The 60948-nt window shown below is 44.5% G+C and overlaps 1 protein-coding gene and 4 non-coding genes across 7 annotated transcripts; all 5 read left to right on the forward strand.

Annotated features, from left to right (window-relative positions):
- Window positions 1-30266: 30266 nt before the first annotated feature.
- trnah-gug (transfer RNA histidin (anticodon GUG)) lies at window positions 30267-30338 on the forward strand. Its single transcript has one exon. It is a non-coding gene; the product is annotated as a tRNA-His (tRNA).
- A 4199-nt stretch (window positions 30339-34537) lies between these two features.
- Window positions 34538-34609, forward strand: trnah-gug (transfer RNA histidin (anticodon GUG)). Its single transcript has one exon. It is a non-coding gene; the product is annotated as a tRNA-His (tRNA).
- A 1377-nt stretch (window positions 34610-35986) lies between these two features.
- On the forward strand, window positions 35987-36058 carry trnah-gug (transfer RNA histidin (anticodon GUG)). Its single transcript has one exon. It is a non-coding gene; the product is annotated as a tRNA-His (tRNA).
- A 237-nt stretch (window positions 36059-36295) lies between these two features.
- trnah-gug (transfer RNA histidin (anticodon GUG)) lies at window positions 36296-36367 on the forward strand. The gene has a single exon. It is a non-coding gene; the product is annotated as a tRNA-His (tRNA).
- On the forward strand, window positions 36312-60675 carry si:ch211-71n6.4 (uncharacterized). 3 transcript variants are annotated; one of them, XM_021567110.3, is made up of 11 exons: window positions 37038-37141; window positions 37271-37341; window positions 38135-38405; window positions 41418-41838; window positions 56955-57062; window positions 57360-57556; window positions 57653-57852; window positions 57977-58035; window positions 58474-58641; window positions 58981-59208; window positions 59495-60675. In XM_021567110.3, the coding sequence occupies exons 3-11, from the start codon at window positions 38142-38144 to the stop codon at window positions 59635-59637; spliced, it is 1788 nt and encodes a 595-aa protein (XP_021422785.1). In that variant the 5' UTR covers window positions 37038-37141; window positions 37271-37341; window positions 38135-38141; the 3' UTR covers window positions 59638-60675. The 3 variants fall into 3 exon arrangements, with proteins under 3 accessions (XP_021422786.1, XP_021422784.1, XP_021422785.1); XM_021567111.3 differs by lacking the exons at window positions 37038-37141; window positions 37271-37341 and adding an exon at window positions 36312-36422; XM_021567109.3 differs by lacking the exon at window positions 37271-37341 and having other exon boundaries at window positions 37035-37141.
- The last annotated feature ends 273 nt before the right edge of the window (window positions 60676-60948 follow it).

The following is a 60948-nucleotide window of genomic DNA, read 5'->3' on the forward strand; positions in this document are numbered from 1 at the left end:
GCAGTCCTCCTGTCCGTCTACATCGGCGACTACGTAAGACCAGTTCTGGAGTATGCTGTGCCTGCCTGGCTGCTCAGCTGGAGTGAGTTCAGGAGACAACCTGCAGAATAAATCTCAACGGTTCTCACAGCAGCTACTGGGAAGCCCTTTGAAACCCATGGACTCGTGCCCGTGGAGAGCAGACAGGAGCAGATCTGCGTGACATTTTCTAAACCTCTGCAGAACTGGCTCCACCAATCAGAAAACAGATTACTGGATGGGCAACCCAGAACAAATCAACTGAAAACTCCCATGACACGCACAGGCCGCTATCAGAACTCTCCCATTCCATATGTCCCTATAATATTTCACATATTTCACACTTGAAATGCCTACCTAAGAACTCTAAAGATGTGTTTTCTAAAGCTGCAGCCCCAAAACTTGTCGTTGTACTTGTCGTTGTATTGTTATTGTTTTGTATATTATTATATATATATTGCATATTATAACATTGTATTATATTAAGTGTATTGCTAGTTTAGGATTTCTATATTTGATCACTATATCTGATTAATGTTTTAATTGTAAATTGGTGTACAATTCAGTCTATGACAGTGAGAAACCAGTTAAAACTTACTTCTACTACCACGACCACTACTAGTACCACTACTACTACCACTATTAGTACCACTACTACTACCACTACTACTACCACTATTAGTACCACTACTACTACCACTATTAGTACCACTACTACTACCACTACTACTGCCACTACTACAACCAATAGTAGTACATCCACCACTATCACTATTAGAACCACTACCACTACTACCATTACTACCACTAACACTATCACTACCACTACCACTATTACTACAACTACCACAACTACTTCTACTACCACTACTACCACTAACACTACCACTACCACTACTACTACAACTACTACTACAACCACTACCACGAATACTACTACCACTATTACTACCAATACCACTATTACTACCAGTACCTCTACCACTAAAATAACCACTACTACTATCACAACTACTATTACCACTACCACTATAACTACCACTACCACTATTACTACCACAACGACTATTACTACCTCGACCACTACTACTACCACTATTACTACAACTACCACTACCACTACCACGACTATTACTACCACTACTATTACTACCACTACTAATAATACTAATACCACTACCACTACTACTACTACCACAATTACACAGTGCACTACTTTTGACCAGAGCCCTATTGGCCCTGGTATAAAGTAGTGTACTATTGAATAAATGGGGTGTTATTTGGAAACCTGCTCTCCACTAGAGGAGAGGGGTTGAAGAGCCTGACAAAAACAATGTCCTACCCCCGAAGCTCGAGTAAATGGCATTACTAAGCTGCTCCCGAATGTACTACACCAGAACATGGACATTGATTCTATCGTAGTCTATGTGGGGGTTTTAATGACATTATGAAGGGCAGCTCTGAACAGTTGAAACTGGATTTTAAAGAGCTGATTGACTCTCTGCTGTACACTAATAAAAGGCCCATCATATCTGGCCCAGTGCCCTCTCTGAATCGCGGCATTGAACACTTTAACAGGATTATTTCTCTTCACGACTGGGCCCGTGATTATTGCAGCTCAATGGTTGTAACTGTTTACAATGTCGATACCTTTTGGAAACAAAACACGTTTTATAAGGAGGATGGGATCAACCCAAATCATTTGGGTTCCTGGATCCTTTCACAGCATTATAAGGCTTTGTTGAGACAAAGACTTATCAATGACCAAAGTCCAGCTCAGTTAATCCCTACCATTGTGACGCAGAGATGTCATAATGCTTCAGCAAATGCCCATTACACCAGGGGCATTGGTAGACACAATGTAAGTAACCTAATTTATGTCCCTCTAACAGCCTTCAATGCCTCCACTGATCCTACAGCTATTGTATGCAGTAATCATGTGCCTATGAACCAGATTTATGCTGTTAGCACTGAGCCGGTGTGCCCTAGGAGGAAGTCCACTGTGTGCAGTTCACCCTGCACTAACATAAAGAACATGAGCATATCTACTTCTGCTAAGCTTCCCAGTAAAGCAATAAAAATAAGCATTGCAGAAGAAAAGTGCTCAAAATAGCCCAAGATAACATAAGTAGTTTAAGAAAAAAGGTTCATGAAATCAATATTTTGTTGGTAACAGATGACATTCATATTCTGACTATCTCTGAAACTCATTTAGATAATATCTTTGATGATACAGTGGTAGAAATACAAGGTTATAACACTACATAAAATATGATGCCAGTGGTGGAGATGTTGCTGTTTATATTAAGAACCACATTCCTGTAAAGATTACAGAGGATCTCATGTTAAATACTGTTGAAGTAATATGGCTACAGGTTCATCTGCCTCACCTAAAGCCCATTCTGGTCATTTATTTATATAGCCCTTCGCACATCAGCTGATATCTCAAAGTGCTGTACAGAAACCCAGCCTAAAACAACAAACAGCAAGCAATGCAGGTGTAGAAGCGCGGTGGCTAGGAAAAACTCCCTAGAAAGGCCAAAACCTAGGAAGAAACCTAGAGAGGAACCAGGCTATGTGGGGTGGCCAGTCCTCTTCTGGCTGGGCCGGGTGGAGATTATAACAGAACATGGCCAAGATGTTCAACTGTTCATAAATGACCAGCATGGTCAAATAATAATAATCACAGGCAGAACAGTTGAAACTGGAGCAACAGCACGGCCAGGTGGAATGGGGACAGCAAGGAGTCATCATGTCAGGTAGTGCTGAGGCATGGTCCTAGGGCTCAGGTCCTCCGAGAGAGAGAAAGAAAGAGAGAAAGAGTGAATTAGAGAGAGCATACTTAAATTCACACAGGACACCTAGACACATAAACTACTGCAGCACAAATACTGGAGGCTGAGAAAGGAGGGGTCAGGAGACACTGTGGCCCCATCCGATGACACCCCCGGACAGGGCCAAACAGAAAGGATATTATAACCCCACCCACTTTGCCAAAGCACAGCCCCCACACCACTAGAGGGATATCTTCAACCACCAACTTACCATCCTGAGACAAGGCCGAGTATAGCCCACAAAGAACTCCGCAACGGCACAACCCAAGAGGGGGGCGCCACCCCAGACAGGAAGATCACGTCAGTGACTCAACCGACGCACCCCTCCTAGGGACGGCATGGAAGAGCACCAGTAAGCCAGTGACTCAGCCCCTGTAATAGGGTTAGAGGCAGAGAATCCCAGTGGAAAGAGGGGAACCAGCCAGGCAGAGACAGCAAGGGCGGTTCGTTGCTCCAGAGCCTTTCCGTTCACCTTCACACTCCTGGGCCAGACTACACTCAATCATATGACCCACTGAAGAGATGAGTCTTCAGTAAAGACTTAAAGGTTGAGACCGAGTTTGCGTCTCACATGGGTAGGCACCCCATTCCATACAAATGGAGCTCTATAGGAGAAAGCCCTGCCTCCAGCTGTTTGCTTAGAAATTATAGGGACAATTATGAGGCCTGCGTCTTGTGACCGTAGTGTACGTGTAGGTATGTACGGCAGGGCCAAATCAGAGAGATAGGTAGGAGCAAGCCCATGTAATGCTTTGTAGGTTAGCAGTAAAACCTTGAAATCAGCCCTTGCCTTGACAGGAAGCCAGTGTAGGGAGGCTAGCACTAGAGTAATGTGATTTTTAAAAATTGGTTCTAGTCAGGATCCTAGCAGCCGTATTTAGCACTAACTGGAGTTTATTTAGTGCTTTATCCGGGTAGCCGGAAAGTAGAGCATTGCAGTAGTCTAACCTAGAAGTGACAAAAGCATGGATACATTTTTCTGCATCATTTTTGGACAGAAAGTTTCTCATTTTTGCAATGTTACGTAGATGGAAAAAAGCTGTCCTTGAAATGGTCTTGATATGTTCTTCAAAAGAGAGATCAGGGTCCAGAGTAACGCCGAGGTCCTTCACAGTTTTATTTGAGACGACTGTACAACCATTAAGATTAATTGTCAGATTCAACAGAAGATCTCTTTGTTTCTTGGGACCTAGAACAAGCATCTCTGTTTTGTCCGAGTTTAAAAGTAGAAAGTTTGCAGCCATCCACTTCCTTATGTCTGAAACACATGCTTCTAGCGAGGGCAATTTTGGGGCTTCACCATGTTTCATTGAAATGTACAGCTGTGTGTCATCCGCATAGCAGTGAAAGTTAACATTATGTTTTCGAATGACATCCCCAAGAGGTAAAATATATAGCGAAAACAATAGTGTTCCTAAAACGGAACCTTGAGGAACTCCGAAATTTACAGTTGATTTGTCAGAGGACAAACCATTCACTGAGACAAACTGATATCTTTCCGACAGATAAGATCTAAACCAGGCCAGAACTTGTCCGTGTAGACCAATTTGGGTTTCCAATCTCTCCAAAAGAATGTGGTGATTGATGGTGTCAAAAGCAGCACTAAGGTCTAGGAGCACAAGGACAGATGCAGAGCCTTGGTCTGATGCCATTAAAAGGTAATTTACCACCACAAGTGCAGTCTCCGTGCTATGATGGGGTCTAAAACTAGACTGAAGCATTTCGTATGCATTGTTTGTCTTCAGGAAGGCAGTGAGTTGCTGCGCAACAGCCTTTTCTAAAAATTTTGAGAGGAATGGAAGATTCGATATAGGCCGATAGTTTTTTATATTTTCTGGGTCAAGGTCAAGGTTTGGCTTTTTCAAGAGAGGCTTTATTACTGCCACTTTTAGTGAGTTAGGTACACATCTGGTGGATAGAGAGCCGTTTATTATGTTCAACATAGGAGGGCCAAGCACAGGAAGCAGCTATTTCAGTAGTTTAGTTGGAATAGGGTCCAGTCTGCAGCTTGAAGGTTTAGAGGCTATGATTATTTTCATCATTGTGTCAAGATATATAGTACTAAAACACTTGAGTGTCTCTCTTGATCCTAGGTTCTGTCAGAGTTGTGCATACTGAGGACAACTGAGCTTTGAAGGAATACGCAGATTTAAAGAGGAGTCCGTAATTTGCTTTCTAATAATCATGATATTTTCCTCAAAGAAGTTCATGAATTTATTACTGCTGAAGTGAAAGCCATCCTCTCTTTGGGAATGTTGCTTTTTAGTTAGCACCAAATGCTAACAGTCAGTATCTGGACAATGTGTGAAATGCTTGATAATGTATGTAAAATCAACAGAGAGGTATTTCTTCTGGGTGATTTAAATATTGACTAGCTTTCATCAAGCTGCCCACTCAATAAAATAAAATAAAATGTATTTGTCACATACACATGTTTAGCAGATGTTAATGCAAGTGTAGCGAAATGCTTGTGCTTCTAGTTCCGACAATGCAGTAATAAATAACGAGTAATCTAACCTAACAATTCCAAAACTACTACCTTATACACACAAGTGTAAAGGGATAAAGAATATGTACATAAATATATATGAATGAGAGATGGTACAGAATGGCATAGGCAAGATGCAGTAGATGGTATTGAGTACAGTATATACATTTGAGATGAGTAATGTAGGGTATGTAAACAAAGTGGCATAGTTTAAAGTGGCTAGTGATACATGTATTACATAAAGATGCAGTAGATGATATAGAGTACAGTATATAGATATACATATGAGATGAGTAATGTAGGGTATGTAAACATTATATTATGTAGCATTGTTTAAAGTGGCTAGTGATATATTTTACATCAATTCCCATTATTAAAGTGGCTGGAGTTGAGTCAGTGTGTTGGCAGCAGCCACTCAATGTTAGTGGTGGCTGTTTAACAGTCTGATGGCCTTGAGATAGAAGCTGTTTTTCAGTCTCTCGGTCCCTGCTTTGATGCACCTGTACTGACCTCGCCTTCTGGATGATAGCAGGGTGAACAGGCAGTGGCTCGGGTGGTTGTTGTCCTCAATGATCTTTATGGCTTTCCTGTGACATCGGGTGGTGTAGGTGTCCTGGAGGGCAGGTAGTTTGCCCCCGGTGATACGTTGTGCAGACCTCACTACCCTCTGGAGAGCCTTACGGTTGTTAACCATAATGCATACGCCCCCGCTTCAAACTGGGACCAGTGCCTGCAACTTGATTCAGGTTATCAGTCAACCTACCATGGTAGTTACAAACAGCACAGGAATGAAATCATCAACATGTATTGATCACATCTTTACTAATGCAGGAATGTTCTTAACAACAGTATCCAGAGCCATTGGATGTAGTAATACAGGAAAACCAAAGTTACAAAGGCTGGGACTAATATAGTGTATAAGAGGTCATACAATACTTTTTGTAATAATTCCTATGTTGTTGATGCAAATAATATTTGTTGGTCTGTGGGGAGAAAAAAAACGCTGGACTTGACACATTTAGGAAATTGCTTATTCCAGTTACTAATAAGCATGTACCTACTGTATTACGAAAATGACTGTGGATTGATGAGGAATTTAAAAAACGGTATAGTTTAGAGGGATGAGGCAAAAGGAATGACAAATAAGTCTGGCTGCACAACCGATTGGCAAATGAATTGCAAATTGATAAATCATGTGACTAAACTGAATGAAAAGAAGAAGAATCTACACTATGAAATAAAGATATATGGCATAAAAATGAAAGAATTGGAGCACCTTAAAATAACATTTTTGGGAAAAAAATGAAAAGCTTCATCGTTCATGGAATCAGATGGCTCATTCATCACAAATCCAATTTATATTGCCAACTAAACTCAAAAACGCAAAAAAAGAAACGTTCCTTTTCCAGGACACGGTCTCTCAAAGATAATTCATAAAAATCCAAATAACTTCACAGATCTTCATTGTAAAGGGTTTAAACTGCTTCCCATGCTTGTTCAATGAAACATAAACAATTAATGAACATGCACCTGTGGAATGGTCGTTAAGAAACTAACAGCTTACAGACGGTAGGCAATTAAGGTCACAGTTATGAAAACTTAGGACACTAAAGAGACCTTTCTATTGACTCTGAAAAACACCAAAAGAAATATGCCCAGAGTCCCTGCTCATCTGCGTGAACGTGCCTTAGGCATGCTGCAAGGAGACATTAGGACTGAAAATGTGGCCAGGGCAATAAATTGAAATGTCCGTACTGTGAGACGCCCAAGACAGCGCTACAGGGAGAAAGGACGGAATGCTGATCGTCAGTGGCAGACCATGTGTAACAACACCTGCACAGGATCGGTACATCCGAACATCACACCTGCGGGACAGGTACAGGATGGCAACAACAACTGCCCGAGTTACACCAGGAATGCACAATCCCTCCATCAGTGCTCAGACTGTCCGCAAGAGGCTGGACATGTCCTGCAAGACAGGAATGTCAGTGTTCTGCCATGGCCATGGAAGAGCCCGGATCTCAATCCCATTGATTACGTCTGTGAACTGTTGGATCGGAGGGTGAGGGCTAGGGCCATTCCCCCCAGAAATGTCAGGGAACTTGAAGGTGCATTGGTGGAAGAGTGGGGTGACACCTCACAGCAAGAACAGGCAAATCTGGTGCAGTCCATGAGGAGGAGATGCACTGCAGTACTTAATGCAGCTGGTGGCCACACAAGATACTGACTGTTACTTTTGATTTTGACCCCCACTTTGTTCAGGGACACATTATTCCATTTCTGTTAGTCACATGTCTGTGGAACTTGTTCAGTTTATGTCTCAGTTGTTGAATCTTGTTATGTTCATACAAATATTTACACATGTTAAGTTTGCTGAAAATAAACACAGTTGACAGTGAGAGGACGTTTCTTCTTTTGCTGAGTTTACTTTAAAAAATAAAATAAAAATTGGCAAGATTAGCAAATTTAGGCATGACATGCCAGCAACAAACGCTGACACTACACATCCAAGTATAGTGTGGAAGAGGTGAAAAAGTATTGTTGTCTATCAACATTGACAAGCCACCAGGGCCTGACAACTTGGATGGAAAATTACTGAGGATAATAGCAGACGATATTGCCATTCCTATTTGTCATATTTTCAATTTAAGCCTACTAGAAAGTGTGTGCCCCCAGGCTTGGAGGGAAACAAAAGTCATTCCGCTTCCTAAGAATAGTAAAGCCCCTTTTACTGGCTCAAATAGCTGACCAATCAGCCTGTTACTAACTTAGTAAACTTTTGGTCAAATTTTTACCAGATACAATGCTATTTTCCAGTCAACAAATTGACAACAAACTTTCAGCGAAGGACATTCAACAAGCACAGCACTTGTGACTGATGATTGGCTAAGAGAATTATCATTATCAATCATAGTCTGCTGCTGGAAAAACGTATGTGTTACGGCTTTACACCCCCTGCTATATTGTGGATAAAGTGTTACCTGTCTAACAGAACCCAGAGGGTGTTCTTTAATGGAAGCCTCTCCAACATAATCCAGGTAGATTTAGGATTTCCCCAGGGCAGCTGTCTAGGCCCATTACATTTTTCAATCTTTGCTAATGACATGCCACTGACTTTGAGTAATGCCAGTGTGTCTATGTATGCGGATGACTCAACACTTTACATGTCAGCTACTACAGCGACTGAAATGACTGCAACACTTAACAAAAAGTTGCAGTTAGTTTCAGAGTGGGTGGCAAGGAATAAGTTATTCCTAAATATTTCTTAAACAAAAAGCATTGCATTTTGGACAAATCATTCACTAAACCCTAAACCTCGAATAAATATTGTAATAAATAATGTGGAAATAGCTCAGAGTAACCCTGGATTGTAAACTGTCATTGTCAATGCATATTGATACAACAGTAGCTAAAATGGGGAGAAGTCTGTCCATAATAAAGCATTTCTCTACCTTCTAAATAGCACTATCAACAAGGCAGGTCCTACAGGCCCTAGTTTCTACCTTCTAAACAGCACTATTAACAAGGCAGGTCCTACAGGCCCTAGTTTCTACCTTCTAAACAGCACTATCAACAAGGCAGGTCCTACAGGCCCTAGTTTCTACCTTCTAAACAGCACTATCAACAAGGCAGGTCCTACAGGCCCTAGTTTCTACCTTCTAAACAGCACTATCAACAAGGCAGGTCCTACAGGCCCTAGTTTCTACCTTCTTAACAGCACTATCAACAAGGCAGGTCCTACAGGCCCTAGTTTTCTTGCACCACTCAGTCATGTGGTCAGGTGCCACAAAAGGGATTTAGGAAATTGTTTCAGAACAGGGCAGCATAGCTGGTCCTTCAATGTACACAGGGAGCTAATACTAATAACATGCATGTCAATCTCTCAAGGCTAAAAGTGGAGGAGTGATTGACTTCATCACTACTTGTATTTCTGAGAGGTGTTGACTGTTGAATGCACCGAGCAGTCTGTTTGAACTACTTGCGCACAGCTCAGACGCCCATGCATACCCCACAAGACATGTCACAAGAGGTCTCTTCACAGTCCCCAAGTCCAGAACAGACTATGGGAGGCGTACAGTACTACATAGAGCCATGACTACATGGAACTATGTTCCACAGTACTACATAGAGCCATGACTACATGGAACTATGTTCCACAGTACTACATAGAGCCATGACTACATGGAACTCTATTCCACAGTACTACATAGAGCCATGACTACATGGAACTATGTTCCACAGTACTACATAGAGCCATGACTACATGGAACTCTATTCCACAGTACTACATAGAGCCATGACTACATGGAACTATGTTCCACAGTACTACATAGAGCCATGACTACATGGAACTATGTTCCACAGTACTACATAGAGCCATGACTACATGGAACTATGTTCCACAGTACTACATAGAGCCATGACTACATGGAACTATGTTCCACAGTACTACATAGAGCCATGACTACATGGAACTATGTTCCACAGTACTACATAGAGCCATGACTACATGGAACTATGTTCCACAGTACTACATAGAGCCATGACTACATGGAACTATGTTCCACAGTACTACATAGAGCCATGACTACATGGAACTATGTTCCACAGTACTACATAGAGCCATGACTACATGGAACTCTATTCCACAGTACTACATAGAGCCATGACTACATGGAACTCTATTCCACAGTACTACATAGAGCCATGACTACATGGAACTCTATTCCACAGTACTACATAGAGCCATGACTACATGGAACTTGATTACACATCAGGTAACTGATGCAAGCAGTAAAAGTATATGTAAAAAACAGATAAAAATACACCTTATAGTACAGTGGGGACTGTGAAGTAACATAAACATAGACACAGACACATGCATATACACACACACACGATAACATATGTACTATACACAAACGTACACATGGGGTTTGTACTGTAGATATGTGGTAGTGGTTGGTGGAGTAGGGGCCTGAGGGCACACAGTGTGTTGTGAAATCTGTGAATGTATTATAATATTTTTTAAATTGTATAAACTGCCTTAATTTTGCTGGACCCCAGGAAGAGAATGGGGATGGGGATCCATAATAAATACAAAACAGAAACGGAAACTGGATGAAAGAAAACACACACACACAGACACACACACACAGACACACACACACAGACACACACCGTATGCTGGCTGACTGACTTTGAAGCTGTAATGCTGTCATGACGGTGAGATAATACTGTTCTGGGGTGAGGGCTTGGAGAAGATAATACTGTTCTGGGGTCAGGGGTTAGAGAAGATAATACTGTTCTGGGGTCAGGGGTTAGAGAAGATAATACTGTTCTGGGGTCAGGGCTTAGAGAAGATAATACTGTTCTGGTGTCAGGGCTTAGAGAAGATAATACTGTTCTGGTGTCAGGGCTTAGAGAAGATAATACTGTTCTGGTGTCAGGGCTTAGAGAAGATAATACTGTTCTGGTGTCAGGGCTTAGAGAAGATACTACTGTTCTGGTGTCAGGGCTTAGAGAAGATAATACTGTTCTGGTGTCAGGGCTTAGAGAATATAGTTTTTACAGTCACCTTGTGGCCATTTTAAAAACTCTAGACACAAAACTCAAAACGGTCTTCACTTGTAACACAGGCTGTCCAATGTTCAAAGCGTTGCATTGTGCATTCATATCTTGCACTTGCAGAATCTTGGTTCAAATCACTCATTTATCATGAAATACCATAGCAACATTAATTTAGATCTCCCACACACAAGACACCGATAGTTTCACTGTGTAGTTGTTTGTACAATCATTAAATATTTTAGTACAAAATATGTGATACATGTATCATTATGGTACTACAACTGGGCCATACATGCGTCATCCATGGCCTAGAGAAAGGTGGCATGTTCGTGACGGCGCCAATCATATATACAGTGTGGCAAAAAAGTATTTAGTCAGCCACCAATTGTGCAAGTTCTCCCACTTAAAAAGATGAGAAAGGCCTGTAATTTTCATCATAGGTACACTTCAACTATGACAGAAAAAATGAGGGAAAAAAATCCAGAAAATCACATTGTAGGATTTTTTATGAATTTATTTGCAAATTATGGTGGAAAATAAGTATTTGGTCACCTACAAACAAGCAAGATTTCTGGCTCTCACAGACCTGTAACTTCTTCTTTAAGAGGCTCCTCTGTCCTCCACATTACCTGTATTAATGGCACCTGTTTGAACTTGTTATCAGTATCAAAGACACATGTCCACAACCTCAAACAGTCACACTCCAAACTCCACTATGGCCAAGACCAAAGAGCTGTCAAAGGACACCAGAAACAAAATTGTAGACATGCACCAGGCTGGGAAGACTGAATCTGCAATAGGTAAGCAGCTTGGTTTGAAGAAATCAACCGTGGGAGCAATTATTAGGAAATGGAAGACATACAAGAGCACTGATAATCTCCCTTGATCTGGGGCTCCATGATGAAAAAGATCTCACCCCGTGGGTCAAAATGATTACAAAAACAGTGAGCAAAAATCCCAGAACCACACGGGGGGACCTAGTGAATGACCTGCAGAGAGCTGGGACCAAAGTAACAAAGCCTACGCCGCCAGGGACTCAAATCCTGCAGTGCCAGACGTGTCCAGGACCGTCTGAAGTTTGCTAGAGAGCATTTGGATGATCCAGAAGAAGATTGGGAGAATGTCATATGCTCAGATGAAACCTAAGTTAAACTTTTTGGTAAAAACTCAACTCATTGTGTTTGGAGGACAAAGAATGCTGAGTTGCATCCAAAGAACACCATACCCACTGTGACGCATGGGGGTGGAAACATCATGCTTTGGGGCTGTTTTTTTTTGCAAAGGGACCAGGACGACTGAACCGTGTAAAGGAAAGAATGAATGGGGCCATGTATCGTGAGATTTTGAGTGAAAACTTCCTTCCATCAGCAAAGGCATTGAAGATGAAACGTGGCTGGGTCTTTCAGCATGACAATGATCCCAAACACACTGCCCGGGCAACGAAGGAGTGGCTTCGTAAGAAGCATTTCAAGGTCCTGGAGTTGCCTAGCCAGTCTCCAGATCTCAACCCCATAGAAAATCTTTGGAGGGAGTTGAAAGTCTGTGTTGCCCAGCAACAGCCCCAAAACATCACTGCTCTAGAGGAGATCTGCATGGAGGAATGGGCCAAAATACCAGCAACAGTGTGTGAAAACCTTGTGAAGACTTACAGAAAACGTTTGACCTCTGTCATTGCCAAAAAAGGGTATATAACAAAGTATTGAGGTAAACTTTTGTTATTGACCAAATACTTATTTTCCACCATAATTTGCAAATAAATTCATTAAAAATCCTACAATGTGATTTTCTGGATTTTTTTTCTCATTTTGTCTGTCATAGTTGAAGTGTACCTATGATGAAAATTACAGGCCTCTCTCATCTTTTTAAGTGGGAGAACTTGCACAATTGGTGGCTGACTAAATATTTTTTTGCCCCACTGTATACAGTTGAAGTCGGATGTTTACATACACCTTAGCCAAATACATTTAAACTCAACTTTTCACAATTCCTGATATTTAAACGCAGTACAAATTCCCTGTCTTAGGTCAGTTAAGATCACCACTTTATTTTAAGAACGTGAACTGTCAGAATAATAGTGGAGAGAATGATTTATTTCAGCTTTTATTTCTTTCATCACATTCCCAGTGGGTCTGAAGTTTACATACACTTAATTAGTATTTGGTAGCATTGCCTTTAAATTGTTTAACTTGGGTCAAACTGGTCGGGTAGCCTTCCACAAGCTTCCCACAGTAAGTTGGGGTTGGCCCATTCCTCCTGACAGAGCTGGTGTAACTGAGTCAGGTTTGTAGGCCTCCTTGCTCACACACGCTTTTTCAGTTCTGCCCACAAATTATCTATAGGATTGAGGTCAGGGCTTTGTGATGGCCACTCCAATACCTTGACTTTGTTGTCCTTAAGTCATTTTTCCACTCCTTGGAAGTATGCTTGGGGTCATTGTGTCATGGTCATTTGTAGAATTAACGGACCAAGGCGCATGTTTAATAAAGAAGTGAAACTTTAGCCAAAGACAAAACAATAAACAATAAACTAACAAACAACGAACCGTGACTACAACACTAACTCAAAACAAAACAATATCCCATAACCCACTGGTGGAAAAAATGCTACTTAAGTATGATCCCCAATTAGAGACAACGATAGCCAGCTGCCTCTAATTGGGAATCATACCAAAACCCCAACATAGAAAAAACAACCTGGAACCCCACATAGAAAATATAAACTAGACTAACCCCCCAGTCACGCCCTGACCTACTCCACCATAGAAAATATAGGCTCTCTGTGGTCAGGACGTGACACATTGTCCATTTGGAAGACCCATTTGCGACCAAGCTTTAACTTCCTGACTGATGCCTTGAGATGTTGCTTCAATATATCCAGATCATTTTTTTCCTCATGATGCCATCTATTTTGTGAAATGCATCACTCCCTCCTGCAGCAAAGCACCCCCAGAACATGATCCTGCCACCCCTTGGCTTCAGGGTTGGGATTGTGGTCTTCGGCTTGCAAGCCTCCTCCTTTTTCCTCCAAACATAACGATGTTCATTATGGCCAAAAAGTTATATTTTTGCTTAATCAGACCAGAGTACATTTATCCAAAAGTACAATCTTTGTCCCCATGTGCAGTTGCAAACTGTAGTCTGGCTTTTTTATGGATGTTTTGGAGCAGTGGCTTCTTCCTTGCTTAGCGGCCTTTCAGGTTATGTCGATATTGGACTCGTTTTACTGTGGATATAGATACTTTTGTACCTGTTTCCTCCAGCATCTTCACAAGGTCCTTTGCTGTTGTTCTGGGATAGATTTGCACTTTTCGCACCAAAGTACGTGCATCTCTAGGAGACCGAACACGTCTTCTTCCTGAGCGGTATGGCGGCAAAGTGGACCCATGGTGTTTATACTTTATATTGTTTGTACAGATGAACGTGGTATCTTCAGGCGTCTGGAAATTGCTCCCAAGGATGAACCAGACTTGTGGAGGTCTACAAAAAAAATTCTGAGGTCTTGGCTGATTTCTTTTGATTTTCCCATGTCAAGCATTTTCCCATGTCAAGTTTGAAGGTAGGCCTTCAATTGGGTACACCTCCAATTGACTCAAATGATGTTAATTAGCCTATCAGAAGCTTCTAAAGCCATGACCTCATTTTCTGGAATTTTCCAAGCTGTTTAAAGGCACAGTCAACTTAGTGTATTTAAACTTCTGACCCACTGGAATTGGGATACAGTGAATTATAAGTGAAATAATCTGTATGTAAACAATTGTTGGAAAAATGTATTGTGTCATGCACAAAGTAGATGTCCTAACCGACTTGCCAAATCTATAGTTTGTTAACAAGAAATTTGTGGAGTGGTTGAAAAACGAGTTTTCATGACACCAACCTAAGTGTATGTAAACTTCCGACTTTAACTGTACCTTCCACCTCCATGTGGAATAAGATTTCTCAATCGGCTTAAGGAAAGGAGAGTATGGGGGTAAGTACAGGGTAGTAAATTGTGGATGGGCGTTAATTGGGATAGGGGACAGCATTTTCACTTTTGGATGAACAGCGTGCCCAGAGTGAACTGCCTCCTACTCTGTCCCAGATGCTAATATATGCATATTATTATTAGTATTGGATAGAAAACCCTCTGAAGTTTCTAAAACTGTTTGAATGATGTCTGTGAGTATAACAGAACTCATATGGCAGGCAAAAACCTGAGAAAAATCCAACCAGGAAGTGGGACATCTGAGGTTTGTAGTTTTTCAAAGCTTGGCCTACCGAATACACAGTGGTATATGGATAAAGTTGCACTTCCTACGGCTTCCACTAGATGTCAACCGTCTTTAGAAACTTGAATGAGGATTCTACTATAAAGGAGGGGCTCATGAGACCTGTTTGAGTCAGTGGTCTGGCAGAGTGTCTCAGGCTCGTGACGCACGCTCCCGACAGTTACCTCTCATTCCAGTGCTTTTTTTCAGACATAGGAATTCTCCGGTTGGAACATTGTTGATGTTTTATGTTAAAAACATCCTAACGACTGATTCCATACATCGTTTGACTTGTTTCTACGACCTGTAATGGAATTTTTCGAGTTTTTAACAAGATGTTTATCTTTCATTTGCTGTATTGGACTTGTTAATGTGTGAATGTTACATATTTCTAAAAAATACTTTTGTATTTCGCACGCTGCCTTTTCAGGGGAATGTTATCGAGGGGTTCCGTTAGCTAGAAAGGTTAAACCATGCTTGCACCATTTGAGCATGGTGGAAACTAACATTATCCCACACAATGACATAGGTCACGCCATCAGCTCTACAGACCTGATTTAGCTCATAAAGGAAGGTTACAAGGAGAGCTGCATTATATGATCCAATACGAGGTCTGCGTCCCACCACACCATCTTCCGATATTGCCACACACATGGGGATGTTGGCCCCGCGTTGTCCAGGTACTTGGATGGTTGCCCGCTGGCCAATGAAATTCCGACCTCTCCTCCTTGTCTTGGCCAAGTTGAAGCCTGCCTCATCCAAAAAAGAGGAATTTGTGATGGTTTCTGTCAGCATCCATCTCCATCACCCTCTAAAAATACATTGTGGAAGGAGAATTACTGATTACAATAAATTCTTCACCACAGGCATCTTGAAACTGAACATACCTGAACATACTCAGTCCTCAGTTGCTTCACTCTGTCTGCATTTCTTTCAAAATGCACACGGCTGTTTTAGAGACACCTGGTGCCTTTTCAGCATGCGTGCAATTCATCCCATTTTTATTTGTCACATACACATGGTTAGCAGATGTTGATGCGAGTGTAGCTTCTAGTTCCAACCATGCAGTAAAATCTAACAAGTAATCTAACAATTTCACAACAACTACCTTATACACACAAGTGTAAAGGAATGAATATGTCAGGCTTGTGCGTACTTAGCTTTGATGCACCTGTACTGACCTCGCCATATGGATGATAGCAGGGTGAACAGGCAGTGGCTTGGGTGGTTGTTGTCCTCAATGATCTTTTTGGCTTTCCTGTGACGTAGGGTGGCGTAGGTGTCCTGGAGGGCAGGTAGTTTGCACCCGGTGAAGCGTAGTGCAGACCTCACTACCCTCTGGAGAGACTTACGGTTGTGGGCGGAGCAGTTGCCGTACCAGGCGGTGATACAGCCCGACAGGATGCTCTCGAATGTGCATCTGTAAAAGCTTGTGAGTGTTTTTGGTGACAAGCCAAATTTCTTCAGCCTCCTGAGGTTGAAGAGGCGCTGTTGTGCCTTCTTCACAACGCTGTCTGTGTGGATGGACCATTTCAGTTTGTCCGTGATGTGTATGCCAAGGAACTTAAAACGTTCCACTTTCTCCACTACTGTCCCTTGGATGTGGATAAGGGGCTGCTCCCTCTGCTGTTTCCTGAAGTCCACGATCATCTCCTTAGTTTTGTTGACGTTGAGTGTGAGGTTATTTTCTTGACACCACACACCGAGGGCCCTCACCTCCTCCCTGTAGGCCGTCTCGTCGTTGTTGGTAATCAAGCCTACCACTGTAGTGTCTTCTGCAAACTTGATGATTGAGTTGGAGGCGTGCATGGAGGTTACCGCTCCTTTGGGCATGGTGACGCAGGGGGGTCACATGGAGAAAATGTGTCTTTTCCTTATTGACTCTCCTGCATTTCCCGTGGTGCTAGGCCTACCCTGGTTAGCTTGTCATAGCCCCACTGTTTCTTGGCCACAGAGGACTCTCACAGGGTGGTCGCAAGAGTGCTCAGGTAGGTGTTTAGGGGTTTCCGTTGGTGCTACTACGGTGGAGAGTCCAGACCAGGTCTCCACCGTGCGCATTCCCCCTGAATATGCCGATTTGGCTCTCGCCTTCTCTAAAAAGAAGGCGACTCAATTAGAGAGAGAGAGAGCGAAAAATAATCTCTAGACACCAAAGAGTTTTAATGATTCTATTTAATAAGACACCAGTGTCTGTCTATCTTTTTTCTGATTGCTAAGTCCATCCCAAGGCTTGCTACACCCACTACTGATCTTGCATCCCAAATATTCCTTTGTTAGTGCCCTACTTTTGACCAGGGCCCATGGTGCAATTTGGAAAGCCTACAGAGCCTTTGGCAATCAAACACACAGACCTTATTATATTCATCATTAATATCACTGCAACTGGAGAAAACACAAATAATAAATAATGCTAGCTACAACAAGATTGTGTGTGTGTGTGTGTGTGTGTGTGTGTGTGTGTGTGTGTGTGTGTGTGTGTGTGTGTGTGTGTGTGTGTGTGTGTGTGTGTGTGTGTAGAGGCTTTTACTAGCTTGTTACAGTATCTGTATTTATAGCTTTGGCCCAGGTGGTCAACTAGGAGAGATAATGGCTTAGGATATATAAAAGGGTGTGCGAGATATAGGTGGAATCCCAAATAGCAACCTATTCCCTGTATAGTGCACTACTACATTGTGCACTAGTTTTAACAAAACTAATACACTATATAGGGAATAGGGTGACAATTGGGACACTTCCAAAATGTGGCAGTAATGCAGCAGTGATGCAATAAAGCAGTAGCTAGCCCCGTGTTAAAACACCTCATCATACTGATAGAACTAGGCACTAGCCCCATGTTAAAACACCTCATCATACTGATAGAACTAGGCACTAGCCCCATGTTAAAACACCTCATCATACTGATAGAACTAGGCACTAGCCCCATGTTAAAACACCTCATCATACTGATAGAACTAGGCACTAGCCCCATGTTAAAACACCTCATCATACTGATAGAACTAGGCACTAGCCCCATGTTAAAACACCTCATCATACTGATAGAACTAGGCACTAGCCCCATGTTAAAACACCTCATCATACTGATAGAACTAGGCACTAGCCCCGTGTTAAAACACCTCATCATACTGATAGAACTAGGCACTAGCCCCATGTTAAAACACCTCATCATACTGATAGAACTAGGCACTAGCCCCATGTTAAAAAATTTCAAACACTTGGGTTGGCGCCCCCCCCCCCCCTTGGGTTGTGCCGTGGCGGAGATCTTTGTGGGCTATACTCGGCCTTGTCTCAGGATGGTAAGTTGGTGGTTGAAGATATCCCTCTGCTGGTGTGGGGGCTGTGCTTTGGCAAAGTGGGTGGGGTTATATCCTGCCTGTTTGGCCCTGTCCGGGGGTATCATCTGATGGGGCCACAGTCTCTCCTGACCCCTCCTGTCTCAGCCTCCAGTATTTATTCTGCAGTAGTTTATGTGTCGGGGGGCTAGGGTCAGTCTGTTATATCTGGAGTATTTCTCCTGTCTTATCCGGTGTCCTTTGTGAATTCTAATTCTAATTCTCTCTTTCTTTCTTTCTTTCTCTCTTTCTTTCTTTCTTTCTTTCTTTCTTTCTTTCTTTCTTTCTTTCTTTCTTTCTTTCTCTCGGAGGACCTAAGCCCTAGGACCATGCCTAAGGACTACCTGGCATGAAGACTCCTTGCTGTCCCCAGTCCACCTGGCCGTGCTGCTGCTCCAGTGTCAACTGTTCAGCCTGCGGCTATGGAACCCTGACCTGTTCACCGGACGTGCTACCTGTCTCAGACCTGCTCTTTTCAACTCTCTAGAGACAGCAGGAGCGGTAGAGATACTCTCAATGATCGGCTATGAAAAGCCAACTGACATTTACTCCTGAGGTGCTGACCTGTTGCACCCTCGACAACTACTTATTATTGGACCATACTGGTCATTTATGAACATTTGAACATCTTGACCATGTTCTGTTATAATCTCCACCCAGCACAGCCAGAAGAGGACTGGCCACCCCTCATAGCCTGGTTCCTCTCTAGGTTTCTTCCTAGGTTTTGGCCTTTCTAGGGAGGTTTTCCTAGCCACTGTGCTTCTACACCTGCATTGCTTGCTGTTTGGGGTTTTAGGCTGGGTTTCTGTACAGCACTTTGATATATCAGCTGATGTAAGAAGGGCTAAATAAATACGTTTGATTTGATTCATCATGCTGATAGGGGATAGCTGACTGAGCTGAATGTCAAGTGGAGTATCAATCTGCTCCCTATCCAGAAGCTATTGACAATGCATCCGAGGGGACCTCCACTGTGCCCCACACAAAGGGAATCAGGGACTCTGAGTGGCTTTGGCACTCTATCTAAAGCCTAACAGACCAGTGGCGGTTTTCTGTTTTCTGTGTAAATCTGGAGTAGGATGAAGGTAGTAATGTGAGCTTATTGTTTGGATGGGCAACTGTTGTTACGATTGTTAAGGAGATCAATGACCCTATTCCCTATGTAGTGGACTACTTTTGACTATGGCCCTACACTAATTCCTATATAGTGCACTACTTTTTGACCAGGGCATATAGGGCCCATTTGGGACTTATGCACTGAGCTCCTGGTTGATTGTTAGTCCTGTCTCTGCCTCATCCCTCAGTTATTTATCATGTATCCAGTCCCAGTACCCCAGCTTGGTGGAGCGAGCCCAGTCATTCTTCCTATATGGAGACAACAGAGAAGGACACAATCTTGTCCCAGTACCCCAGCTTGGTGGAGCCAGCTCAGTCATTCTGGGTGGCAGGTATCCTAGTGGTTAGAGCATTGGGCCAGTTAACCAAATATTTTCTAGATCAAATCCCCGAGCTGACAAGGTGAAAATCTGTTCTTCTTCCCCTGTTCCTAGGCTGTCATTGTAAATAAGAATTTGTTATTTACTGACTTGTTTAGTTAAATATATATATATTTTAATCATCCTATATATTGAGACAACAGAGAAAGACACAATCCTTCCCCAGTAGCCCAGCTTGGTGGAGCCAGCCCAGTCATTCTTCCTATATGGAGACAACAGAGAACACAATCTTGTCCCAGTACCCCAGCTTGGTGGAGCCAGCCCAGTCATTCATCCTGTACAGAGAGAGACCTCTCAGAGGATTCTACTGGCACCACATTAAACATTGCTCTGACAACATTGTGACGTCTCAGCATGGTCCCGTCTAGATGGAGCTGGATAGGCAGAAGGGAATGGGAATTGATGGGAAATGATGTAAAATATATCACTAGCCACTTTAAACAATGCTACCTAATATAATGTTACGTACCCTACATTATTCATCTCATATGTATATACTGCACTCAATACCATCTACTGTATCTTGCCTATGCCGCTCTGTACCATCACTCATTCATATATCTTTATGTACATATTCTTTATCCCCTTACACTTGTGTCTATAAGGTAGTAGTTTTGGAATTGCTAGCTAGATTACTTGTTGGTTATTACTGCATTGTCGGAACTAGAAGCACAAGCATTTCGCTACACTCGCATTAACATCTTGATTTGATTTGAGAAGGAAGATGTAAGCAAGCTTCTGTTTGTCATTTCCTTGATGAACATTGAATCCTGTGGAATGTGGAAAAGATCAGAATCTATACAGTTTCCCTGGCACCTCTCTGGTTTCAGTTCTCCAGTACACCTCATCCTGCCAATTGTAGCACATTTGTCAGCATCTCAACATTTATATAACATAGTAAACATGGAAAAGACTGTACATAATCTATACGGTGCAGACGTGAAACCTTCTAGATTTGTGGAGCTGGGATTGGGAAGGCAGAAGGAAGACGGTTGAATACCAAAGATGGCGCATATTGAATGGAAGATAATATACAGTACACTGGATACAGTATTCCTGTGAAGCTGTGACCATCTGTTGTTCTCAATAGTGATCCATACAGATATGAATCGAAAGTCAACTACAGGGTTACAGTATAGCACAAATGATATTCATATTAGACAATCAGTTGTGATCGTTTTCCTAATACATCCATAGAACCATACAGTATACCTGTTACTTCCTGGTCTCCCTGAATCTGGTTCTAATTCTCCAGTCCACCTCTTCCTGGCTCCTCTCGAGCTAACACCATCTGGCTCTGTGCAGCTCACAGTGTAAAAGGTAAAGGTCACATGTTTCATTAGTGGTTGGAGGATGAGCTTCTCTCTGTGTTTTTCCCTGATGCAGCCACTGGGGCACAGAGAAGGAGCATTTCCTGAGTTCCAAATAGCACCCTATTCCCTATATGGTGCAAAGGGCACTGGTCAAAAGTAGTGCACTAAATAGGGAATAGGGTGCCATTTGGGAGGAAGACACAGATGGTTGTGAACTTACCGGTTGCTGGTGCTGCAGTGACAGACAGATCCACAGCTCTGTAGTGTAGCAGACCTGGGTTCAAATAGTATTTGTTTTCTTTCAGGTATATTACATACATATACAGATATTATCTGAAAGAAAGACTCAGGTTTGTTTCTGAATGTGGGCAGGATGGTGAAACCCCCTTCTCGTACAATGACAATTATTCAACCCCTCTTGGATTTCTTCACATTTTATTGTGTTACAAAGTGGGATATTTGTATAAATACTTGTGTAGATTGTAGATATAAAAAAAATGTAAAGCACGAACATACCTTGATTAGATAAGTATTCACCCACCTGAGTCAATACATTTTAGAAACACCATTAGCTGCGATTACAACTGTGAGTCTTCTTGTGTAAGTCTAAGAGGTTTGCACCCCTGGATTGTGCAATATTTGCCCATTATTATTTTAAACATATCTTCAAGCTTTGTCATTGTGTTGGGAAACATGGCTGGACAGCTATTTTTAAGTCTTGCCATAGATATTCACGCAGATTTAAGTCAAATCTGAAACTAGGACATTCAGGAACATTCCCTGTCTTCTTGGTAAGCAACTGCAATGTAGATTTGGCCTCGTGTTGTAGGTTATTGTCCTGCTGAAAGATTAATTCCTCTCCCAGTGTCTGGTGTATAGCAAACTGAAGCAGTTTTTCCTCTAGGATTTTGACTGTGCTTAGCTCCATATCTTATTATCCTGAAAAACATAACGTTATAACTACTGTGCCATGAAGGAGGGAAACAAGGTACAACATACTATAAGGAGTCGCACTCTCGCAACTTCTGTTGAAGGATCTACAATCACGCCTGACAAGGCCAATGAAATCTGCACTTCGCTGGAAGCCCCGCCATCCACAGGTGATAAGCGTGAGGCCGGATTCATTCCTTCAATTTAATAATAACGCTCTTGACCAATGGCAGACAAGTGCTCATCCTCGTTTCCCTCCTTCAGGGAACAGTAGGTATAGTCATACTGTTAGGTCCCATTTCAGTCAGTCAACATACTATGGGGAAATATAACCACTCCTCTTGCCGAGACCCCAACAGATATACTCACCACAGCACAAATATCTCCTCTAGTCAACCCTTTAAACAATGCTGCCAGACCCATCAAGGGGCAAAAGGTTTATCTACCGGTGTATGCGCCCACTCTACCAGGTAACCCTTGCCCCTTGGTGCTATATGCCAGGTATATAGCCTCCACAGACGCTGCTTAGAGAATGCCCTGCCGCGAACTGGATTTGCCAAAACAGACCAAAAAAAAAGTTGCTCACATAGCTGGTCCGTTCAAGCTCACACCGGACACAGGTCATGTGACCTCTTCTTCAGAAGCAAAAAAGGAGGTGAAAAGGGAAATAGCTCAAAAGCTAAGAACCTGAAAGGATATAAATCAAATCCAAGTTTGTCACGTGCGCCGAATACAACAGGTGTAGTAGACCTTACAGTTAAATGCTTACTTACAGGCTCTAACCAATGGTGCGAGACAAAAAAGGGGGGGAAAAGAAATAAAACAACAGTAAAAAGACATTTGAAAAAAGAGTAGCAAGGCTATAAAAGTAGCTAGGCTATATACAGACACCTGTCAGTCAGGCTTATTGAGGTAGTATGTATCGTTAAAGTGACTATGCATATGTGATGAACAGAGAGTAGCAGAAGCGTAAAAAGAGGGGTTGGCGGGTGGTGCGACACAATGCAGATAGCCCGGTTAGACAATGTGCGGGAGCACTGGTTGGTCGGGCCAATTTAGGTAGTATGTACATGAATGTATAGTCAAAGTGACTATGCATTGAAGATAAACAGAGAGTAGCAGCAGCGTAAAAGAGGGGTTGGGGGGCACACAATGCAAATAGTCCGGGTAACCATTGGGGGTAAAACTGTTGAGAAGCCTTTTTGTCCTATGCGTTACTAGAGAGAACAGTCTGTGACTGGAGTGGCTGGGGTCTTTGACAATTTGTAGGGCCTTCCTCTGACACCGCCTGGTGTAGAGGTCCTGGATGGCAGGCAGCTTTGCCCCACTGATGTACTGGGCCGTATGCACTACCCTCTGAAGTGCCTTGCGGTCGGAGGCATAACACAACTGTCTTCACGACTGTCTTGGTGTGTTTGGACCAATCTAGTTTGTTGTTGATGGGTACACCAAGGAATTTGAAGCTCTCAACCTGCTCCACTACAGCCCCGTCGATGAGAATGGGGACGTGCTCGGTGCTCCTTTTCCTGTAGTCCACAATCATCTCCTTAGTCTTGGTTACGTTGAAGGATAGGTTGTTATTTTGGCACCACCCGGCCAGGTCTCTGACCCCCTCCCTATAGGCTGTCTCGTCATTGTCGGTGACACTGTTGTGTCGTCAGCAAACTTAATGATGGTGTTGGAGTCGTGCCTGGCCATGCAGTCATGGGTGAACAGGGAGTACAGGAGGGGACTGAGCACGCACCCCTGGGGAGCACCAGTGTTGAGGATCAGCGTGGCAGATGTGTTGCTACCTACCCTCACAACCTGGGGGCGGCCTGTCAGGAAGTCCAGGATCCAGTTGCAGAGGGAGGTGTTTAGTCCCAGGTTCCTTAGCTTGGTAATGAGCTTTGAGGGTACCATGGTGTTGAACGCTGAGCTGTAGTCAATGAACAGCATTCTCACATGGGTGTTCCTTTTGTCGAGGTGGGAAAGGGCAGTGTGGAGCGCAATAGAGATTGCATCATCTGTGGATCTGTTTGGGCGGTATGCAAATTGGAGTGGGTCTAGGGTTTCTGGGATAATGGTGTTGATGTGAGCCATTACCAGCCTTTCAAAGCACTTCATGGCTACGGACGTGAGTGCTACAGTTCTGTAGTCATTTAGGCAGGTTGCCTTTGTGTTCTTGGGCACAGGGACTGTGGTGGTCTGCTTGAAACATGTTGGTATTACAGGCTCAATCAGGGACATGTTGAAAATGCCAGTGAAGACACCTGCCAGTTGGTCAGCACATGCCCGGAGCACACGTCTTGGTAATCCGTCTGGCCCCGCAGCCTTGTGTATGTTGACCTGTTTAAAAATCTTACCCACGTCGGCTACGGAGAGCGTGATCACACAGTCGTCCAGAACACAATATACTCTACTTCGCTTCCTTTTGCGAATAATTGGGATGTCTGCCCTGTGGGGTGTTTGGAGAATACCGTGTGAGTCCTGCTTGTTGTTGTTGTTGAAGAAATCTTTGTCTAATCCGAGGTGAGTGATTGCTGTCCTGATATCCAGAAGCTCTTTTCTTCCGTAAGGTACGGTTGTCCGACTTTCGGGGCGAAGGCCTTATTTGGACGCAATGTCACCTTAGAGTCGCTCGGGGCAAACTGTGCACAAGAAGGGTGTATGGATAATGCATGGAGGTCACCAACAAGTTTAGCTGAGGACAAAGCCATGAGCAGGAATGAGAGAGGCTCTTTAGATCCAACAACTCCAGAGGCTCAAAGGGGGCAGCACACAAAAACCAACGACAAGTCCCATGTGGACGTAATAGGTTTAGAAACCAGTCTGAGGTGATATACACCTTTCAGGAATAACAGACTGAATGATAGCAATAACATTGGGAGGTAAACCTCTAACCATTAGATTGACTCTCTTAGGGGCCAAGCCCATAGGAACAAACTTGCCGGTGAGCCTGGGACAACAGGGGCCTGCACCGTTGCCACGTGTCCCTAACTATAAGGCAAATTGATCTCCTCGAACCATGGCTGCCTGGGCCAATAGGGAGCCACAATAATCAACGGTAAGCCCTCCCAGTGCACGCTCTCCAATGTGGGCTGAATCAGAACCACTGGCGGAAAAGCGTTAAGGATCTTCGGAGGCCATTGGTGTGCCAGAGCATCCATTCCCAACAGGGAACGCGGGTCCCTCATCGAGAAACATAGAAGACACATTTTCTCACCAGAGGTCTCTTCACAGTCCCCAAGTCCAGAACAGACTATGGGAGGCGCACAGTTCTACATAGAGCCATGACTACATGGAATGCTAATCCACATCAAGTAACTCATGCAAGCAATAAAATTTGATTTAAAAACTACCTTTACCATCAGTCCTATTAGCCAACTTACAATCAATCGATAATAAAATAGACAAACTACGAGTACGTATACCTTACCAACGGGACATTAAAAACTGAGTTTTGGTCAACTGGTTTCACCGAGTTGTGGCTGAACGACGACATGATTAACATACAGCTGGCGGGTTTTAATTTTTTTCGGCAGGGTAGAACAGCGGCCTCTGGTAAGACAAGGGATGGCGGACTATACATATTTGTAAACAACAGCTGGTGCACAAAATCTATGGAAGTCTCGAGGTTTTGCTCGCCTGAGGTAGAGTATCTCATGATAAGCTGTAGATCACATTATTTACCAAGAGAGTTTACATCTATATTTTTCGTAGCTGTCTATATATCACCGTAGACCGACACTGGCACTAAGACCACACTCAATGAGCTGTATACGGCCATAAGCAAACAGGACAACGCTCATCCAGAGGCAGCACTCCTAGTGGCCGGGGTCTTTAATGCAGGCAAACTCAAATCAGTTTTACTTCATTTCTATCAGCATGTTAAATGTGCAACCAGAGGGAAGAAAACTCTAGACCAACTTTACTCCACACACAGAGATGCGTACAAAGCTCTCCTTCACCCTCCATTTGGCAAATCTGACCATAATTCTATCATCCTGATTCCTGCTTACAAGCAAAAACTAAAGCAGGAAGCACCAGTGACTCAGTCAATAAGAAAGTGGTAAGATGAAGCAGATGCTAAACTACAGGACTGTTTTGCAGCACAGACTGGAATGTGTTCCAGATTCATCAGATGACATTGAGGAGTACAACACATCAGTCACTGGCTTCATCAATAAGTGCATCGACGACATCGTCCCCACAGTGACTTGTAAGTAAGCATTTCACTGTAAGGTCTACACCTGTTGTATTCGGCGCATGTGACAAATAAAATTTGAATTGATTTGATTTAACCCGTATCATTAGACACCTCATAGGGACAAGTGAGCTACAGGCAGGAATCAGCAATGAATCCCACTACTGAGCCATCTATGGTGGAGGGGCGCCCCCTTGTGGACAGTGACTTAAACCCTGTAAACACCGTGTAAGGCAGGCCAACTGAGGGGACAGCAATAAACATGGACAAGCTTCCAATATTCTTTGTGCTTTCATGAGAATGTATAGACTCCATGAAGCCCAACCCCTTTACCGACACAGGGGCTCTAGCAATGGCTGACGTAGTACCACGTTTGCCAAACGTGAGGGCACCGTTGTCACAGTATGAATGAACACTCCAACTCCAGGAAGTGAAAACAGGAATGGGGTTGCCATAACGCAGGGGTAAAGCTAGTAACTTTCACTTGCTAGAAGTTAGGCCAGGAGGCTCTTTAGCTCTTTAGCTAGGTGAGCTAGCCTCTTCGACTGCAGCATGGTCCGTTTAGATGCTACGAATACTGAACAAGAGAAGTGGGACTGGAACCCTTGATCAACAAGTCTGTGAAGAAAGGCAAGCGGTACTTGACAGAGGCAGACACAGGTGGCGGTGGTACCTACCGAATGTGCCCGACTAGCCTCCCTTAACCGGCGATAGAGCGCACTGGAGCCGAGTTGGGCAAGGGGGGCCAGCGCATACCCCACTCCCAAACAGAAAAGACATTTGATCCGACCACCCAATCCATCTCTGCTTCCTGCACCAGCCTCCGGGAAAGGAAAGTTGCCAGTGGTAATTCCAAGCATAGTGGAAGGAGTATTCAATAAAAAAATAATGTCAACACCTATTTATTTCCCACAGAGTTAGTCCATGTAATTTATGTGATGGGGGTCAATAACACTTATGCAACAACTATCTTCGTAAAAATAATTTATAGAATTGTCTTTTCTTTTTGACATTATAGAGTATTTTGTATAGATCAATAAAACATTATTTTTTTATCACAATTAAATCTATTTCAATCCCACTTTGTAACATAACAAAATGTGAACAAATCCAAAGGGGGTGAATACTTCTGGAACCCACTGTAGCTCTATATAGTCATTATCATCATCACTATCGCCATTACTCAGATGAGATGATCATCAGCTCTTGTGCCACAAGGTAGGTTAGGTATGAACTAAAATGAATAGGTATGAACTAGAATTGAGATTATGTTATTGGTTGATATGTATCATATTTTACCTTTAAATTATTGTACCGATTCGGGTACTGCTTGCAGCTACAGATACAAAATGGTCGCCGTGTGTGTGGGGTGGGACACAACACAGCTTCAGGTTATATAACAGATATGAACAGCAGCAGATACACTCATGGTTTGCATGTCTTATTCTATCCACCCATGCATACTCTCTGTGAAACATATTCATTCAAGTCAAAGTTGGAGGAGCTTCGAAACTTGGCTGCTCTACTGAAACACCAGAACATACCTTATTCTACCAGCACGCCTCCTTCTGGCCAAGTGTTGCAATTACAAGCTACTGGAGAAACACCAGAACATATTCACTATAGTATGACTCTACTGCCACCTTCTGACCAAGTGCTGTAATTACAAGCTACTGGAGAAACACCAGAACATATTCACTCTAGTATGACTCTACTGCCGCCTTCTGGTCAAGTGCTGTAATTACAAGCTATTGGGAGACGTTTTCATCAGCGCTGGAAACTACAGTATTTGACTGACTAACTTTGTACAGGAGCCATCAACAGCAATTCAATGTCAACATGAACACTTTAAAAATGGTTTTAACATACAGTACCAGTCAAAACTCAGGGTAGCCTAGTGGTTAGAGTGTTGGTGTTGGACTAGTAACCGAGGTTGCAAGTTCGTATCCCCAAGCTGACAAGGTACAAATCTGTCGTTCTGCCCCTGAACAGGCAGTTAACCCACTGTCCCTAGGCCATCATTGAAAATAAGAATTTGTTCTTAACTGACTTGCCTAGTAAAATAAAGGTAAAATAAAAAATAAAAAAGTTTGAACACACCTACTCATTTAAGGGTTTTTCTTTATTTTTTACTATTTTCTACATTGTAGAATAATAGTGAATACATCAAAACTATTAAATAACACATATGGAATCGTGTAGTAACCAAAAAAAGTGTTAAACAAATCAAAATGTATTTTAGATTCTTCAAAGTAGCCACACTTCAAAGTTTAATTGATCACAGCGTTGCACACTCTTGGCAGGTTTTTATGTGCTTAGGGTCATTGTCCTGTTGGAAGGTGAACATTCACCCCATTGTGAGGTCCTGAGTGCTCTGGAGCAGGTTTTCATCAAAGATCTCCCTGAACTTTAATCCGTTCATCTTTCCCTCGCTCATGACTAGTCTCTCAGTCCCTGCCGCTGAAAAACATCCCCACATCATGATGCTGTTATGTAAATCATTTACAGATTATTTGATAGTTCACTCAAGAGCTTAGACATACCAGATCATCAAGGACAACAACCACCCGAGCCACTGCCTGTTCACCCCGCTACCATCCAGAAGGCAAAGTCAGTACAGGTGCATCAAACCTGGGACCGAGAGACTGAAAAACAACTTCTATCTCAAGGCCATCAGACTGTTAAACAGGCATCACTAACACAGAGAGGCTGCTACCTACAAATAGAAATCATCATCTCCCAGCTCGTTCAGTGTGACAGGGTCTAGGTCTTCCAATTAAGCACCGCCACGTGGAGTCGTAGACTCCGACAATGAAAGAAATGTTTTGCCTTTATCGTGTAGTGTGGCGCCCGATGGCTGACCAATAGAAACTCGACCAGCACTGAGTACACACACAAATTAGGATTATTGTGAATAGTCAGATTTATATAATAGTTCGATTTAAACGTCTACATGCTTTGCAAGAAGAACGATTTCCCTAAAAATCCTGTTTACATTTTGATAAATGCAAATTTCGCCAATCGAAATAAACTTTCTACCACAATAACCATGATATTTTCGGGAAGCCTATATTATTCTTAGTTCTTAAATGTTTGTATGTGAAAAATATGGTCCAAACACACCAAGACATTCGTGAAGAGGGCACGACAATGCCTATTTCTCCTCAGGTGGCTGAAAAGATTTGGCATTGGACCTCAGATCCTGAAATAATATCTAAAGCTGCACCATCGAGAGCATTTTGACTGGCTGCATCACCGCTTGGTATGGCAACTGCTCGGCATCCGACTGCAATTCGCTACAGAGGATAGTGCTTACATCACTGAGGCCGAGCTTCCTGCCATCCAGGACCTCTATACCAGGCGGTGTCAGAGGAAGGCCCAAAGAATTGCTAAAGACTCCAGCCACCTAAGTCATAGACTGTAGACCGGGATCTTTTATTTCAGCTCATGAAACATGGGACCAACACTTTACATGTTGTGTTAATATTTTAGATTACACAGTTAGTACTTTGAGTCATTCAAAAGGAGACTTTTTGCCGTAACATTGTGTATCAAAATGGCGTGACCCGGATTCTGCGGCCACAACACAGAGCACTAACCACTGTATGATTATGGCGAGTTACCAGGGCTTGTGGGAGACCCCTTGAGTGGAAAGCCAAAAAGTCAGCTGTGCCTGTCCACGTCACTGCATGCTTGAATAACCCAATTTGTCCCACAGACACACAAGCACTAACTGTAATCTAACTGGCATCAAAGTGTAACGTTAGACTTTGGAATTTAACCACCTCAGCCACGTCACAGTGAAGGCCTGCTTGAGTAGATCGATTTCACCACAACATATACAAGCCCTGGTAGCTCGCCGTGATCGTATAGTGGTTAGTACTCTGCGTTGTGGCCGCAGCAACCCCGGTTCGAATCCGGGTCACGGCATTGAAATTCACAATGTCACGGCATAAGGGCTCTTTTTGAATAAGTAGTGTGAACTAAACTGATTAAGTAGAGTGAATTTAGCAGAGATTGTGGAAAGGGTGCCACTGACCACTGGTGAATAAATAATTACTATACCTCTGTCATTATAACATTAAATAAGCAGAGATTGATAACAGTGTAGGTTACCATACTATACGTTTAGTTTCGTTGGCTACAGTTTAAAGGCAGAGTCACAAAGTGAACAACTGTATCTGGATAATTTTGACAACAACTAAGAGCATTGAAGCACAAAGCGAAAACTTCTCCGCCTCGTCCCGAAGCTATGCATGGGCTGATACTCGGTGTTAGTCTATCATTGTGCTCATCTGCAGAGCTGCTCATGGCGACATCATATGGCTGAGTCTCAGTTGAACTCATTCAAAAAGCGCCCTCAAGCCGTGAATCGCATTGCCATGAGCGGTACTAACCATTATATGATCACGGCAAGCTACCAGGGCTTGTGTGTGAGGGGGAGATATTAGGCTACTCAAGCATGCCGTTGCCTTGATGTGGAAAATGTGGCTAAATACCATTGTTGACTAGTTAGACTAGAGAGACTCAACAGTGTATTGTGTAGTAGAATAGAGTTAGTACTGACCCCTGTAGAGTATTGTGTGGTACAGTGGAATACAGTGCTCTGCTAGTGTAGAGTACGGTTCTGAAGTATCCTTGGAATAGGAACATGCCCTCCCCTGGACAATGATTAGCATCCATGAGGGTGACGGTCAACCTCTCCTTGATTATATCATCCAGGGGCAACATATTGGGTTCCCCCAAACTCCAGAGGATAAATCTATCATTCTCTGACCTGAACACAGGGAAAAGATAATGGAAAGATGGGTGTGTTGGACCAGGTCTAATTCAGGCCCACAGTATCGTCACTGTGCATATGGGACAGGAAGAACAGGCAAACATACTGACACTTCCTAACCTGCCAGAAGTCCACTGATCAAAATAAACTTTCTACCACAGCGACCATGTTATTTTCGGGAAGCCTATATTATTCTTAGTTCGGACATATAAAGGTTTTTATGTGAAAAGTATGGTCCAAACACACCAAGACATTCGTGAAGAGGGCACGACAATGCCTATTTCCCCTCAGGAGGCTGAAAAAATTTGGCATTGGACCTCAGATCCTCAAATAATATCTAAAGCTGCACCATCGAGAGCATTTTGACTGGCTGCATCACCGCTTGGTATGGCAACTGCTCGGCATCCGACTGCAATTCGCTACAGAGGATAGTGCCTACATCACTGAGGCCGAGCTTCCTGCCATCCAGGACCTCTATACCAGGCGGTGTCAGAGGAAGGCCCAAAGAATTGCTAAAGACTCCAGCCACCTAAGTCATAGACTGTAGACCGGGATCTTTTATTTCAGCTCATGAAACATGGGACCAACACTTTACATGTTGTGTTAATATTTTAGATTACACAGTTAGTACTTTAAGTCATTCAAAAGGAGACTTTTTGCCGTAACATTGTGTATCAAAATGGCGTGACCCGGATTCTGCGGCCACAACACAGAGCACTAACCACTGTATGATTATGGCGAGTTACCAGGGCTTGTGGGAGACCCCTTGAGTGGAAAGCCAAAAAGTCAGCTGTGCCTGTCCACGTCACTGCATGCTTGAATAACCCAATTTGTCCCACAGACACACAAGCACTAACTGTAATCTAACTGGCATCAAAGTGTAACGTTAGACTTTGGAATTTAACCACCTCAGCCACGTCACAGTGAAGGCCTGCTTGAGTAGATCGATTTCACCACAACATATACAAGCCCTGGTAGCTCGCCGTGATCAGTACTCTGCGTTGGTTAGTACTCTGCGTTGTGGCCGCAGCAACCCCGGTTCGAATCCGGGTCACGGCATTGAAATTCACAATGTCACGGCATAAGGGCTCTTTTTGAATAAGTAGTGTGAACTAAACTGATTAAGTAGAGTGAATTTAGCAGAGATTGTGGAAAGGGTGCCACTGACCACTGGTGAATAAATAATTACTATACCTCTGTCATTATAACATTAAATAAGCAGAGATTGATAACAGTGTAGGTTACCATACTATACGTTTAGTTTCGTTGGCTACAGTTTAAAGGCAGAGTCACAAAGTGAACAACTGTATCTGGATAATTTTGACAACAACTAAGAGCATTGAAGCACAAAGCGAAAACTTCTCCGCCTCGTCCCGAAGCTATGCATGGGCTGATACTCGGTGTTAGTCTATCATTGTGCTCATCTGCAGAGCTGCTCATGGCGACATCATATGGCTGAGTCTCAGTTGAACTCATTCAAAAAGCGCCCTCAAGCCGTGAATCGCATTGCCATGAGCGGTACTAACCATTATATGATCACGGCAAGCTACCAGGGCTTGTGTGTGAGGGGGAGATATTAGGCTACTCAAGCATGCCGTTGCCTTGATGTGGAAAATGTGGCTAAATACCATTGTTGACTAGTTAGACTAGAGAGACTCAACAGTGTATTGTGTAGTAGAATAGAGTTAGTACTGACCCCTGTAGAGTATTGTGTGGTACAGTGGAATACAGTGCTCTGCTAGTGTAGAGTACGGTTCTGAAGTATCCTTGGAATAGGAACATGCCCTCCCCTGGACAATGATTAGCATCCATGAGGGTGACGGTCAACCTCTCCTTGATTATATCATCCAGGGGCAACATATTGGGTTCCCCCAAACTCCAGAGGATAAATCTATCATTCTCTGACCTGAACACAGGGAAAAGATAATGGAAAGATGGGTGTGTTGGACCAGGTCTAATTCAGGCCCACAGTATCGTCACTGTGCATATGGGACAGGAAGAACAGGCAAACATACTGACACTTCCTAACCTGCTAGAAGTCCACTGGCAGCAGAGTATAGGGTTAAGTTTACCATTCATTATTCACAGCTCTGGAGAATCATCCTCGGAAAATGACGAGAAGAGAGAGCAATGTGCCTTTCACTGAGGAGTGACTTCCGTCTGGCCACTCTACCGTAAAGGCCTGATTGGTGGAGTGCTGCAGAGATGGTTGTCCTTCTGGAAGGTTCTCCCAGCTCGTTCAGTGTGACAGGGTCTAGGTCTTCCAATTAAGCACCGCCACGTGGAGTCGTAGACTCCGACAATGAAAGAAATGTTTTGCCTTTATCATGTAGTGTGGCGCCCGATGGCTGACCAATAGAAACTCGACCAGCACTGAGTACACACACAAATTAGGATTATTGTGAATAGTCAGATTTATATAATAGTTCGATTTAAACATCTACATGCTTTGCAAGAAGAACGATTTCCCTAAAAATCCTGTTTACATTTTGATAAATGCAGATTTCGCCAATCGAAATAAACTTTCTACCACAATAACCATGTTATTTTCGGGAAGCCTATATTATTCTTAGTTCTTAAAGGTTTGTATGTGAAAAATATGGTCCAAACACACCAAGACATTCGTGAAGAGGGCACGACAATGCCTATTTCTCCTCAGGAGGCTGAAAAGATTTGGCATTGGACCTCAGATCCTGAAATAATATCTAAAGCTGCACCATCGAGAGCATTTTGACTGGCTGCATCACCGCTTGGTATGGCAACTGCTCGGCATCCGACTGCAATTCGCTACAGAGGATAGTGCTTACATCACTGAGGCCGAGCTTCCTGCCATCCAGGACCTCTATACCAGGCGGTGTCAGAGGAAGGCCCAAAGAATTGCTAAAGACTCCAGCCACCTAAGTCATAGACTGTAGACCGGGATCTTTTATTTCAGCTCATGAAACATGGGACCAACACTTTACATGTTGTGTTAATATTTTAGATTACACAGTTAGTACTTTGAGTCATTCAAAAGGAGACTTTTTGCCGTAACATTGTGTATCAAAATGGCGTGACCCGGATTCTGCGGCCACAACACAGAGCACTAACCACTGTATGATTATGGCGAGTTACCAGGGCTTGTGGGAGACCCCTTGAGTGGAAAGCCAAAAAGTCAGCTGTGCCTGTCCACGTCACTGCATGCTTGAATAACCCAATTTGTCCCACAGACACACAAGCACTAACTGTAATCTAACTGGCATCAAAGTGTAACGTTAGACTTTGGAATTTAACCACCTCAGCCACGTCACAGTGAAGGCCTGCTTGAGTAGATCGATTTCACCACAACATATACAAGCCCTGGTAGCTCGCCGTGATCGTATAGTGGTTAGTACTCTGCGTTGTGGCCGCAGCAACCCCGGTTCGAATCCGGGTCACGGCATTGAAATTCACAATGTCATGGCATAAGGGCTCTTTTTGAATAAGTAGCGTGAATTTAGCAGAGATTGTGGAAAGGGTGCCACTGACCACTGGTGAATAAATAATTACTATACCTCTGTCATTATAACATTAAATAAGCAGAGATTGATAACAGTGTAGGTTACCATACCATTTACCATTTAGTTTCGTTGGCTACAGTTTAAAGGCAGAGTCACAAAGTAAACAACTGTATCGGGATAATTTTGACAACAACTAAGAGCATTGAAGCACAAAGCGAAAACTTCTCCGCCTCGTCCCGAAGCTATGCATGGGCTGATACTCTGTGTTAGTCTATCATTGTGCTCATCTGCAGAGCTGCTCATGGCGACATCATATGGCTGAGTCTCAGTTTAACTCATTCAAAAAGCGCCCTCAAGCCGTGAATCGCATTGCCATGAGCGGTACTAACCATTATATGATCACGGCAAGCTACCAGGGCTTGTGTGTGAGGGGGAGATATTAGGCTACTCAAGCATGCCGTTGCCTTGTGGTGGAAAATGTGGCTAAATACCATTGTTGACTAGTTAGACTAGAGAGACTCAACAGTGTATTGTGTAGTAGAATAGAGTTAGTACTGACCCCTGTAGAGTATTATGTGGTGCAGTGGAATACAGTGCTCTGCTAGTGTAGAGTACGGTTCTGAAGTATCCTTGGAATAGGAACATGCCCTCCCCTGGACAATGATTAGCATCCATGAGGGTGACGGTCAACCTCTCCTTGATTATATCATCCAGGGGCAACATATTGGGTTCCCCCAAACTCCAGAGGATAAATCTATCATTCTCTGACCTGAACACAGGGAAAAGAGAATGGAAAGATGGGTGTGTTGGACCAGGTCTAGTTCAGGCCCACAGTATCGTCACTGTGCATATGGGACAGGAAGAACAGGCAAACATACTGACACTTCCTAACCTGCCAGAAGTCCTCTGGCAGCAGAGTATAGGGATAAGTTTACCATTCATTATTCACAGCTCTGGAGAATCATCCTCGGAAAATGACATTATATACGTTATATAGTCATTTATGTTGCTAGGAAAGATACATTATGCTAACATTAGAAAGGCCTACTTGCTGCAGTAGCTTGCTTGCTATAAAAACAGTAGTTTGTCGATAAACTATACTGTTTGCATAGTAGCAGAACATATATTTCAAAAGAGAATGAATTTAACAAAAATACATCTTACAAATACTTGGACAGATAATATTATGATTACTTGCGTTACGTGGCATGTTAAGAGACAAAACATCAAGATATCTCTGCTCGAACGCTAATCCACGTCACTGTAGGTTTCACTTAAGATCCCAACGTCTCCTTTACGGCGCATAGCCCTGGTAGCTCGCCGTGATCGTATAGTGGTTAGTACTCTGCGTTGTGGCCGCAGCAACCCCGGTTCGAATCCGGGTCACGGCATTGCGATACACAATGTCACGGCAAAAGGGCTCTTTTAAATCATTAGAGGTACATTGATAACTACATTTTAGTTGGTCTAATTATATTTTTTCCCGTTAGGTAAACTGTCATGCTCGAGGCACCGGTTCCTAACCACCCACAATCGAGTTTCTAGTTAAAGCCCATGTCGTTGCATGGCTGTTTGTGCAGGTTTGAATAGCTCCAAATCTCCGCCCTACACACGAGCCCTGGTAGCTCGCCGTGATCGTATAGTGGTTAGTACTCTGCGTTGTGGCCGCAGCAACCCCGGTTCGAATCCGGGTCACGGCATTGCGATACACAATGTCACGGCAAAAGGGCTCTCTTTTTGAAGCGTTGATTGATGGTAAACTGACTGGCTGGTTTATTATGTAATTCTGATATTTATCTCTTTTGGGGTTGGCTAACCAGCGAACATTATCACACCAATTAGCAGTGAAAAAAGAATGACAGACAAAACTGTAAGTTAGCTAAATTAGTAACAACAAGTGTGGGGAAACAGCTAGCTAATATGCAGGATATGTACCCATCTTCAGCCCAGATAAAACACACTTGGGAAAGCATGTGGGGACCGTGTGGGTACTCAAAAAAAATATGATCATGCATAAGGAGAAATGGATTGAAAAAGTTTGGTTGATGCAATGCAAAATATACAGTATGGACTGTCAGTCATAGTATGCGTTCAGCTCATTTTCCAGTTTCAAATCAAATCAAGCTTCATTTATACAGCAAATAATAATTTGTTCTTAACTGACTTTCTTAGATATATAAAGGTTAAAGTAAAAGTACTATTTAAGTATTTTTGACCCTATTTGTACTTCACTTTAGTCGTTTTCTATTACGGTTTACTTTTACTCAAGTATGACAATTGTTCACTTTTTTTAAACCTCTGAATATGTTTCATTTATTAAGTCATAAATGTGCATAGACATCCCCTTATAATGTAAGCTGCCCCTTTAAGTATGAAGAAAAAACAAGTTGTTACCCAGCAGCCATTTTTAGTTGAGGGATCACACACACAGTAGCTGCGTCAAAAGTTGTTTTTGAACAACTGGATTGAATATTGTAAGTTATCATTGCATACGTTATATGGCAACATTTCTATAAACGGTATTTTAGACTTGTAGTGTTTTTCTAGACCACAATGGAAGTTAATGTTTCTGAAGTTTGTTTACATTGTTTTGTTTCATGGAGTTTAACGGGAGGCACATTCCTGAGACAAGTCAAATGAGCCTTTAAAAAGCAGTTAGAAATCCTGCCTTAGTGTGAGTAATAATATTGTTTATCATCATTGCCATGCATGAAACTCCTATCATCTTTAAATAAATAACGCAATTTTGTAATGACGTGATTTTAGATTTTCTTTCTTTGGGAATATGGTGTGCCCATGAACGATTGCAACATTGTTTCACAGGACGTGGGAAACCAGCGGTTCTGCTTTTAACTGCGCGCTCGATCCTCTAACAATGCAATAAGGAAATTCGCTCACATAGGCGTCACCTGAAGTCTTAATAACTATTGTGGATGAACCTTACACTTGATTGTTCTCAATACTATTCTTCAATCTAATTTACATTTGCTTTGGCATATCAATTAGCCATACAGTTATATATTATTTATCATCAATTTACTATGTTACCTATTAACCCGTTACAAACACATTATAAACCGTCTGCTACTTTTCAAGTACACTAGTGATAGCGTTATTATTGTGTAGCTTGGATACTCTCAGATGACAAGAGGCCATGAACAAGAGTGTTTTGGTAGGGGGCTAGCCTTGTTAGTTTATGGGGGCTAGGGGTTCGTTTGGGATGGTGTGTAATTCAAATGAATGGCAAATTCTCCACTTCATGAGTTACTCCAATATTTGTCCCATGAAGAGAGGTCTTTCTTGAAAAATAGATTGTATCTCAATGAGACTAACCTGGATAAAGGTTCAATAAAACTAAATTGGAATTTACCCTAATCCTGCATGTTGTCCTAAAACTGCCTTATTGGCCTAATCTACTGTGCAAATCCCTGCTCTGCACTGATCTCCCCTGTGTGCTTCCCTCATAGAGCCAAGATGAATGAGGACGTTTTTGAGGTCCCCGAGGGGACAGAGTATCGTTATCTGGTACAAGAGGAAGGAGAGGAGGAGGTGCAGTATGTGCGTCGCAGACACTACGTCAGCCCATTCCTGGTCCTGTCCAGACGCTGCATCTTCCTCGTCTGCCTGGGGGTGCTATCCCTGCTCACCTTGGCTGGGTACCTGGCCTACGTGGCCCAGACTCTGCCCCCTGGCTCAGCCCAGGTCACTACTGACTGTGGAGAGTTCCAGGGGAGACAGGTGGGTTGATGTCTGCACATTGTTGGTGGAAAGAGTAGAAACAATGTTCAGCTTTACAAAAAAAAACCAAAAAAAAATAAACAATGTTCAGCCATATTAAACATTTTTAACCAATTGTACTGTATGGTTTCTCCCCCATATGCCTACAATGTAAAGAGCATCGAGACCTAATAGAACAGGGATCATCAATTAGATTCAGTCGCAGGCCGTTTATTTTTTTAATTCAGCTGGTGGTCACGGGGCTGGAACATAATTACAAATAATTTGTAAACTGCAAACTGACCGCAAGAAGCCCAAACGGATATAATATTTGACCAAAACTTAATTATTTCAAACCTTGCTTACATTTGTATACGATCACATACACTCAGTGGCCAGTTTATTAGGTACACCACCATGTTCACCCCGTGATGTGATCGTCGGTGCCAGGCGCGCCGGTTCCAGTATTTCAGAAACGGCCGTCCGACTGGGCTTTTCACAAACGACAGTGTCTAGGGTTTTACCGAGAATAGTGCGTCAAACAAAAAAACAGTCAGTGACAGTCCTGTGGGCGACAACAGATAAAACAGTCAGTGACAGTCCTGTGGGCGACAACAGATAAAACAGTCAGTGACAGTCCTGTGGGCGACAACAGATAAAACAGTCAGTGACAGTCCTGTGGGCGACAACAGATAAAACAGTCAGTGGCAGTCCTGTGGGCGACAACAGATAAAACAGTCAGTGACAGTCCTGTGGGCGACAACAGATAAAACAGTCAGTGACAGTCCTGTGGGCGACAACAGATAAAACAGTCAGTGGCAGTCCTGTGGGCGACAACAGATAAAACAGTCAGTGACAGTCCTGTGGGCGACAACAGATAAAACAGTCAGTGACAGTCCTGTGGGCGACAACAGATAAAACAGTCAGTGACAGTCCTGTGGGCGACAACAGATAAAACAGTCAGTGGCAGTCCTGTGGGCGACAACAGATAAAACAGTCAGTGGCAGTCCTGTGGGCGACAATAGATAAAACAGTCAGTGACAGTCCTGTGGGCGACAACAGATAAAACAGTCAGTGGCAGTCCTGTGGGCGACAACAGATAAAACAGTCAGTGACAGTCCTGTGGGCGACAACAGATAAAACAGTCAGTGACAGTCCTGTGGGCGACAACAGATAAAACAGTCAGTGACAGTCCTGTGGGCGACAACAGATAAAACAGTCAGTGACAGTCCTGTGGGCGACAATAGATAAAACAGTCAGTGACAGTCCTGTGGGCGACAACAGATAAAACAGTCAGTGGCAGTCCTGTGGGCGACAACAGATAAAACAGTCAGTGACAGTCCTGTGGGCGACAACAGATAAAACAGTCAGTGACAGTCCTGTGGGCGACAACAGATAAAACAGTCAGTGGCAGTCCTGTGGGCGACAATAGATAAAACAGTCAGTGACAGTCCTGTGGGCGACAACAGATAAAACAGTCAGTGGCAGTCCTGTGGGCGACAACAGATAAAACAGTCAGTGACAGTCCTGTGGGCGACAACAGATAAAACAGTCAGTGACAGTCCTGTGGGCGACAACAGATAAAACAGTCAGTGACAGTCCTGTGGGCGACAACAGATAAAACAGTCAGTGACAGTCCTGTGGGCGACAACAGATAAAACAGTCAGTGACAGTCCTGTGGGCGACAATAGATAAAACAGTCAGTGACAGTCCTGTGGGCGACAACAGATAAAACAGTCAGTGGCAGTCCTGTGGGCGACAACAGATAAAACAGTCAGTGACAGTCCTGTGGGCGACAACAGATAAAACAGTCAGTGACAGTCCTGTGGGCGACAACAGATAAAACAGTCAGTGGCAGTCCTGTGGGCGACAATAGATAAAACAGTCAGTGACAGTCCTGTGGGCGACAACAGATAAAACAGTCAGTGGCAGTCCTGTGGGCGACAACAGATAAAACAGTCAGTGACAGTCCTGTGGGCGACAACAGATAAAACAGTCAGTGACGGTCCTGTGGGCGACAACAGATAAAACAGTCAGTGACAGTCCTGTGGGCGACAACAGATAAAACAGTCAGTGACAGTCCTGTGGGCGACAACAGATAAAACAGTCAGTGGCAGTCCTGTGGGCGACAACAGATAAAACAGTCAGTGACAGTCCTGTGGGCGACAACAGATAAAACAGTCAGTGGCAGTCCTGTGGGCGACAACAGATAAAACAGTCAGTGACAGTCCTGTGGGCGAAAACAGCACGTTGATGAGAGGTCAAAGGAGAACGACAAGATAACAAGCGGGGCCGCAAATAACGGAGCAGAACGGCATCTCGGAAACGCACAATTCGTCAGTTCCTGTCACGGTCGGTTGTGGAAGACAGCCACACTTGTGTTCCACTCCTACCAGCTAAAAACAAGAAGAAGTGTCTCCATGGGGGAGACACTGGACAATGAAGGAATGGAAAAACATTGCCTGGTCCAACGAATCCCGGATTCCTGTTGCGTCATAATGATGGCAGAGTCAGGATTTGGTGTGAGCAGCGTGAGTCCATGGCCCCATCCTGCCTTGGTGTCAACGGTACAGGCGGGTGGCGGTGGTGTATTGATGTGGGGAATGTTTTCCTGGCACATGTTATGTCCCTTGATACCAATTGACGAACAAACATTTCCGACACCTTGTATAACTCACGCCCCGAATAATTCAGGCTGTTCTGGAGGAAAGGGGGGTCTGACCCAATATGGGTGTACCTAATAATCTGTCCACTGAGTGTATATTATGCATGGGAATACTTTGAAACAGATTTCAATCAATTGAAGCTGATTTGCTTATATTTTTTACAGTCTTTTATGTCCAACAATACAATTTGAATAAACAAGATCACCGCCTGTTGGGGAACCCTGTAATAGAAGATGGTAAAGGATTGAGGAGTGGAATGTTTCAGTGACATGTGCCTTGACCATGTGGGCTTATACGGAATTACCTCCAGTGAACACTCATAGTTAATGAGTTAATGAAATACTATTGGTCGTCTTTATCATTGCAGAGAAATGGGGCCTACTCGTTCAAGGGCCTCCCGTACGCTGCTCCCCCCATTGGGGAACGTCGCTGGGCCCCTCCAGCCAAACCCTGGTGTGGGAACGGTGTGGGGGATGCCACCCGCTTCCGCAGCAAGTGTCCCCAGGTGCAGCCGCTCTCAGACACGGGGAAGGTGATTGGCCAGGAGAGCTGCCTCTTCCTGAACGTGTGGACTCCCACCCTGAGCCCCGACGCTGCCCTACCCGTCATGGTCTGGATCCATGGGGGCTACCTTCACATGCTTAGTGGAGGAGAGGAGGGCTACTCGCCCACAGAGGAGCTAGCAGCCCAGACAGGGATGGTCTATGTCAGCTTTAACTACAGGCTCAACGCATTTGGGTTCCTGGCCCTGGAGCTACTGAGGGAGGGCTCCCCCACCAATACCTCTGGTCAGTCTCTAGCAGTTGGCACATTAAAGTTTTTACAGTATTGCCAAACGAGGTCTTGATGTCTCAAGCAGTTTCACACAACATAGATGATGTTGTATTTAAGATATGATAATAGGAAGGTTTTAATCTTTTAACAAACTATTTCTAACACCAACAGAGTGATGAAATATTCATTATGTTAATGTTTGTTCTCTCAGTGGCGTTGTTTAAAATTGTGTATATCTATTTAATGAGCTTTAATGTGATTTGGATAGCTGGAGGTGATATACAGTGCATTCGAAAAGTATTCAGACCCCTGGACTTTTTCTACATTTTGTTACGTTACAGCCTTCTAAAATTGATTACATTTTTTATTTTCCATCAATCTACACACAATACCCCATAATGACAAAGGAAAAACATTATTTATTTTTTTACATTTCTGTGAAATATCACATTTCCATAAGGATTCAGACCCTTTACTCAGTAGTTTTTTTGAAGCGGTTACAGCCTTGAGTCTTCTTGGGTATGACGTTACAAGCTTGGAACACCTGTATTTGGGGAGTTTCTCCCATTCTTCTCTGCAGGTCCTCTCAAGCTCTGTCATGGTGGATGGGGAGCGTCGCTGCGCAGCTATTTTCAGGTCTCTCCAGAGATGTTCAATCAGGCTCTGTTTGGGCCACTCAAGGACATTCAGAGACATTCAGACCCAAAGCCACTCCTGCATTGTCTTGGCTGTGTGCTTAGGTTGATTGTCCTGTTGGAAGGTGAACCTTCACCCCAGTCTGAGGTCCTTAGCTCTCTGGAGCAGGTTTTCATCAAGGATCTCTGTACTTTTCTCCGTTCATCTTTCCCTCGATCCTGACGCTGAAAAACATCCACACAGCATGATGCTGCCACCACAATGCTTCACTGTCGGGATGATATTGACCAGGTGATGAACGGTGTCTGGTTTCCTCCAGACATGACGCTAGGCATTCAGGCCAAAGAGTTCAATCTTGGTTTCATCTTATGGTGTGAGAGTCCTTTTCGGCAAAATCCAAATGAGCTGTCATGTTCCTTTTAATGAGGAGTGACTTCTGTCTGGCCACTCTACCATAAAGGCCTGATTGGTGGAGTGCTGCAGAGATGGTTGTCTTTCTGGATAGTTCTCCCATCTCCATAGAGGAGCTCTGTTAGTGACCATTGGGTTCTTGGTCACCTCCCTGACCATGGCCCTTCTCCCCCGATTGCTCAGTTTGGCCGACGGCCAGCGCTAGGAAGAGCCTTGGTGGTTCCAAACTTCTTCCATTTAAGAATGATGGAGGCCACTGTTCTTGGGGACCATCAATGCTGCAGACATTTTTTGCCACAGGTGGACTCCAATCAAGTTGTAGAAACATCTCAGGGATGATACTAACTCCTAGTTTCCGGCCCGGCCTGCTAACTGGTAGCTTACCTGCCCGGTCTGTAACTGCTAGCCCATGCTAACTGCTTGCTTGCTAACCCGGCCTGCTAACTGCTAGCTTGCCCCGGTCTACTAGCTGCTAGCTTGTTTAGCCCTGGCCTACTAACTGTTAGCTTTTTAGCATCGGCCTGTCTAACTGTCTGAATCGCTATGTCCCCAGCCAGCCAACCACTTACTGGTGTTACGGTGAGTGAATGAGGACCCAAAAGCGAATTAACTTAAACAGAGCTTCTTTAATAACCAAACATAGGTAGGCTCAGATAGACCGGCAGATTCCGACAGGACAAGGTTACAGCAAACATGACGATAGTCTGGTTCAGGCATGAAACACAACAAACAAGAATCCGACAAAGACAGGAGCAGAAACAGAGAGAGATATAGGGACCTAATCAGAGGGAAAAAGGGAACAGGTGGGAAAAGGGGTGGATGAGGTAGTCAGAGGAGACAAGGAACAGCTGGGGGAAAGCGGGGGAGAAAAGGTAACCTAATACGACCAGCAGAGGGAGACAGGGTGAAAGGAAAGGACAGAAAGACACAACATGACAATACATGACAGTACCCCCCCACTCACCGAGCGCCTCCTGGCGCACTCAAGGAGGAAACCTGGCGGCAACGGAGGAAATCCTCGATCAGCGCACGGTCCAGCACGTCCCGAGAGGGAACCCAACTCCTCTCCTCAGGACCGTACCCCTCCCAATCTACGAGGTACTGGTGACCACGGCCCCGAGGACGCATGTCCAAAATCCTGCGGACCCTGTAGATGGGTGCGCCCTCGACAAGGATGGGGGGGGGGGGGGGGAAGACGAGCGGGGGCGCGAAGAACGGGCTTGATACAGGAGACATGGAAGACCGGGTGGACGCGACGAAGGTATCGCGGAAGAAGAAGTCGAACTGCGACAGGATTAATGACCCGAGAAATACGGAACGGACCAATGAACCGCGGGGTCAACTTGCGAGAAGCCGTCTTAAGGGGAAGGTTCTGAGTGGAGAGCCAAACTCTCTGACCGCGACAATATCTAGGACTCTTAGTTCTACGCTTATTAGCAGCCCTCACAGTCTGCGTCCTATAATGGCAAAGTGCAGACCTGACCCTCTTCCAGGTGCGCTCGCAACGTTGGACAAAAGCCTGAGCGGAGGGGACGCTGGACTCGGCGAACTGAGATGAGAACAGCGGAGGCTGGTACCCGAGGCTACTCTGAAAAGGAGATAGCCCGGTCGCAGACGAAGGAAGCGAGTTGTGGGCGTATTCTGCCCAGGGGAGCTGTTCTGACCAAGACGCAGGGTTGCGAAAAGAAAGACTGCGTAAGATGCGACCAATAGTCTGATTGGCCCGTTCTGCTTGACCGTTAGACTGGGGGTGAAAGCCGGAAGAGAGACTGACGGAAGCCCCAATCAAACGGCAAAACTCCCTCCAAAATTGAGACGTGAATTGCGGACCTCTGTCCGAAACGACGTCTGACGGAAGGCCATGAATTCTGAAAACATTCTCGATGATGATTTGTGCCGTCTCTTTAGCAGAAGGAAGCTTAGCAAAGGGAATGAAATGAGCCGCCTTAGAGAACCTATCGACAACCGTAAGAATAACAGTCTTCCCCGCTGACGAAGGCAGTCCGGTGACAAAATCTAAGGCGATGTGAGACCACGGTCGAGAGGGAATGGGAAGCGGCCTGAGACGGCCGGCAGGAGGAGAGTTACCGGACTTAGTCTGCGCGCAGACCGAACAAGCAGCCACGAAACGACGCGTGTCATGCTCCCGGGTGGGCCACCAAAAACGCTGGCGAATGGAAGCAAGCGTACCCCGAACGCCAGGGTGGCCGGCTAACTTGGCAGAGTGAGCCCACTGAAGAACGGCCAGACGAGTAGGAACGGGAACGAAAAGAAGGTTCCTAGGACAAGCGCGCGGCGACGGAGTGTGAGTGAGCGCTTGCTTTACCTGCCTCTCAATTCCCCAGACAGTCAACCCGACAACACGCCCCTCAGGGAGAATCCCCTCGGGGTCAGTGGAGGCTACTGAAGAACTGAAGAGACGAGATAAAGCATCAGGCTTGGTGTTCTTAGAGCCCGGACGATAAGAAATCACGAACTCGAAACGAGCGAAAAACAGCGCCCAACGCGCCTGACGCGCATTAAGTCGTTTGGCAGAACGGATGTACTCAAGGTTCCTATGGTCAGTCCAAACGACAAAAGGAACGGTCGCCCCCTCCAACCACTGTCGCCATTCGCCTAGGGCTAACCGGATGGCGAGCAGTTTGCGGTTTCCCACATCATAGTTACGTTCCGACGGCGACAGGCGATGAGAAAAATACGCGCATGGGTGGACCTTGTCGTCAGAGAGGGAGCGCTGAGAAAGAATGGCTCCCACGCCCACCTCTGACGCGTCAACCTCGACAACGAACTGTCTAGAGACGTCAGGTGTAACAAGGATAGGAGCGGATGTAAAACGATTCTTGAGGAGATCAAAAGCTCCCTGGGCGGAAACGGACCACTTAAAGCACGTCTTGACAGAAGTAAGGGCTGTGAGAGGAGCTGCCACCTGACCGAAATTACGGATGAAACGACGATAGAAGTTCGCGAAGCCGAGAAAGCGCTGCAGCTCGATGCGTGACTTAGGGGCGGGCCAATCAATGACAGCTTGGACCTTAGCGGGATCCATCTTAATGCCTTCAGCGGAAATAACAGAACCGAGAAATGTGACGGAGGAGGCATGAAAAGTGCACTTCTCAGCCTTCACAAAAAGACAATTCTCTAAAAGGCGCTGGAGGACACGTCGAACGTGCTGAACATGAATCTGGAGTGACGGTGAAAAAATCAGGATATCGTCAAGGTAAACGAAAACAAAGATGTTCAGCATGTCTCTCAGGACATCATTGACTAATGCCTGAAAGACAGCTGGAGCGTTAGCGAGGCCGAAAGGAAGAACCCGGTATTCAAAGTGCCCTAACGGAGTGTTAAACGCCGTCTTCCACTCGTCCCCCTCCCTGATGCGCACGAGATGGTAAGCGTTACGAAGGTCCAACTTAGTGAAAAACCTGGCTCCCTGCAGGATCTCGAAGGCTGAAGACATAAGAGGAAGCGGATAACGATTCTTCACTGTTATGTCATTCAGCCCTCGATAATCTATGCAGGGGCGCAGAGACCCGTCCTTCTTCTTGACAAAAAAAAACCCCGCTCCGGCGGGAGAGGAGGAGGGGACTATGGTACCGGCGTCAAGAGCTACAGACAAATAATCCTCGAGAGCCTTACGTTCGGGAGCCGACAGAGAGTATAGTCTACCCCGGGGGGGAGTGGTTCCCGGAAGGAGATCAATACTACAATCATACGACCGGTGTGGAGGAAGAGAGGTGGCCCTGGACCGACTGAACACCGTGCGCAGATCGTGATATTCCTCCGGCACCCCTGTCAAATCACCAGGCTCCTCCTGTGAAGAAGAGACAGAGGAAACAGGAGGGATAGCAGACATTAAACATTTCACATGACAAGAGACGTTCCAGGAGAGGATAGAATTACTAGACCAATTAATGGAAGGATTATGACAAACTAGCCAGGGATGGCCCAAAACAACAGGTGTAAAAGGTGAACGAAAAATTAAAAAAGAAATGGTTTCGCTATGATTACCAGAAACAGTGAGGGTTAAAGGTAGCGTCTCACGCTGAATCCTGGGGAGAGGACTACCATCCAGGGCGAACAAGGCCGTGGACTCCCTTAACTGTCTGAGAGGAATGTCATGTTCCCGAGCCCAGGTCTCGTCCATAAAACAGCCCTCCGCCCCAGAGTCTATTAAGGCACTGCAGGAAGCTGACGAACCGGTCCAGCGTAGATGGACCGACAAGGTAGTGCAGGATCTTGAAGGAGAGACAGGAGTAGTAGCGCTCACCAGTAGCCCTCCGCTTACTGATGAGCTCTGGCTTTTACTGGACATGAAGTGACAAAATGACCAGCAGAACCGCAATAGAGACAGAGGCGGTTGGTGATTCTCCGTTCCCTCTCCTTAGTCGAGATGCGGATACCTCCCAGCTGCATAGGCTCAGCTCCCGAGCCGGCAGAGGAAGATGGTAGTGATGCGGAGAGGGGGGCAACGGAGAGCGCGAGCTCCTTTCCACGAGCTCGGTGACGAAGATCAACCCGTCGCTCAATGCGAATAGCGAGTTCAATCAAGGAATCCACGCTGGAAGGAACCTCCCGGGAGAGAATCTCATCCTTTACCTCTGCGCGGAGACCCTCCAGAAGACGAGCGAGCAAGGCCGGCTCGTTCCAGCCACTGGAGGCAGCAAGAGTGCGAAACTCAATAGAGTAGTCTGTTATGGATCGATTGCCTTGACATAGGGAAGACAGGGCCCTGGAAGCCTCCTCCCCAAAAACAGATCGATCAAAAACCCGTATCATCTCCTCCTTAAAGTCCTGATACTGGTTAGTACACTCAGCCCTTGCCTCCCAGATTGCCGTGCCCCACTCACGAGCCCGTCCAGTAAGGAGAGATATGACGTAGGTGACACGAACAGTGCTCCTGGCGTAAGTGTTGGGCTGGAGAGAAAACACAATATCACACTGGGTGAGGAACGAGCGGCATTCAGTGGGCTCCCCAGAGTAACACGGCGGGTTATTGATTCTGGGCTCCGGAGATTCGAAAGCCCTGGAAGTGGCCGGTGGATCGAGGCGGAGATGGTGAACCTGTTCTGTGAGGTTGGAGACTTGGGTGGCCAGGGTCTCAACGGCATGTCGAGCAACAGACAATTCCTGCTCGTGTCTGCCTAGCATCGCTCCCTGGATCCCGACGGCTGAGTGGAGAGGATCCGAAGTCGCTGGGTCCATTCTTGGTCGGATTCTTCTGTTACGGTGAGTGAATGAGGACCCAAAAGCGAATTAACTTAAACAGAGCTTCTTTAATAACCAAACATAGGTAGGCTCAGATAGACCGGCAGATTCCGACAGGACAAGGTTACAGCAAACATGACGATAGTCTGGTTCAGGCATGAAACACAACAAACAAGAATCCGACAAAGACAGGAGCAGAAACAGAGAGAGATATAGGGACCTAATCAGAGGGAAAAAGGGAACAGGTGGGAAAAGGGGTGGATGAGGTAGTCAGAGGAGACAAGGAACAGCTGGGGGAAAGCGGGGGAGAAAAGGTAACCTAATACGACCAGCAGAGGGAGACAGGGTGAAAGGAAAGGACAGAAAGACACAACATGACAATACATGACACTGGACCCATATGTTCACTTGGCTATGCATGCCTCTCTCTAATATTGTCCTGTCCTGGTTAGTGATTACTGTCTTATTTCACTGTAGAGCCTCTAGCCCTGCTCAATATGCCTTAACCAACCATGTTGTTCCACCTCCTACATATGTGACGACATCACCTGGTTTAAACATCTCTAGAGACTATATCTCTCTCTTCATTATTCAATGCCTAGGTTTACCTCCAATGTACTCACATCCTACCTCTGTACACTATGCCTTGAATTTATGCTATCGTGCCCAGAAACCTGCTCCTTTTACTCTCTGTTCTGAACGTGCTAGACGGCCAGTTCGTATAGCCTTTAGCTGTACCCTTATCCTACTTCTCCTCTGTTCCTATGGTGATGTGGAGGTGAATCCAGGTCCTGCAGTGCCTAGCTCCACTCCCACCCCACAGGTGCTCTCATTTGTTGACTTCTGTAAACGTAAAAGCCTTGGTTTCATGCATGTTAACATTAGAAGCCTACTCCCTAAGTTTGTTTTACTCACTGCTTTAGCACACTCTGCCAACCCAGATGTCTTAGCCATGTCTGAATCCTGGCTTAGGAAACCCACCAAAAACCTTGAAATTTCCATTCCTAACTATAACGTTTTCCGCCAAGATAGAACTGCCAAAGGGGGCGGTGTTGCAATCTACTGCAGAGATAGCCTGCAGAGTTCTGTATTACTATCTAAGTCTGTACCCAAACAATTTGAGCTTCTACTTCTAAAAATTCACCTTTCCAGAAACAAGTCTCTCACTGTTGCCGCTTGCTATAGACCTCCCTCTGCCCCCAGCAGTGCCCTCGATACCATATGTGAATAGATTGCCCCCCATCTATCTTCTGAGCTTGTGCTACTAGGCGTCCTAAACTGGGACATGCTTAACATCCGGGCCATCGTACAAACTAAGCTTGATGCCCTCAATCTCACACAAATTATCAATAAACCTACCAGGTACAACCCTAAATCAGTAAACACGGGCACCCTCATAGATGTCATCCTAACTAACTCGCCCTCCAAATACACCTCTGCTGTTTTCAATCAAGATCTCATCGATCACTGCCTCATTGCCTGCATCCGTAATGAGTCTGCGGTCAAACGACCACCCCTCATCACTGTCAAACGCTCCCTAAACAGGCCTCTCTAATCGACCTGGCCGGGGTATCCTGGAATGACATTGACCTCATCCCGTCAGTAGATGATGCCTGGCTATTCTTTAAAAGTGCCTTCCTCACCATCTTAAATAAGCATGCCCCTCTCAAAAAATGTAGAACTAGGAATAGATATAGTCCTTGGTTCACTCCAGACCTGTCTGCCCTTAACCAGCACAAAAACATCCTGTGCATTAGCATCGAATAGCCCCTGTGATATGCAACTTTTCAGGGAAGTTAGGAACAAATATACACAGGCAGTTAAAAAAGCTAAGGCAGCTTTTTCAAACAGAAATTTGCATCCTGTAGTACTAACTCAAAAAGTTCTGGGACACTGTAACATCCATGGAGAATAAGAGCACATCATCCCAGCTGCCCACTGCTCTGAGGCTAGGAAACACTGTCACCACCGATAAATCCACTATAATTGAGAATTTCAATAAGCATTTCTCTACGGCTGGCCATGCTTTCCACTTGGCTACCCCTACCCCGGTCAACTGCCCGGCTCCCCCTACCCGCCAAAGACCCCACCATTTCTCCTTTACCCAAATCCAGATAGTGTCGTCTGAGATTCCCAAAGATTGGAAAGCTACCGCGGTCATCCCCCTCTTCAAAGGGGGTGACACTCTAGACCCAAACTGCTACAGACCTATATCTATCCTACCCTGTCTTTCTAAGGTCTTCGAAAGCCAAATTATGTGGCAGGGTCTACAGTCAATCACGGATTACAAAAAGAAAACCAGCCCCGTCACGGACCAGGATGTCTTGCTCCCAGGCAGACTAAATAACTTTTTTGCCCGCTTTGAGGACAATACAGTGCCACTGACACGGCCCGCAACCAAAACCTGCGGACTCTCCTTCCCTGCAACCGACGTGATTAAAACATTTAAACGTGTTAACCCTTGCAAGGCTGCAGGCCCAGACGGCATCCCCAGCCGCGTCCTCAGAGCATGCACAGACCAGCTGGCTGGTGTGTTTACGGACATATTCAATCAATCCTTATCCCAGTCTGCTGTTCACAAATGCTTCATGATTGTGGACTTCAGGAAACAGCAGAGGGAACACCCCCCTATCCACATCGATGGGACAGTAGTGGAGAAGGTAGTAAGTTTTAAGTTCCTCGGCGTACACATCACGGACAAACTGAATTGGTCCACCCACACAGACAGCGTTGTGAAGAAGGCGCAGCAGCGCCTCTTCAACCTCAGGAGGCTGAAGAAATTCGGCTTGTCACCAAAAGCACTCACAAACTTCTACAGATGCACAATCGAGAACATCCTGTCGGGCTGTATCACTGCCTGGTACGGCAACTGCTCCGCCCACAACCGTAAGGCTCTCCAGAGGGTAGTGATGTCTGCACAACGCATCACCGGGGGCAAACTACCTGCCCTCCAGGACACCTACACCACCCGATGTCACAGGAAGGCCATAAAGATCATTGAGGACAACAACCACCCGAGCCACTGCCTGTTCACCCCGCTATCATCCAGAAGGCGAAGTCAGTACAGGTGCATCAAAGCTGGGACCGAGAGACTGAAAAACAGCTTCTATCTCAAGGCCATCAGACAGTTAAACAGCCACCACTAACATTGAGTGGCTGCTGCCAACACACTGACTCAACTCCAGCCACTTTAATAATGGGAATTGATGGAAATTGATGGAAAATATATCACTAGCCACTTTAAACAATGCTACTTAATATAATGTTTACATACCCATCATTACTCATCTCATATGTATATGTATATACTGTACCCTATATCATCTACTGCATCTTTATGTAATACAGTGGGGCAAAAAAGTATTTAGTCAGCCACCAATTGTACAAGTTCTCCCACTTAAAAAGATGAGAGAGGCCTGTAATTTTCATCATAGGTACACTTCAACTATGACAGACAAAATGAGAGAAAAATCACATTGTAGGATTTTTAATGAATTTATTTGCAAATTATGGTGGAAAATAAGTATTTGGTCAATAACAAAAGTTTATCTCAATACTTTGTTATATACCCTCTGTTGGCAATGACAGAGGTCAAACATTTTCAGCAAGTCTTCACAAGATTTTCACACACTGTTGCTGGTATTTTGGCCCATTCCTCCATGCAGATCTCCTCTAGAGCAGTGATGTTTTCTATGGGGTTGAGATCTGGAGACTGGCTAGACCACTCCAGGACCTTGAAATGCTTCTTACGAAGCCACTCCTTCGTTGCCCGGGCGGTGTGTTTGGGATCATTGTCAGGCTGAAAGACCCAGCCACGTTTCATCTTCAATGCCCTTGCTGATGGAAGGAGGTTTTCACTCAAAATCTCACGATACATGGCCCCATTCATTCTTTCCTTTACACGGATCAGTCGTCCAGGTCCCTTTGAAGAAAACCAGCCCCAAAGCATGATGTTTCCACCCCCATGCTTCACAGTAGGTATGGTGTTCTTTGGATGCAACATTCTTTGTCCTCCAAACACGACGAGTTGAGTTTTTACCAAAAAGTTATATTTTGGTTTCATCTGACCATATGACATTCTCCCAATCTTCTTCTGGATCATCCCAATGCTCTCTAGCAAACTTCAGACGGTCCTGGACATGTACTGGCTTAAGCAGGGGGACACGTCTGGCACTGCAGGATTTGAGTCCCTGGCGGCATAGTGTGTTACTGATGGTAGGCTTTGTTACTTTGGTCCCACATCTCTGCTGGTCATTCACTAGGTCCCCCCGTGTGGTTCTGGGATTTTTACTCACTGTTCTTGTGATCATTTTGGCCCCACGGGGTGAGATCTTGCGTGGAGCCCTAGATCGAGGGAGATTATCAGTGGTCTTGTATGTCTTCCATTTCCTAATAATTGCTCCCACAGTTGATTTCTTCAAACCAAGCTGCTTACCTATTGCAGATTCAGTCTTCCCAGCCTGGTGCAGGTCTACAATTTTGTTTCTGGTGTCCTTTGACAGCTCTTTGGTCTTGGCCATAGTGGAGTTTGGAGTGTGACTGTTTGAGGTTGTGGACAGGTGTCTTTTATACTGATAACAAGTTCAAACAGGTGCCATTAATACAGGTAACGAGTGGAGGACAGAGGAGCCTCTTAAAGAAGAAGTTACAGGTCTGTGAGAGCCAGAAATCTTGCTTGTTTGTAGGTGACCAAATACTTATTTTCCACCATAATTTGCAAATAAATTCATTAAAAATCCTACAATGTGATTTTCTGGATATTTTTTCTCATTTTGTCTATCATAGTTGAAGTGTACCTATGATGAAAATTACAGGCCTCTCTCATCTTTTTAAGTGGGAGAACTTGCACAATTGGTGGCTGACTAAATAATTTTTTGCCCCACTGTACATGTATCACTAGCCACTTTAAAATAGGCCTCTTTGTTTACATTCCCTACATTACTCATCTCATATGTATATACTGTACTCGATACCATCTACTGCATCTTGCCTATGCCGTTCGGCCATCACTCATTCATATACAGTGCCTTGCGAAAGTATTCGGCCCCCTTGAACTTTGCGACCTTTTGCCACATTTCAGGCTTCAAACATAAAGATATAAAACTGTATTTTTTTGTGAAGAATCAACAACAAGCGGGACACAATCATGAAGTGGAACGACATTTATTGGATATTTCAAACTTTTTTAACAAATCAAAAACTGAAAAATTGGGCGTGCAAAATTATTCAGCCCCTTTACTTTCAGTGCAGCAAACTCTCTCCAGAAGTTCAGTGAGGATCTCTGAATGATCCAATGTTGACCTAAATGACTAATGATGATAAATACAATCCACCTGTGTGTAATCAAGTCTCCGTATAAATGCACCTGCACTGTGATAGTCTCAGAGGTCCGTTAAAAGCGCAGAGAGCATCATGAAGAACAAGGAACACACCAGGCAGGTCCGAGATACTGTTGTGAAGAAGTTTAAAGCCGGATTTGGATACAAAAAGATTTCCCAAGCTTTAAACATCCCAAGGAGCACTGTGCAAGCGATAATATTGAAATGGAAGGAGTATCAGACCACTGCAAATCTACCAAGACCTGGCCGTCCCTCTAAACTTTCAGCTCATACAAGGAGAAGACTGATCAGAGATGCAGCCAAGAGGCCCATGATCACTCTGGATGAACTGCAGAGATCTACAGCTGAGGTGGGAGACTCTGTCCATAGGACAACAATCAGTCGTATATTGCACAAATCTGGCCTTTATGGAAGAGTGGCCAGAAGAAAGCCATTTCTTAAAGATATCCATAAAAAGGGTTGTTTAAAGTTTGCCACAAGCCACCTGGGATACACACCAAACATGTGGAAGAAGGTGCTCTGGTCAGATGAAACCAAAATTGAACTTTTTGGCAACAATGTAAAACGTTATGTTTGGCGTAAAAGCAACACAGCTGAACACACCATCCCCACTGTCAAACATGGTGGTGGCAGCATCATGGTTTGGGCCTGCTTTTCTTCAGCAGGGACAGGGAAGATGGTTAAAATTGATGGGAAGATGGATGGAGCCAAATACAGGACCATTCTGAAAGAAAACCTGATGGAGTCTGCAAAAGACCTGAGACTGGGACGGAGATTTGTCTTCCAACAAGACAATGATCCAAAACATAAAGCAAAATCTACAATGGAATGGTTCAAAAATAAACATATCCAGGTGTTAGAATGGCCAAGTCAAAGTCCAGACCTGAATCCAATCGAGAATCTGTGGAAAGAACTGAAAACTGCTGTTCACAAATGCTCTCCATCCAACCTCACTGAGCTCGAGCTGTTTTGCAAGGAGGAATGGGAAAAAATGTCAGTCTCTCGATGTGCAAAACTGATAGAGACATACCCCAAGCGACTTACAGCTGTAATCGCAGCAAAAGGTGGCGCTACAAAGTATTAACTTAAGAGGGCTGAATAATTTTGCACGCTCAATTTTTCAGTTTGAAATATCCAATAAATGTCGTTCCACTTCATGATTGTGTCCCACTTGTTGTTGATTCTTCACAAAAAAATACAGTTGTATATCTTTATGTTTGAAGCCTGAAATGTGGCAAAAGGTCGCGAAGTTCAAGGGGGCCGAATACTTTCGCAAGGCACTGTATCTGTATGTACATATTCTTTATCCCTTTACACTTGTGTGTATAAGGTAGTAGTTTTGGAATTGTTAGGTTAGATTACTCGTTGGTTATTACTGCATTGTCGGAACTAGAAGCACAAGCATTTTGCTACACTCGCATTAACATCTGCTAACCATGTGTATGTGACAAATACATTTGATTTGATTTGAAAAACAGATTACTGACCATTTCGAATCCCACCATACCTTCTCCGCTATACAATCTGGTTTCAGAGCTGGTCATGGGTGCACCTCAGCCACGCTCAAGGTTCTAAACGACATCATAACCGCCATCGATAAGAGACATTACTGTCCAACCGTATTCATCGACCTGGCCAAGGCTTTCGACTCTGTCAAACACAACATTCTTATTGGCAGACTCGACAGCCTTGGTTTCTCAAATGATTGCCTCGCCTGGTTTACCAACTACTTCTCTGATAGAGTTCAGTGTGTCAAATCGGAGGGACTGTTGTCCGGTCCTCTGACAGTCTCTATGCGTGTACCACAGGGTTCAATTCTCGGGCCGACTCTCTTTTCTGTATACATCAATGATGATGCTCTTGCTGCTAGTGATTCTCTGATCCACCTCTACGCAGACGACACCATTCTGTATACTTTTGGCCCCTCCTTGGACACTGTGTTAACTAATCTCCAGACGAGCTTCAATGCCATACAACTCTCCTTCCGTGGCCTCCAACTGCTCTTAAATGCAAATTAAATTAAATGCATGCTATTCAATCGATCACTGCCCGCACCTGCCCTCCCGTCCAGCATCACTACTCTGGACGGCTCTGACTTAGTATACGTGGACAACTACAAATACCTGGGTGTCTGGTTAGACTGTAAACTCTCCTTCCAGACTCACATTAAGCATCTCCAATCCAAAATTAAATCTAGAATCGGCTTCCTATATTGCAGCACTCATGCTGCCAAACATACCCTCGTAAAACTGACCATCCTTCCGATCCTCGACTTCGGTGATGTCATCTATAAAATAGCCTCCAACACTCTACTCAACAAACTGGATGCAGTCTATCACAGTGCCATCCGTTTTGTCACCAAAGCCCCATACACTACCCACCATTGCGACCTGTACGCTCTTGTTGGTTGGCCCTCGCTTCATACTCGTCGCCAAATCCACTGGCTACAGGTTATCTACAAGTCTCTGCTAGGTAAAGCCCCGCCTTATCTCAGCTCACTGGTCACCATAGCAGCACCCACTCGTAGCACGCGCTCCAGCAGTTATATCTCACTGGTCACCCCCAAAGCCAATTCCTCCTTTGGTCGTCTTTCTTTACAGTTCTCTGCTGCCCATGACTGGAACGAATTGCAAAAATCTCTGAAGCTGGAGACTCACATCTCCCTCACTAGCTTTAAGCACCAGCTGTCAGAGCAGCTCACAGATCACTGCACCTGTACATAGCCCATCTGTAAACAGCCCATCTATCTACCTCATCCCCATACTGTATTTATTTATTTATCTTGCTCCTTTGCACCCCAGTATCTCTACTTGCACATTCCTCTTCTGCCGATCTACCATTCCAGTGTTTAATTGCTATATTGTAATTACTTCACCACCATGGCCTATTTGTTTCCGTAACCTACCTCATTTGCACTCACTGTATATAGACGTTTTGTTTTCTTTTGTTCTACTGTATTATTGACTATGTTTTGTTTATTCCTTGTGTAACTCTGTGTTGTTGTATGTGTCAAATTGCTACGCTTCATCTTGGCCAGGTTAATAATAAAAGTTAATATTTTTCTTTCTCATGGACACTACACCATTTATGCTTTACACACACACACACACACACACACACACACACACACACACACACACACACACACACACCACACACACACACACACCACACACACACACACACACACACCACACACACACACACACACACCACACACACACACACACACACACACACACACACACACACATACAGCTTGATATGGAACGACCCATAAAATTACATAAAGACATTGTTTTCAACTCACATTCACGCACAGTCATCGGCGAGAACAGAAAGATTCCATATCTGAATACCTCCTATTTCCCTTCTGATCTGAAAGGGTTCAGGGTATTGACACCAGGAACCTTTAGGTACACTAGGCTAGATGGAGCTTCTGAAAATAGGAACTAGGACATAGGAAAACGAGGCCACATCAAAGCGGTATTTCGACGTGATTTTAATCTCTAATTGGTTTCCCCCCACCCCCCACCCAGGAAACTATGGCTTCATGGACCAGATAGCTGCTCTGCAGTGGGTCCAGAGGAACATCAAGGTGTTTGGAGGAGACCCCAGTAAAGTCACCATATTTGGTCAAAGCTCAGGTAATAAATACCAGCTATTATAAGCCTCTATGGGCTACGTGAGTGTACTGTCAATGAAGTATGAAAGAACATTTAGTTTTTCTTTTTGTTATAATACAATCATTTTTACCGAACATTGAAAAGGATGAAAACAAAATATGCTACTTTATGTTAGCATGTGCTTGTAGCAGTATAGTTGGCTGAAGGAATGAACACAGCTTCCTTAACTGCTTTAGAATTTTTAACCCTAACCCTCATTGTCTACTCTCTTCCCATCACCCTTCCACACACACACACACACACACACACAACACACAGGTGGGACGTCGGTGTGGACTCTGATGATGTCTCCGCTGGCAAGGGGTCTGTTTCGTGCGGCGGTGGATATGAGCGGCTCCTATGTGTATAACGCATCACTGGAGAAGGCAGAGGATGACAACCTGCTATTCCTGAACAAGACTGGCTGCAATGACCTGGCCTGCCTCCGGAAGCTCTCCACCACACTGATACTACGGGTACAGACAGTACGACAACGTAAACTGTAAAATCTGCCTTAAGGGAGAAACGAGCTTCATGTGGGTCTCTCTTTATCTCTCTCCACTCCGCTCTAGGCCATCCCATGGAAGGAGTACCCGTCGTGGGGGGCAGATGATCTGATGGACCTGCCCACTAAGGACAGCTTTGTGGGGCCCGTAGCAGTGGTGGACAGGCATGTCCTCCCAGCTCCTCCCTTTGAGATGTGGGAGAAAGGAGGAGTCTTCAACGATGTTCCATTCCTCATAGGGACCACTGAGCAGGAGACTGACTTTTTGTAAGTATTATGTGTGGTCTTCAAAAAAAGTATTATCTGCAGAAGAAATACACAATTCACTTTATAATCGTATGTGTGTGTGCGTGCGTGCGTGTGTGTGTGTGTGTGTGTGTGTGCACTTTAGCCCACCGTATGAGAATATCTCCATGTGGACATGGGGAGACTACGGGTGGTTTGTGACAGGTGAGAATACGGTAACCTCGGGGTCAATATCGATCAATCTGTAAAATGCCTTATTTAGATTAGATTTTTCTCCAAGGAGGAAATTCATCTCCACATTATCAAACATCGTAGACCTGTAAGAGATAATAAAAAAAACACAAAAAAAAAAAAACCAGACATTAACAGATAGACAGACAGAATACTAAGACCGAACATAAAACAGTGATTACATCCACAGTCTATTGAGCTGTTGAGGAAGTTTATGGCTGTGGGAAAGTAGCTCCTGCTAAACTGGGCCTTTTCTCCCTCATCACTTGTGGCCATTGAAACCCAGGGAAACTCAACTCTTTTCTCCATTACCCGCCTCTCTCTCATATTTTCAACCCTGCCGCCCTTTACAGTTTATTCCTGCTACCATATTGCCCTTTTCCCAAAGCCTCTCATCTGTGTCCCACACAGATAAACTGAGCCCCTTCAGAGAGGGTCTTCCTAAGGAGGCGTTGGATCTGTACCCAAGCTCGGCCCTGTGCCCCACTCCTGACCGCTGCCCAGAGAGGGCCTACACCACGATGGTGTCGGACATGAGGGTCACCTGCCCAAACAACGACCTGGCCAAGAGGGCTGCAGGTAGGCTACGCTGACAGCCAGGAGATTCACGTGAGCCAAAGGGTTAGCATTCACTCTATGATAATGGACAGAATTTTTGTTGTTGTTGAATGGTCTCTTTAGAGAGACAGGTAGTTGTTCAGAGAAGACACCAATTAGAATGGGCACTAAAGAGAGACAGGTAGTTGTTCAGAGAAGACACCAATTAGAATGCTTTGGAAATGCCTCCTGTCCACCCTTCACTGATGTAATCACTCATCTGTTAGTGAACAGTAGTGATAGGATAGAGTTTTGAACTGCTTGTGTGTGTGCGTGTGTTTGTTTTGTGTGTTTGTTTTATGTGTGTGTGTGTGTTCCCAGCGGCCCTCCACAGTCCTGTGTATCGGTACGTGGTGACACACACTCCATCTCGTGCCGTCAACTCCTCGGAGGGTCTGTGGTCGTTCCCCAGCCGGTTCTCTTTCCACGGCCTGGACTCTTTCACCTTCTTCGGGGGTCTAGAGAAGCTGTTGGGGGGACCGCTCTCCGCCCAGGACACTGCCTTCCAGAAGCTCCTCACAGAGCACCTCGTCCACTTCGCTAAGGAGGGTGAGAGAGGGGCAGGGGCTGGAACACAAACACCTCTCCTAGATTGGTTGAACTCAGTGTTCATTCAGCTCAGACCATTGGAATTAGACATTTACCACAAACCTTTCCTCATCTCTCTATCCCTCTCCTCCTCTCTTTCTGTTCTCTCTATCCCTCATCTATTTTCCTCATATCTCTATCCCTCTCCTCTCTTTCTGTTCTCTCTATCCCTCATCTCTCTTTCTGTTCTCTCCATCCCTCATCTCTTCTTCTGTTTGTTCCATCCCTCTCTCCTCCTCTATTGCAGGTAAGATGCCGGAGCAGTGGCCAGAGTACCCAGCAGCCACTGCTCTCCTGAACCATACCCTCTCTGTGGTCCATGATTACTCTGCTGAGCGCTGCCAACTGTGGGAGAAGAATGGCTTCTACCCCTACGCCTGGGTCAACTGACCCCTCACCCATAACTCCTACAGCACAGGACGGAATCCTACACCTGGGTCACCTAGGATGTTAGTACTGAATGTGTTCTGTGACTGTGGTGAAATGTAGATTTATTGTGGGAGTTTTGGTGTGTACAGTATTTTGCCTTCAGGTTTGTTCAAGGATAAAGTATCAGATTTAGAGAAAAGGGAAGAATGTGTTGGTATGGAAGAAGAGGATGGTCATTTTTATATTTCTGCTCTGTTTTGTGGTAGAGATGGCTGTGAGAATGTTGAAAGAGGAGACGTTATTGTGATGTGTATTGTCATTATTGATACTTTTAGCTACTGTTACTTGCACTAAGATTTTAAATGAAGATGCCTACTCTTGACTTTTTATGGAAATCTGTTGTGTATATGTCGTACATGTATGCAATGAGGAAGCATTTATTATGAAGGGCTTTTATGCTGTAGCCTATGTTATGTGTTTCTCTATTCTTCTCTTTCCACTATGTGTCTCTGTGTGGTGGATATTAAACCAGACAGAAACGGCTAGGAAGCTTTTTCTGCACGCATAGACTGTGTCACCAGCGAATCATCTTCGTTCGACTTGAAAACACACTTGTTTTCTTCCGACTCAAGCCTCATCAATTCAACGTAAAACACTCTTGCCTTTTCTTCAGCATCTCCGACAGCCACCGACTTGATTGGGAACAAGGGATGGTGCGCTTGTTCCTTGTGTGTGAAGAGAGGGATGAAAGCCTGTGGATGACAGAGAGAGCACATGGAAGTGTTTACTTGTGTAATTAGTGTTTAGAGTTGCCTCCAATCAAAAGCTCTCGTGTTCTGTCTTTTCTCCTGTCAAACAGATAGGGAGTTATATCTGTTGCTGTTTTATTGATCATTTCTGCTTTTGTTCCACTATGTGCGCTATGATAGGCAACTTATTTCAACATTAAAATGTTCTTTGTTTTTTTTACTCAGGTAATCTGCTTTAAAATGCCATGACCTAAAATTACAGGTCATTCACATGCACTAATACAAATAATAAAACACACAAAGAATTAAAGATTTCAGTCTTTTTTCAAAATATATATTTCAAATATACAGTATGTTTCATAGCCTAGAATCAAGTCCAAACCCATCTTTATTATCCCAAGGTCAAACTTTGTTTGCAGGCAGGGACAATACAAGAGATATGGGTTAAATGAATGAGACATGTTTGATATAAATACGTGTGGCGGTTTTCTTACCTGCAACATACTTGGCATCTACAGGCGCTGTGGCTTAGTTGGTTAAAGCGCCTGTCTAGTAAACAGGAGATCCTGAGTTCGAATCTCAG

The sequence above is a fragment of the Oncorhynchus mykiss genome, chromosome 16, assembly GCF_057628025.1.
Source record: "Oncorhynchus mykiss isolate SJ-2025 chromosome 16, ASM5762802v1, whole genome shotgun sequence".
NCBI lineage: Eukaryota > Metazoa > Chordata > Actinopteri > Salmoniformes > Salmonidae > Oncorhynchus > Oncorhynchus mykiss.

Excerpts from the sequence above, each read along its gene's own strand:
- si:ch211-71n6.4 (XM_021567111.3), top strand. The coding sequence starts at position 38,142 with ATGAATGAGGACGTTTTTGAGGTCCCCGAGGGGACAGAGTATCGTTAT. Across the intron at positions 58,642-58,980 it reads CCTGGCCAAGAGGGCTGCAG|CGGCCCTCCACAGTCCTGTG; the intron begins GTAGGCTACGCT and ends GTGTGTTCCCAG. Across the intron at positions 59,209-59,494 it reads CGTCCACTTCGCTAAGGAGG|GTAAGATGCCGGAGCAGTGG; the intron begins GTGAGAGAGGGG and ends CCTCTATTGCAG.